Raw genomic sequence first — 72,089 nt, forward strand, 5'->3', positions numbered from 1 at the left:
TTTATAATTTTATGAAAAATTTTATTTTTATTCTTTAAAATTTATAAATATATATTTTTTTAAATTTTAAAAATTTATTCATCTTAATATAAAATTATATGTTTATTTATGTCTACACGTTTATTTTCTAGCAATGATATTGGACCATCGGATCACAAACATAGTTTTTTATTTACAGCAGCTATTATCAATACCCTGATTCTTATGTGTATACGGGCTATCCGCCCGTTTAGCCCGCGAGTTTTGACAGTGCGGGCTTAAACGGAGCGGGCTAAAAAGTCCGTATTCATAAACGGTTTTAAATTTTAAGGTCTGCGGCCCGTTCATTTAACCCACGGGCTAAACGGGCTTATCCGCGGCCCGTTTAATAAAAATAATTTTAAATGCTTTAAATGCAATAAAAATTAATGTTTTAACTTATTACACCTTTAAAAATGATCGAGCAACTTGAAAAGGAATGTAGCACCGTGAAAATAATAAATATTATTTAAATTTTATTTTAAATAGCCGGAAATGATTATAAAATAATATTTTTTTAATTTTTTAATCATTAATATATATATATATATATATATATATATATATATATATATATATATATATATATATATATATATATATATATATGATATAATTACTTAAACTCAAATTAAAAAAACAATATTCACTTATATCACCAAATTGAAAAACAAATAAAACAATAACCACATTATACTTTTATAAAACACGATTATTCAATGCTATAATACGAAGACACAGAAGTGTCTGAAAGCAGAAATTCAAACATAAAAAATCAACAAAGTCAAACATTATACAAATCTAACAAGAAAGTTGTCAAGTGTTCCTAATAATTGTATTTTATGGATACTTTATAGAAATACTAAAACATAATATGAAAATATAAAATAAAATACTTACAGTATAAGAGTAAATTTGAAAGATACAGTTATACTAAAATTGATAAAATATAAGCCATTAATTTGTTAAAATATATTTTATTTTGTAAAAGTCTTTAAAAGTTGAAAAGTATGTTTTCAATTTTTTCTTTTACTTTTCTTTCTTATTTTTAATCCAAATATTACGTGTCATGTGATATATTATTAGAATATCACGTGACTTTTTATAATTAAATAACAAAATGAATAACATACATCTTAAAAAAAATAAAGGTCAAAATTAAATAAAAAAATCTTTAAATACCAAAATGATAATGATGTATATTTAAATGAAAAAATATCAAGCAACGGTAAAATTATGACAAACACCCTAATAAATTGAAGAACTACAATAGTTATAAGTAACATTGTCGAAACGATTTTTAAGCGGCGGGAGGGGCAAGATTTTGAAAACCGCATCATTTTTAATTATTCTCTTTTCAATTGAATTTTTAATTAAAACAATGTGATGTTTAGAAAACTTCTCGTTTCGAAAATTTGGAAATTCATTTAAGATAAAAACATATGGTTCGAGGAGTCGCCACCAATCTTTGATTTGGGTGTAATTGGGCACCCAAAAACGTTGTCATTTTATAAAAAAATAATTTTAATTAAAACGACAAATTTACGGTCTATGTTACCAAAATCTGGGTTCGGGAGTAGGTTACGCGTGGGGAAGGATTAGCACCCCCACAGCGCCCTAAATTGGTACCCAGTCGATTAATTAATGTCTTTGCAACGAAATTTACAAATTCGAATTTAACTTGGTTTACGATCCCTTAAAACAATAAAATGCGATATTTATGATATTCAAAAGCAACAAAATAAATTAAATTAGGATTACCAAGCCATTAGAAAGATAAAGAGTATTCGATTATTTAAAGATATCGAGACCAGATCTTTAGTTTAGTTCTAACGACCTTTTCTTGAAAAATTTAAATAGTCGAATATTTTCTTTTCTTTCGTTCCCAAATTTTACAGTGATAAATCCAAATTTAATTAGGCGTTACTGACGGGATATAATTTTAATTTAAAATTGCCAAAACAACTCTCTAGTAAGTTAGGAGAAGCCATTTCGACATATTTAAATTAAAAGAGTATTACCCTTATTCCAATTATGTGTTAGGTCGAGTTGCAAAAGAGGATAACATACAATGATAAAAAAATGATTATTATTTTAATAAAGAAATATTATAGATTCTAATGTAAAGTGACATATAGGAACACAAATTATATACATATATTTATTTTTATACTATACAGTACAAACTAGACGCATACTAACGTATAATGCATAAACTTGACTTAAATACAACAATAGAAACAAAGCACGTCAAACTACCAATTTTAGAAAATACGTGTACTTGTTAAAATAGGGACTATTTAATATTAAATAAAAGTTTATTATCTTAATTAGAAGCAAAATAATAATCAAAGTTAAAATACAATTATTACCAAGTTGAACAAATAAACTGAATTAAAACACAACACTAATATTGAATTAAACCCTAAACACATAAGTTGGACTAAAAAGAAACATGCAACGATTTATAGATTAAATGTCTAAAAAAACAAAAATTAAATACACTACAACTTGGGACTTATATTAAATACGGAAAAAATATAGAGACACAATCAGAAACTCGAAAATCATGATTTAAGGATCAAAACGCAAAACTCTGAGAATAAGAAGGCCAAATTACTAACAAAAAGATTGCATTCGGGGACCAAAACGAAACAGGTTAAACATACAGGACCTCGCGCTAATAACCCCTAAAACACGATAACATATAGATGATTAACCCTAAATTTCTAATATATATTCTAAATATAAACTAAACCTAACCTAAACTCACACTACCCCAGCCGTTCCTCTCATCTTCTCCCTCACCACTTTCATTCTTCTTCTCTAATGGCTGACAGAGAAACTCAGAACAACCAAAGCCGGCCACCGCCGATCGGTGGCCGTTATGCCTCCGACTACCTCCCAAACCAACGACAAAAGAAGCCCCTAACCTAAAACCCAACACCTACGTTCTATGACCTTCCAAGCAAGACCCCGACCGAAGCCAAGCGGCCACCGCTGCCCTCTATCGCCCGAGTTTCCCCTAACGACGAAAAGAACTTCCACAACGAAGAAGAAAAGGTAAATTTTTATATGCTTTCTTATTCCTATGGACAAGGTTTCAATTCTAAAAAACTCCTAAATAACTTACATGGATTCTATTTACCTCTCTGACCACCGCCGTGGTGGTTACCGGCGACGAAGGACTCGAATCAACAAGGTAAACGCTTCACTCTCTTCTATTCTCTAAACTTTGCTTTGGTTCGAAAGGCACTGATTTCTTTGGGTTCACTCTCTGGAATTTTCTGTTGCTTGTTAACAGATTGCTTTTGCTTTCTTTGAATGATGAGAAGATCTTTTTGTATTAATTTCCCGAAATGGGTAGAATTACAATGTTTTTCCTCCCTTTTGTTTCCCAGGGAAGCCCCCTATTACAAACTCTCAAAATCCCCCCACCCTTTGAATCCTTTTCCGTTCGTGAACCCAGAGCCTTCTTACGCCCATTCCTCTCGAAAATTCCTTTCGTTCCTGCCTCCCCTGGTTAATGAAATCTCTCTGCTCATATTCTTGATGCCCCTTACCATTGTTCTCTCCTCCCTCCTCCTTCGAATGTAATGGTTACCCCTCTTTTTATCTGTTGAATACGCTCTCCCTTGAATTATGTGTATCTCTGCTAATGGAGTAATGGGCGTTGCAGGGTATGGGCATGAGCTGTTGGTGGTGTTTGCTCGGGGTGCCGAGCCTTGTCTGTCGCGCTTCACGTGGGTGGATGGTAAGCCCGGGTTGGAAATGGTGAAGGCACGGGCATGGGTTGGAAATGGTGTTATCAGGTCGTGGTGCTCCACGCCGAGTTGGAAATGGCACCAGTTTTGTTATTATGCTGCAGCAAAGTATGGGAACGGGGTCTTCACGTGGTTCACGAGATGTTGTTGGGTGTTCCAGGTTATAAGTGGAGTGATCGGCACAAACTGATGCAGTGGGAGTGCTGCTTCACATTGACGTGGGCGCTCGGTTATGCGTTTCATGTGGGAGACACTTAGGCGTTGTGGAGCATGGGCAGCCAGGCCATGTCTCAGTCTTCAAGGGCATGGTGCTTGACAGTAGCATGGGCTTCCTTGGGAGGCATGATATGCTGCAGTGGATGAGTGCTTCACATTGGGTGCACGTGGGAGGAGTCTGCTGTTGGGTGTCTCCTTCACATGGGATACACGATCTATTGGCAGCATATGGGTAGCTGCAACCGGATCTGGGCTATAATTGGATTGAGCTTGGGCCAGTTCTTGAGCTCCGGGTTGGGTTGCCTGTAATTAGGCCCGATTTGGGCTTGTTTTGTAAATGGAACTTAGACACTTACATTTGGATTTTGGATTATACTTAGGCTTCGATTTATATCTTGAATTCCAACGTGTACAATTCCAATTCAATTAAACACCTCAAGCTTCCACAATCCATCACTTAAATTAGTTCCTCATCGGCCACAAATTCCTTCAAATTAAATCTTGTTAATCTTCAAATGGATTTAAATGACCCGGACAAAATTAGTGTATTACAGCTGCCCCTCTCTGCTCGTTGGTGTGAACACAAGAACGTGGCAAAGATAAAAATAATGACCTATTTTTGTCTGATTGCAACGTCATTTACCTTCTTCAGTCTTCTTCTTGACTTTTGTCTTCATCTCACTTGCACGAACCCTTTTAATGGATTATTCCGCTTCTTCATATCCGAGAATCTTTGATTTCTCCCCACATCTGATGGTCTGGTGGCTTGCTCCGATATTCTTCTGAAAAGGCTAAAATGGCTCGGATGACTTATTATCCTGGTGAAAAACATCCTGCCCGAAGGTCTTATGGATGTCCCGAAGGATTTATTCATCACGCTCGAAAGACTTACTGATGAATTTGCTTCACTACTCTTCTGTGAAGGCTTAAAAATTACCCGAAGGATTTTAAAAATTATGAAATTTTGAAACTCGCATTCTTTGTTTTCAAAAATTTCATCTTCTTAAAACTTCATTTTCCGTTTTCAAATTCATTTAAAACATCCTACCCGAAGGTCTTACGGATGAACCGAATGACTCATCATCTCGCTCTAAAGGCTTACAGATGACCCGAAGGATTTAAGCACCATGCTCGAAAGACTTACTGATGGCCCGGAGGACTTATAAATTGGGAAATTTTGAAACTCGCATTCTTCGTTTTCAAAAAATCCATCTTCTTAAAACATCATTTTTCTTTTTCAAATTCATTTGAAAACATCCTACCCAAAGGTCTTATGGATGGCTCGAAGGACTTATCATCTTGCTCTAAAGGCTTACAGATGACCCAGAGGATTTAAGCATCATGCTTGAAAGACTTACTGATGGCCCGGAGGACTTATAAATTGGGAAATTTTGAAACTTGCATTCTTCGTTTTCAAAAAATCCATCTTCTTAAAACATCATTTTTCTTTTTCAAATTCATTTGAAAACATCCTACCCGTAGGTCTTATGGATGGCCCGAAGGACTTATCATCTTGCTCTAAAGGCTTACAGATGACCCAGAGGATTTAATCATCATGCTTGGAAGGCTTACTGATGGCCCGGAGGACTTATAAATTGGGAAATTTTGAAACTCGCATTCTTCGTTTTCAAAAAATCCATCTTCTTAAAACATCATTTTTCTTTTTCAAATTCATTTAAAAACATCCTACCCGAATGTCTTATGGATGGCCCGAAGGACTTATCATCTTGCTCTAAAGGCTTACAGATGACCGGGAGGATTTAATCATCATGCTTGAAAGACTTACTGATGGCCGGGAGGACTTATAAATTGGGAAATTTTGAAACTCGCATTCTTCGTTTTAAAAAAATCCATCTTCTTAAAACATCTTTTTTCTTTTTCAAATTCATTTAAAAACATCCTACCCGAAGGTCTTATGGATGGCTCGAAGGACTTATCATCTTGCTCTAAAGGCTTACAGATGACCCGGAGGATTTAATCATCATGCTCGGAAGACTTACTGATGGCCCAGAGGACTTATAAATTGGGAAATTTTGAAACTCGCATTCTTCGTTTTAAAAAACTCCAACATCATTTTTTCATTTTCAAATTCATTTGAAAACATCCAACCCGAAGGTCTTATGGATGGCCCGAATGACTTATCATCTTGCTCTAAAGGCTTACAGATGACCCGGAGGATTTAATCATCATGCTCGGAAGGCTTACTGATGGCCCGGAGGACTTATAAATTGGGAAATTTTGAAACTCTCATTCTTCGTTTTCAAAAAAATCCATCTTCTTAAAACATCATTTTTCATTTTCAATTTCATTTGAAAACATCCTACCCAAAGGTCTTATGGATGGCCCGAAGGACTTATCATCTTACTCTAAAGGCTTACAGATGACCCGGAGGATTTAATCATCATGCTTGAAAGACTCACTGATGGCCCGGAGGACTTATAAATTGGGAAATTTTGAAACTCGCATTCTTCGTTTTCAAAAACTCCAACATCATTTTTTTATTTTCAAATTCATTTGAAAACATCCTACCCGAAGGTCTTATGGATGGCCCGAAGGACTTATCATCTTGCTCTAAAGGCTTACAGATGACCCGGAGGATTTAATCATCATGCTCGGAAGGCTTACTGATGGATTTACTTCACTATTCTTCTGTGAAGGCTTAAGATTGACTTTGCTCCAATCTCATGTGTGCAAGTCTCTCTTCATACACAAAAATCTTTGTTTTTCTTCTACATCTGATGGTCTTCACTTCAAAGCAATGCTTCTTCTGTGGATTAGACCTCTCTGTTCTTCAGGGTATGCCTCTTTAAATGCAACTCTTTGCATTTGAGGTTTGAAATCTTCCTTTCAATCATCGGGATTTTAACATTCTGCATCTTCTCTTTTCAATGGAAGACTTGTCAAAATCATGTGTTTATGCATAAAACATGAATGCAATTAAATATATCCATGTCATGCATTTTTTTTATGCAGATGATGTTCTCATGAATGCATAAATGTTAAATCAATCTTTGTTTGCCTTCAAAGTGGCGAACTCAGTCTTCTTCTACTTGATCATTCTTTCCAGGGCCTGCTTTCTATACACGTGTAGCAACTCATAGTTTCCAACTTGTATTTCTTGACGAGCCCTTTGATCTTCTTCTATCTTCTTGTCGTCTTTGTTTTTTTCCTCATTTCGGAGAAAATGTTTTCTCTCTCAACTTCTTGCTATGGTCAGAAATACGATTGTGTTGTCTCATTTCCGTCTTTGGCTCAATTATGCTTTCAGAGTTATTCTTCCAAGACTCTGCCATTGATCGATGCTCAATTGACTTGCTTTACAAGGTAAGCTCAGCTCAAATTCCCGGTCTCCCCCTGACACTTCAAGTTGTGAGACTCATTCTCAATAAATTCTTGGTATGAATCTTTTCATCTCAACAGGATATGGGTTCAGTCGTGCCCTAACATTATCTTATACCGGTACGGGTCTTCAAAATGCCTCATTACCTCAAATTGTAAGGCTCATTCTTCATGCCTCATTCTGAATCTTGTCATCTCAACATGACGTGGGTCCATTCGTCCCCCAACATATCATAACTTAAATGTTCTCATTCTGGTGTCACTACACAGTAGTGTTGTCAAATAGTTTGAGGGTTTTTCTTCATTCTACTTAAGAAGTGATTAACCCTTCTAACACAATGTCTTGCATTTTCATTCGGGCTGAGATATATGCCCCTTCTGAATGATGAGATAATCTTCTTCTTACTGGGTTACTGACAATGTCACAAAGAAATGTTGCCAGTTATGTCTTTCATCTATTCTAATCTCTTGGACCTTCTACTTCAAGGTCGCGAAATACTTCATGTTATGGCACCGCTTATTCTCTTTCTTCCAATGGAGGCATAATGAGCCTCTCCAGCTGCAAGGACTTTTCACATTTGAAACTTGTCCTGTTTGAAAATGTTTTTATCCCTTCTCTTATTTTTAGGGAATTTGAAAAAAATTATGAATAAATTTAAAAAAATGTTGTCATTTTCTTCAGACTCACAATCAAAACAAATTATAAATAAGAGTTCAATGAATATCAAATAAGTCAAATTCTCTTTTAATCCTTCAAAAGTTATCTACATTTGAAAAGAGTAAAGATTAATGCCGACAAAAGGCTTAGGCTGACTTGGGAAGGTAATGTGTTTCAGGTTAGCTTCCTGCATCCTTGATCCTGGTGTTTTATTGATGTGATGAAGCAACCATTTTGCTTCTCTTCTGGAAATGTTCACTGGTTCTTAGCCTTCGTGAGCGCCTTTGGACTGTGCAATGCTTTGTCAAGAGATGTAAAATATCACCCTTCTGTACAGTGGTTGACGATCTTTGTGTTCGAGCAGCCTTTTCAGGTTTTCAACTCGAACTCTCCTTTGGTTTCAAGACGTTATCTAAAATTTTACGTCTTGAACCCTCATTTTATTCTTCTTCTTATCATGTATTAAAGATTTTATTTTAAAAAATTATTTACAAATAAAATTAACCCTGAGGGGCGGAATGAAGTCTGAAGATAGCCTCTCCACTTAGAAATCCATGTATGATTAGAAGGGACTTTTCAGGCACGTAATGTAGGCCAGGGCTCATGGTTATGAAAGAAAAGGATGAATAGGCCCAAACAAGTGTTTAAGGGTCATCGAACCAAGGATCAATTTGTTCTACTGTCATCAACCTTGCTCTGCCTGATTTGAAACTGCTAGTGCATCTTCTCTTCTTCTTTTTTTCCTTCAATGTTTCACGATCTTTGGGTGAATAAAATTGAAATGTTTGAACCACTCGTCTTGAGGTGTTTGATCGATTTTCTTTCATTTTCTTTTCATTTTCCTCATTTTCAATTTTTTCTTTTCTTTTCCTTTTCTCTTTCTACATTTCTCTTCTTTCTCTTCATAATGACAACTCAATTTAATCTTAGAGCGCATTGTATTTGGTATGCCTCATAGTGTCATGACTTGCTTTTGTAACAAAATCCGGATTGATAATCTTCACTCGTGCGAGCAGATGTTCTTTACCTTTGCCCTCCAGTGTGGAGGGTGATCCTTGGTTTGGGTTGAATCATAAAAAAACTATAGGCTCAAAAGGGGACCACAAGGGATATATATATATATATATATATATATATATATATATATATATATATATATATATATATATATATATATATATATATATATATATATATATATATATAAGGATAAATGAAACAAAGCCGTTCATCATCTCATACATGGAAGTCTTCGTAAAAGAAGTATCCCCAGGGGGACGAATTTTCAGGATTAACCTTATCTACATGAAAACAATATAATTAATGCATGATAGAATTATTTCAATGATTCCTTTTATTTCTTCTTCTTATACGTAGTCCTCGGATGCCCTTGGTTTGTTACACTCTATCTTGTCTTTATTGCAGGAAAGGTCCTCGTCATGCCCCTAGGATTTATTGAGGTTGGGGAATTGATGTCAATGATTAGTCTCTGTATTATTTCGGGTAAGGAGTCCACCAATGGTTCTTTCGGCTTTGGATGGGACATGAAAGGTCTAATCTTGCCTCTTTTCAAAAGCATATAATTAATGAAGTAGCAAAACAACCTTTAACTCATTTGATATTCAAAGAATTACAAGATTAAAACTTGATTCATTGCCCATGACCTTTGGAAAATGACGTAAGTTCATTTAAAAATCCTTTTTAAAAAATTGAGAAAAATGACAAAAACATGTTCAAACAAGATGTTGCAAATGACAAAAAGTTTCACGATGAACAAAATGATTTCTGTGCAGTCAGGATGCCCCCATTATTCTTCTGATGCAGTGGTGTTTGATTCGATCAGGTGCTACATATTGGGCTGTGGTGCCTCACTCGAGCTCGTCATCCATTGTTCCACCAATTCTTGTGTCAATGTCCCATTTTCAACGAGCCTCTCTATCTCCTTGAACAACATCCTACAATTCTCCGTAGCATGCCCCAATGCCCCTAAGTGGAAATTACAGACACTATCTGGATCGTAATTGTGGCTAGAAGGGTTTGGTGGTAATTTCATTGGTTTCGGTTTGAGATGTTGATATTTAATCAAATGTGGGTACAAATCTGAGATAGAAATTTGGAACACCTTCAAAGTATCTTTTGATCGTAGGACCTTCTTTGGGCGACTCGAGCAACCCACCGCCCCTTTTCTTTTGCGGTTGTGAGAGCTCTAGATGTGACATTCGTTCACCTCACCAGCCTTTCGCTCTTCATTTCTTGAGCTTTTGGAAGTGACTTTCAAGTTTCCCTTACTGATTGCATCTTCAATTGACTCTCCAGCCAGCATAAGATCCTTGAAGTCATTCATCGAATTTCCCAACATTAACTCAAAGAAAGGAGCTGGAAGAGAATCGTGAAACATATGTGATATTTTCTCTTTTACCAAAGGAGGTTGAACTTGTGCTGCCACTCCCCTCCATCTTAGGGCATACTCTTTAAAGCTCTCAATAGCTTTCATCCTTATCTTTTGAAGGTGATGACGTTTTGGGGCTAAGCCTTTAACATATTGATATTTCCCCAGAAAAGCATCAGCTAGGTTGACCCATGTCTGGATCTGCTCTTTGTTCAAACAATTATACCATACTACAGCTGGACCATCAAGACTGTCATGGAAGAAATGAATCAACAAATTATCATCATTTAAGTACCCTTCCATCTTTCTACAAAACATCCTCAGATGAATTAGGGGGCAACTGGTGCCATCATATTTCTCAAAATTAGGCACCCTAAATTCATGTGGGATGACCAAGTCAGGGACCAAACTGAGTTCTCTGGCTTCTAACTCCTTGTGAGTGGAATTAACAACCTTCATATTTTTAACGGCTTCATTCAACCACTTGAATTCGTTCTCATACTGCCCATAATTGACGAGGCTCTTCCCTTGGTTTGAGTTAGATGCTCTGGGGAAAATTATTACTCTTGGTGCATTAGTCTGATGAGATTGATTTCCTTTATCCTCCACTTTCTCTCTGCCAACAGCCTTGGTTGCCAGCACCTGGATCATTTGATTCGATGCACTTTGCAGATAACCCGATGCTTGATTCCTCTTATCTTGTTGTAACCCGAGTAACTGTTCTTGCAGCTAATCTTGTGATTTCTCATTAGAATGCTCCCTTGCTTCCATTTGTTTGCTCACGATGATGAGGAACAATATGAATGAATGATCTTGTTATTACTAAACAAAAATCTTTCATAAGTTATTTCCGTGTTTTCATAATTAATGCATGTAAAATACTTAAACAAATACATGCAATGCAAATGCAAATGCACGAGGTGCTAATCCCGAAAGTGACCACTTATAGAATAACCGTTCACTTAGACAACAAGAATTCAATAAGTACACCATGTAGTCGAAATACAACTGTGAGTCTTCATCTCTTCATTTCCTTGAGTCGTACTCTTCATGGGATCTGGTATTGCACCTTCAAAATCGTCGGCGTATTCCATCACATTTGATGACGTCGGATGTCTTGAATCTTAAAATCTTCATTCTTATCTTCCATGCGATGTGGTCTTCTCGTCTTTATGAAGGGTCTTCTCGTCTTGATGAATGGTCTTCTCGTCTTGATGAATGGCCTTCTCGTCTTGATGAATGGCCTTCTCGTCTTGATGAATGGCCTTCTCGTCTTGATGAATGAAATTCTCGTCTTGATGAATGCTCTTCTCGTCCTTGGTACGATTGTATATATCCCTTGACTCAACATCTTGGCCTTTACAGTTTCTTCAATCAGCTTCAGATCTCTTCATTCATCGGGTGTTCTTCATGGATCGTTTGAACATCTCTGGATCTCCTGGTTTGACTACATAGTGGAGAATTGCTTGCCTCAATATGGTCAACCTTTTTGTTAGTCAATCACTTGTGAATTAACACCCCTCGATGACATGAGGATGAAAATGCAATAAAATCACAATAAAATAGACATAGAACAAAAACGGGTTAGTACACATAAGATAAACAACAAGATAGTGGATACCGTAAACATCACATAAAACCTACCCTCACATGCTGGCTACCCAATCATGCTTTAGTAGATCCTACCCGACATGATATCTACCCACATGTTTTGTCATTCATAAAAGATCCTAACCGCATGGTATCTAATTCACATGTTTTGTGCGAAAATATAAAACCTAACCACATGCTTTTCTAGTTCTCATACTTATTGCAAAAATAAATTCGAGGAAAAGGTTAGAATGAGTTTCCCCTTCGTGTCTGCGGACAGAGATTCAACATAAGATGGGCAGAGTTTCAGTATTTCTAAAAGGGTCCTCGAATTGTCCTTTGCTGGTGCCTCCTTGGGCTTGCCAGACCCTCGATCCTCGCCCATTATAGGCTTAAAACGGATCAAGTTCAATTCGAGAGGATACATTTCCCTATGTCCATGCGAGGAAACTCAATGTTTCACTCGTAAACATAAGGCATGTACCCCAGAGGTTAATTGCTAAAGCCCATGCGGAGAAAAGTAATTTTCTCACGTAAGCGTAGCGTTCACCCCACCTAACGGGACAAAGCACAGTAAGAAGACTCTAAATATCGAAAGGTTGTAGCGACAGTAAGGGGAAACCCATAATCCTTTGCCTCGATCCAAGGAAATCAACAAACTAAAGTCAGAAAACTGAAACACGCAAATCACACGTTAGTACAACTATTTATTCGTTAACCAAATAACAAATTAAATGCAAACAAGAAATTTAAAACAAACAAGGGATCAAAAACCAAATTAAAACGAACTTATAAATTTCGTTTGCAAAGACAATTAATTAATTGACTATCGGCCTGACTCTCTAAAAAAAAGTCCCCAGCGGAGTCGCCAAGCTGTCAAAACGATTTTTAAGCGGCGGGAGGGGCAAGATTTTGAAAACCGCATCATTTTTAATTATTCTCTTTTCAATTGAATTTTTAATTAAAACAATGTGATGTTTAGAAAACCTCTCATTTTGAAAATTTGGAAATTCATTTAAGATAAAAACATATGGTTCGAGGAGTCGCCACCAATCTTTGATTAGGGTGTGATTGGGCACCCAAAAACGTTGTCATTTTATAAAAAATTAATTTTAATTAAAACGACAAATTTACGGTCTATGTTACCAAAATCTGGGTTCGGGAGTAGGTTACGCGTGGGGAAGGATTAGCACCCCCACAACGCCCTAAATTGGTACCCAGTTGATTAATTAATGTCTTTGCAACGAAATTTACAAATTCGAATTTAACTTGGTTTACGATCCCTTAAAACAATAAAATGCGATATTTATGATATTCAAAAGCAACAAAATAAATTAAATTAGGATTACCAAGCCATTAGAAAGATAAAGAGTATTCAATTATTTAAAGATATCGAGACCAGATCTTTAGTTCAGTTCTAACGACCTTTTCTCGAAAAATTTAAATAGTCGAATATTTTCTTTTCTTTCGTTCCCAAATTTTACAGTGATAAATCCAAATTTAATTAGGCGTTACTGACGGGATATAATTTTAATTTAAAATTGCCAAAACAACTCTCTAGTAAGTTAGGAGAAGCCATTCCGACATATTTAAATTAAAAGAGTATTACCCTTATTCCAATTATGTGATTAGGTCGAGTTGCAAAAGAGGATAACATACAATGATAAAAAAATGATTATTATTTTAATAAAGAAATATTATAGATTCTAATGTAAAGTGACATATAGGAACACAAATTATATACATATATTTTTATACTATACAGTACAAACTAGACGCATACTAACGTATAATGCATAAACTTGACTCAAATACAACAATAGAAACAAAGCACGTCAAACTACCAATTTTAGAAAATATGTGTACTTGTTAAAATAGGGACTATTTAATATTAAATAAAAGTTTATTATCTTAATTAGAAGCAAAATAATAATCAAAGTTAAAATACAATTATTACCAAGTTGAACAAATAAACTGAATTAAAACACAACACTAATATTGACTTAAACCCTAAACACATAAGTTGGACTAAAAAGAAACATGCAACGATTTATAGATTAAATGTCTAAAAAAAACAAAAATTAAATACACTACAACTTGGGACTTATATTAAATACGGAAAAATATAGAGACACAATCAGAAACTCGAAAACCATGATTTAAGGATGAAAACGCAAAACTCTGAGAATAAGAAGGCCAAATTACTAACAAAAAGATTGCATTCGGGAACCAAAATGAAACAGGTTAAACATACAGGACCTCGCGCTAATAACCCCTAAAACATGATAACATATAGATGATTAACCCTAAATTTCTAATATATATTCTAAATATAAACTAAACCTAACCTAAACTCACACTACCCCAGCCGTTCCTCTCATCTTCTCCCTCACTGCCGATCGGTGGCCGTTATGCCTCCGACTACCTCCCAAACCAACGACAAAAGAAGCCCCTAACCTAAAACCCAACACCTACGTTCTATGACCTTCCAAGAAAGACCCCGACCGAAGCCAAGCGGCTACCGCTACCCTCTATCGCCCGAGTTTCCCCCTAACGACGAAAAGAACTTCCACAACGAAGAAGAAAAGGTAAATTTTTATATGCTTTCTTATTCCTATGGACAAGGTTTCAATTCTAAAAACTCCTAAATAACTTACATGGATTCTATTTACCTCTCTGACCACCGCCGTGGTGGTTACCGGCGACGAAGGACTCGAATCAACAAGGTAAACGCTTCACTCTCTTCTATTCTCTAAACTTTGCTTTGGTTCGAAAGGCACTGATTTCTTTGGGTTCACTCTCTGGAATTTTCTGTTGCTTGTTAACAGATTGCTTTTGCTTTCTTTGAATGATGAGAAGATCTTTTTGTATTAATTTCCCGAAATGGGTAGAATTACAATGTTTTTCCTCCCTTTTGTTTCCCAGGGAAGCCCCCTATTACAAACTCTCAAAATCCCCCCACCCTTTGAATCCTTTTCCGTTCGTGAACCCAGAGCCTTCTTACGCCCATTCCTCTCGAAAATTCCTTTCATTCCTGCCTCCCCTGGTTAATGAAATCTCTCTGCTCATATTCTTGATGCCCCTTACCATTGTTCTCTCCTCCCTCCTCCTTCGAATGTAATGGTTACCCCTCTTTCTATCTGTTGAATACGCTCTCCCTTGAATTATGTGTATCTCTGCTAATGGAGTAATGGGCGTTGCAGGGTATAGGCATGAACTGTTGGTGGTGTTTGCTCGGGGTGCCGAGCCTTGTCTGTCGCGCTTCACGTGGGTGGATGGTAAGCCCGGGTTAGAAATGGTGAAGGCACGGGCATGGGTTGGAAATGGTGTTGTCAGGTCGTGGTACTCCATGCCGAGTTGGAAATGGCACCAGTTTTGTTATTATGCTACAGCAAAGTATGGGAACGGGGTCTACACGCGGTTCACGAGATGTTGTTGGGTGTTCCAGGTTGTAAGTTGAGTGATCGGCACAAACTGATGCAGTGGGAGTGCTGCTTCACATTGACGTGGGCGCTCGGTTATGCGTTTCACGTGGGAGACACTTAGGCGTTGTGGAGCATGGGCAGCCAAGCCATGTCTCAGTCTTCACGGGCGTGGTGCTTGGCAGTAGCATGGGCTTCCTTGGGAGGCATGATCTGCTGCAGTGGATGAGTTCTTCACATTGGGTGCACGTGGGAGGAGTCTGCTGTTGGGTGTCTCCTTCACGTGGGATACACGATCTATTGGCAGCATATGGGTAGCTGCAACTGGATCTGGGCTATAATTGGATTGAACTTGGGCCTGTTCTTGAGCTCCGGGTTGGGTTGCTTGTAATTAGGCCCGATTTGGGCTTGTTTTGTAAATGGACCTTAGACACTTACATTTGGATTTTGGATTATACTTAGGCTTCGATTTATATCTTGAATTCCAACGTGTACAATTCCAATTCAATTAAACACCTCAAGCTTCCACAATCCATCACTTAAATTAGTTCCTCATCGGCCACAAATTCCTTCAAATTAAATCTTGTTAATCTTCAAATGGATTTAAATGACCCGGACAAAATTAGGGTATTACAAACATCATATTTATAGGTAATTTATTTTCTTTTTCTATAAAATTCTTTAAGTTTATTTTCTCTAAAATTTTATAAATTTTAAATTAAGCGGGCTTTAGCGGGTTTAACGGGTAGCCCGCGGTTATACACATTAAACCCGCGGGTTTAACGGTCCAGGCTAAAAACCCCGTAATTTAAACGATCTTCAATTTTTGAGGTCCGAAGTCTGCACGGATCGCGGGTTAAACAGGTAGTCCGCGGGCTTTAACCCATATACCCAGCTCTACTCTTAAACTAACAGTCCTCATTGGTTGGATTTTTTCTACCGATATCATCATGATTTAGATATATGCATGTTGATGGGGGTAAAATTGACCTTAAGTAAAACGGGTAAAAAAATTAGTACATTAGACCAAGATTTTATTTTAAGATCTACTATAAATGTTATAGTGTATGATAAACCAGTCAAGTCCATAAAATTAATTTTTTAAAATAATATTTCTTATTCAAACTCTTCTCGTCGATATAATAAATTCTAATAAAATATAATTTTATTAGATTATCCAATTGGAGTGATAAATTTTAATAAAAAATATATTTTTATTAAAACTCATTACATCAATATAATAAGTTCTAAATCACTGTAATAAATCTCCAATTAATTTTAAAAATCAACTACTGAACCAATTTTTTAACTCACCTTACCTATTGGACAAATTTTGCGCATGATGAGGTCTTACATTATTGGATTTCAACTCAATTTATTATATATGTTTATTGTCATCTTTACTATGACATGTTGCTCATGAGTTTTCAGATTGGGTTATCATGTTCGGTAGAAAGCGGTGGAATTCCCGTGAATAATATAAAGAGAAAATAACCTCAGTGATCAAAAATATCTTATAATATACGATTTTAATCAATTTTTTTTGGATTTGCCAAAATGACCAACTAAATCGCAATGCGATCGATAATTCGCAACGCGATCTCCGGTATCACAAATCAGTTTCCAGATTCGCAACGCAAACTTCGACTATCGCATTGCGATTTACATATTCGCATTGCGATAGTCCAAGTTCGCGTTGCGATAGTCGAAGTTCGCGTTGCGATAGTCGAAATTCGTTGCGATAGTCGAAGTTCGCGTTGCGATTTATTCCAAGTTCGTTACGATAGTCGAAGTTCGCGTTGCGATTTATTCCAAGTTCGTTACGATAATCGAAGTTCGCGTTGCGATTTATTCCAAGTTCGTTGCGATAGTCCAAAATTGCAACGACTGGTGGTATTGCATTTGTTTCTTAAGAATTTTCTCTAAAAATATAGTATTCGCGATGACATGTCGAAGACACGTATTACCACGACCACGACCACGACCATAACCACGACCCTAGATGAGAAGGCGGCGGCGGCGGCGCGCGAGAATCCCCCTTGTTCTCTATCACTCAACAAGGAAGTGGGAAAGCCAAGCCTTAAATACCATTCCCAATAGTGTTTCCAATACTATGTGGGATTGAGGATTACCAACACTTGTTTCCAATACTATGTGGGATTGAACCTTAAATAGTGATATTATTTTTGAATGTTTTGCTTAAAATTGCAATAATCGCGATTGATTGTAGATTGACTTTTAATTATGACATATTTAATCGTATAATACTAATGCTATTGGTTGCTGATTAAGTTGTTTTAAGGTGCATGATTGTTAATTGTTTCCTGAATAATCACATTGTATTGGAAACAAGTGTTGGTAATGCTCAATCCCACATAGTATTGGAAACACTATTGGGAATGGTATTTAAGTCTTGGCTTTCCCACCTCCTTGTTGAGTGATAGAGAACAAGGGGGACTCTCGCGCGCCGCTGCCGCCGTCATCTCGGGTCATGGTCGTGGTCGTGGTCGTGGTAATACGTGTTTTTGACACGTCCGCGCGAATACTATCTTTTTAGAGAAAATTCTTAAGAAACAAATACAATACCACCAATCGTTGCGATTTTGGACTATCGCAACGAATTTGGAATAAATCGCAACGCGAACTTCGACTATCGCAACGAATTTGGAATAAATCGCAACGCGAACTTCGACTATCGCAACGAATTTGGAATAAATCGCAACGCGAACTTCGACTATCGCAACGAATTTGGAAAATCGCAACGCGAACTTCGACTATCGCAACAAATTTGGAAAATCGCAACGCAAACTTTGACTATCGCAACGAATTTGGAATAAATCGCAACGCGAACTTCGACTATCGCAAGACGCGAACTTCGACTATCGCAACGCGAACTTCGACTATCGCAATGCGAATATGTAAATCGCATTGCGATAGTCCAAGTTCGCGTTGCGATAGCCAAAGTTCGCGTTGCGAATCTGGAAACTGATTTGCGATACCAGAGATCGCGTTGTGAATTATCGATCGCATTGCGATTTAGTTGGTCATTTTGGCAAATCCAAAAAAGTTGGTTAAAATCGTATATTATAAGGCATTTTTTGTCACTGAGATTATTTTCTCTAATATAAATGTAAGAGATTCAGCCACTTGTGTTTGTTGATGGAGATGAGGTTTTAATTTTTAGAAAATAAAATTAAGATTATAGATTAGGGCTGATCTCATCACTCCCAATTCATGGATGAAGAGGATTTGAATTTTATATCACTCGTCATTTATAGATTAGGTTTTGATTTTCTCATCACTTATGGATAAGGGTTTTTAATTTTTATATCATATTAGTAAGTATATTTAGTTAGTTGATGAAATTGTTTATCTTTGTTATTTTATATTTTCTTAGGTCATGATTTTTAGATTTATTAGGAGCAATCTTCTTTTCTCTCCTAAAATCTCCTCTTCCGCTCCCCTTTAGATAAAATCGTGAGTAAATTTAAGCACGAACCAATTGATCTCGGTTTAGAATTTATGGGAAAATTGGAAGGTTAAAGGATTTTTTAAGTAAATAAATAAAGAAGTTTGAGGGTTTATTTAAGATTTTTTTTTTGGCAAAAATTAAGGACCTTGACTCATTGTACCTTGACTTAAATGCTTCATTTAACCAGCGAATAACTGGACTAGATTAAATTCAGCTATTCTTGTCGAGGTAGAATGAGCCGGATAGACAAATTGCATCATTTAAAAATATCACATTATATATTGTAATCACTATATTTTTACCCAGCCTATTTTTAATATTATTAGTATTATTATTATTACAAATAAATAAAATATTAATTTTATTATTATTATTATTTACATACAAAACCAAACCTAAATATAAAATTAGAATACCCGAAGCCCATAAGAGGAGGCCCACGTGGATTAGAATTTTGTGTTTTCCTCTTCAGCCACGAAAAGTTACAACCGTTGGATCAGATCTAATCTAATGGTCTAGATCAACTGCAACATTAGGGTTTCATCATTAACCTTAGATGGTGTAGTAGCTAGGGCTGTAAATGAGACGAGACAGATCGCGAGCTATTCGAGATTGACTCGATCAAGGCTCAATAAATACTCGGATCGAATGGACTCGACTCGAGCTCGACTCGAGTTCTTAACGAGCCGAAACGAGCTACTCGATATTCGACTCGAAAAGCACATGTTATATTATAATTTCAGATTTTTTAAAATTACATTATTAAAATATATTAAAAATACACCATTGATAATTATAAAATTTTAAAAATATATTAAAAATTCTATAATACAACTACCCTCAAATTTTAATTAAGCACATGTTAGATTACACGTGTTTGGTTGATTTTTTTTCTTTTTTCTTTTTAAATTTTTACTGCACAAGTACTTGACAACATAGAAAAATAAAATAAAAAATAAGAAAAACAGCCAAACAATAGAAAAATTGAAAATGGTTAAAAATTATTTTTGAATAAATATTCTTATATTTATTTTAAATTAATAAAAAATATTTATCTAATGAAAAATATTTAATATATTTCTAATGATAATATTTTTAATAACTAATTTTTTAAATTGTTGTTATATTTTGAGGTTTCGGGTTCAAATATCATAAATGTCAAGGGTTTGAGCATTTAATATCAAGATATTATATTGTACTTACCTCATAAATCAATATTAAGTCGATTAATTAATGTCTTTGCAATGAACCCTAAACTCCAAATCCTAAACCCTTAATCCAATTATGTGATAGGGGTTAAGTTATGCACATGAAGGTAACATACAAATTATGCAAAATGATGTTATGCGACTCCTAAATAATCATTCACATACTTATACATAAACATATCAACATGCAAAATAAATATACACAACTAATTAAAGAAAACAATCCTAAACATGGACTAAATTAAGAGAAACCTAAATGTGAGGACTAATTTAAGCTAAGATGATTAAATTCATGTAAATGTAAAATTAAACTTACAAAATTGGAATTAAACCAATGACTTAAATACAAAATGCGCATAAACTACAGGGTCTTATATGGAATTGATCTTATTCGGTTTAAGCTAAAATAATATAGAAAATAACATAAATGACACCTGAACATTTAAAACTAATAAGAAAATTTAAACAAATATGATTGAAATACAAAAATTAAAATATAACATACCAAACTATAAATTTATTAAACAAGTGACTCACTTGTATCAAAATACACTTTCAGAGCTCTACAGTGAATAATATATTTCATGTTTCTTCCATAATGAGCTTCCTATTCTAAATGATTTTCAACGCAACATTGGTGGGATATGGGCATATGGCAAGTAAATAGAGGGATTTTACAAGTACGTGCATGCAACTTTCCAGTATCCCACATCGGTAGGTTTAAGGAAGTTTTGCGCTGGGGTTATTATAAAAGGCGAGGATACGCAGAGTAAGGGCAGCTTTGCGTTGGGCGCAATGACGCAACTCATGAGGTTCTAACCGATGCGCGTCAATTGCTAGTTGAAAATTATTTCCAATCAAGCTTGAATTGAGCTCAAAACCGAGCTTGAGTCTTGAGTTTCAATTGGGCTTCTGATTTTTTTTAATTTGAGTTTTTTCGAGCCTTTTTGAGTTCGAGTCGAGTTTCAATATTATGTTACGAGTTTGAGTCAAGCTTAAAAAATTTTAGCTTGCGAGTTTTCTAGTCAAGTTGAGCTTATTTATAAAGTTTCGAGTTCGAGTCGAGTTAAGCAATACTCGAGCTCGACTCGACTTGTTTACACCCCTAGTAGTAGCCGCCGGTGTCATCACCAAAACCAGCGCCGTGGCCAAGCGATTCCAACCGTCGTTTCCAAATCTGTCTAGTCATCCATCCACGTTGATCATCGAAGACATCTTTAAGTCGAAGCATATCCGAACCAAATTTCATCAGTGATCTCAACAAAACCCTGAAAAATATGGGGCATTAAAAAATGAAATCCACCACATGCAAACAGAAACAATGATTGTCAGAGGAGCAAGTAGAGATTAGGTCTTATTTTTGTAAAAAATGGGTATCTTATCTTTGTAAAATTCATGTATAAAACCCCAAAAGAGAACATGTAAAAGGGATCCATTTTTCCCTCATTCTCACAAGAAGTAATACAAAAAAATTCAAGTTAAAAAACATTTTCTTTTTTTTTCCAACAAGTTTTGAATAAAAAATATTTAAAGGGGTAGAATAGTTTACCAAAGAGAGGGGAGAGCTTTGTGCCGTCGGGGGATTCATTGGAGTAGTAGAAGCCGAAAGGTTGGATTTTAGTTTAGGGGTATCTAGGCCTTACTTAGGGGGTTTCGGCTTTGGTTTGTGTCTAGGTGGGTAGATCGGGGTATTTAGGTTTTTTTATTGGTGGTCGACGCGGTGGTGTTGGGCTTTGGTGAGGTTGTCGGTTAGGAAGAGAGAAGGAGAGTTGAGTGAGAGTTTAAAATTTTTTAGGGTTTTAGGTTAGAAATGAGTTCAAACAAAAAAAGTATGTTTTACTATAAGAGTTTAGGGGTTAATTTTGCTTAGGTCCCCAGAAAGTTGTCTCGTATTTGCATTTTGATCACCTGCAAGAACTGTTTTGATTTTAGTTTTAATCTTATTGACATGATCTTGTAATTTTCGCATTTTTGTTTATTAGTGCATATTTGACTTATAAAAACGAAAAATCACGTTTTAGTCCTCCAAAAGTGCCCATGTTTTCGCATTCTGGTCACTAAACCTCGTTCTTTGATTTCCTTCAATTGTAGCTTTCTAACTTTTGTTATTTTTCATTTTGGTCATTTTTTGCAATTTTCTTTATTTAATATTGATTATTAATTTTAATTTCTTCATATTTTAATCATTTTTATTTATTGTTCATTTTAATTTATTTTGCTTAGGAAACTAATTATTATTTTATTATCTAACTTCTCAAAAAAATATTCAGATTGTTCGAATAAAGATTTTTAATTTTGGATTTATTTAATTTAATTTTTTATAATTTTTATTTATTCGATTATATACGGTACCTTTTCAATGTCTATTGACTTTTACATTAATATTTTGTATTAAATCACATAGATTAAAGACCTGTCTTGGTTTTATAATATGTATAGCCTCTCTCACTCTGTTTTTTTATGACTAGCCCCTACTGTCTCTTGCTTTATGATTTGGTCTTAGAACAAATTTTTTTTTTTTACTTTAGATTAAAATTTTATATTTATCTTTTCTTTAATTTATTCTACAATTAGTAAATTAGATTTTTGAATTTTAGCCTATAGATTTAGGTCTTTTCACACTTTAGTCAAAATTTTTTATATTTATTTGACATAATTAATTAGGTAAATTAGAGCCTCCACTTTAGTTTTAATTTCACCTTAGTTCTTTAATTTAGGGAGTAATTTGAGTTGGCCCTCGCCTATATGGCCAAGGGATCATCTGGATTATTCGGCTCATTAATTGATTAAAATCAGTTAGGATTAATATTAGAGACCTCACTTTAGGATTAGTCCTTTAAGATCTCTAATCTTCATAAATTGACACTTTAAGTTAGGATATCCTTTAATAAACTCACCTAGTAAAATTAGGTTATAATAGATTGATTGACTAAACAAGTTTTTAAAACCTAAGACAATATTCACTTATTAGGGAGTTAATAGTATATCTCCCGCAAGCATGCTCAGGGGGTGACTACTAGTGATTCCCGAAGTAGGTTGACATCCTTTTCAAGACTGCATCATGATTTCTTAAAGCCAAGGTAATGTACGGTTATTGGGCATAATATTTTAATCTCCTATATTCATGGTAGAGGCAAACACTATTAGCTTAAATAAATGAACATCCTTTTCAACTATGCATAAATAGTAAATTTTTTATTAAATAAAGTTTAGACTCAGGATTTCCAATTTTTTTAAATATAGGGTAATCAACTAGGTACCAATTTTTGGGCGTTGTGGGGGTGTTAATCCTTCCCTACGTGTAACCGACTCATGAACCTTATTTCTAGTTTTTTGTATACCCCCAAACTCGGTATTTTTATAAAATAAAAATGTTTTATTAAAATTACCCAATTTTATGGTGTTCCAATCAAACCTTAAATGGTTGGTGGAAACTCCTCACATTTCAAAATATTTTCAAAGAAAAACCCCTAAGTCGTACAAGTTTTCCCCATTTGGGCAAAAAATGGTGTCGATAGCTTGGTGACTCCGCTGGGGAAATTTTGTTTTCCATAACAACTTGAGAGTCAAGCCACGAGTTGGTTACCCTATTTTTAGGACTCTGGAAATTACGAGTTCGATCTTATTTAATTTACAGTTCATTATGTTATTTCAAAAAAAAAGGAAAAAAGATTTTCTCTCTGGTTAATGTTTACACTTTTGTGAATTTATTTAGGATTGTTTCATATCATAGCTCTAAACCCAAACTCAATCCCGGTTTACCTAAGTAGGGGGAAACGTCACACCTCATGGGGAGCATTGGGCTTCCTCGTGTAGGTTTAACAAATCATCTGGTTATCGTAAAAAGGGCTTGTGGCAGTAATGTCTTCCGATAGGACCGAGAATGTGATAAATGTTCAGACTTGGTCAGAATATGGACAAGCGCGATTTGGAAATAGTATTGTAGCTGGTAAAGAATATGTGATGCCAGGGAAGGTTATTATTGATGTCAAGCAAACACATTGGGCAGAGTTGTCAAGAATTTGGGCTAGTTGGGATGAGACGAAGAAAATACTGTTCGGAGAAGTCTATGAAGACATAATAGAGTTACTAAGAGTACCGATCGACACAGTTGTCATTTGAGCTTTGCCTAAATGCTAGAATCTCGAGTATCATTGTTTTACCTTTGGCAAAGTAGATATGACCCCTACCCTCGAAGCGTATACCGCCTTGCTGAACATACCAAACGTCAAAAGGCATTCGCTTTACAATAAGGCCACCTGATCTAAAGGATTTGTAACCAAGATGGTCACTTTGACTGGGAAGACAAAAAAATGGGTCGTAGAATATATTTAGAACGATGGGATCTCGTGGGATCAACTAAAGGGTTTGATCTATAAGCAAGCACCGAACAAGAAAAAAAAGATATGTTTGCCTTTGCTGTACATGGTTTGGTAGTTTTCCCGAGAAAGGAAGATCACTTCAATATTGTCATAATAGATTTTCTCGAAGTCATTACTAGGAAAACAAATCCCACACTAGCCATCCTAGCAGAAACATTCATGTCTTTAAACAAGTGTAGACGATCAGGTGGTTGTCAATTTATTGGTTGTGTATCTCTCATTATAGTATGGTGGTGGAGCTATTCCTGGATAGTCGAAAGAGGTTGGGCCCGAAAGTATCAGTTAGATTTTTCTCCCTTGGTAGATTTTCTTGAAAAATGCAAGATTCCAAATCCTCGCAGAAGAAAAAAATGGATTGAGGCTCTACGAAATATGAAATATACCAAAGTAGTCTAGAAAGCGTATTGGTTGCCCAATGAAGACATATTGTACAAATATGGCAATGAGAACTGTGTTATGTTACATGGACTATGGGGAGTAATTAACTACTCTCCTTTGATGATACTTCGATAGTTTAGTGTTCGATAGTTCATACTAATTACTCATGGACTGAAAAATACAAAATTTTCCTTTTTGACCCCGAATTATAGAGATCAAATCTCGAAGATATATAATGTTTGACAAAAACCCTATTTCTTAAATTTTAAGATGATAGAACCAACATTCACGCCAGCCTATGAGGTTTGGAGGATGGGTAGAATCAATGATAATACCCCGAAACCAAATTCAAAAGATGGGTTAACCATGGAAAATGATTAAGAAGGCTCCTGACTAAAGCCAAGCTATTAAGAGAAGAAATCAGACTAATGAATCTGGATAGAGAAAAAGAGAAAATAAGTTTCTCAGATGAGAAAACAATATGGGAACTCGAGCTAGTAAAGCAATATGGGGTGGTAAAATAATTAACCAAAGAAAAAGAGAGATTCCAAGAGACTTTTGATGCCCTAGATCGAGATTTTGAAAAGAATATGAAGGCTAAGGGTCTACATCATACAACTAAGGCTTTGAAAGTGAAGTTAGATGGAGTAGAAAGAAGACCAAGAAGAAGCAAGGAGGAAAATAATCGAGCTATGCAACTTGCCCAAATATTAAGGAAACTAAGAGATGAGGCTAATCAAGAGTCAGAACAAAGGCAAACACAAATTGAGCAACTTGAATCACAACTTATTAGTTTATAGGCGACTTTTCAAAATCCCTACAATAGAAATTGCATTTTCCTTCGAAGAGAGAATGAGACCTTGAAGAAAAGAATAGTTGATTTAGAATGAGGTGACTTGATTTACTCATTAACTCAAGAAATGACTAGGCAAGAAAATAAAGCTTTGAAGAGTAAGATTGTTGAGTTGGAGGCTACAGTGCAAAGATACAATGAACGAATCCAACATCTCGAAGGAAGCCGGCCTTTAACCAATCTAGAGCTTAGGACTGCAGTGCTCTAAGCTAATGATACCATTCAGATGCAACATGAAGCGATAGAGAATAAAATGGAACAGACTAGCAAGGTTGCTCATCAAGTCTTTGAGATGTCTAAAGAAGTTGTTGTCTTGAGAGTCTTTGTTGTTCCAGAATCTGAAGAAGAGTGACACATTATTGAGATGATGGTAGAGCTCAAGAAGTTAGGAGATATGGCTAGATATTATATGTAGTTCTTTGTTGGCGTCTTTTATTTCCCTAAGTTTTTAGGCATTGTGTGCTGTTGAGAACTTTTGAATGAACTGGTTATTCTGTAATCAATATCTTTTGCAATAACATTTTCATGTTTTTCCAATCTTTAAGTCTTAATGCATTGCATTCTAACATTCATTCATCCATTCAATAAAACACCAAAGTAACTCAGTAAGATTTCTAATTGTAGTTACCCTTGCCCTCAATAATGGTAAAGAGACCACACACCCCTACAGTACTTGTAAGTCAACCAAGAAAATGGAAAAGAGATTACCCGAATTGAGCAAGATCAACGAGAAAAGCAAGAAGAAATGAGAGAGATGTTGAGTAAAATTGAAGCAGATATAGCAAGTTCACAGCTTGACTTACTGAAAAAGATATAGGACATATTTGAGAGGCACTCGACCTCTAGTAAAGGTCACAATAATCAACATGCGTCACCCGTTAAGTCCCCTTACACCCTCTAGGGTTCGGTCCACAGCCATCTCATACACCAGGATTCAGGCCAAACCCTCAGTACCCTCTAGGCTTTACACCCATTCATATCACTACATCGTTCGCCGACTCCACAAGAGGCTTGACAAGGAGTCTACTTTGCCAACCCATAACCTTATGGAGAACCCTCAAATTACCCGCATATGGCAATAGCAAGACCAGACAAGTCCGACCTGGAGGATTTAACAACAGATTTAAATGAAACAACTGAGTGAGAGAAAATAAACACTAAAATCGCTCAACAACTCAGGAACATAAAAGAGAGAATGAAATATGTAGAAGTTATAAAACCATTTTATGGGATAGACGCCAGGGAACTAAGTCTAGTCCTTGATCTTTCTCTGACCCAGAAATTTAAAATGCCAAATTTTGAGAAATATTATGGAACCACATGCCCCTCATCACACCTTACAATGTTCTGTCAAAGGATGTTTGGTTATGTAGAAAATGAGAAGATGTTGATCTTTTGCTTTCAGAATAGTTTAATTGGTCTGCAGTAAAATGGTACAACCAGCTGACCAAATTTCATATCAAGTCATGGAAAATCTAGGAAAAGGTTTTATGGAACAATATCGCATGTAACCGACCTGGTGTTGGATTGTTGGACTCTCTAAAATATGAAGAATAAACATAACGATATACCTTTAGGCAGTACACCCAAAGGTTGTAAGACGTAGTAACACAACTCTAACTACCACTGCTAGTAAAAGAAGCCACCATCATTTTTGTGAACACACTCAAGGCCCCGTACCTCGGGTATTTATTGTGAACGTAACCAAAAATTTAACTGACTTGGTCATTTCAGTCAAATTGATTGAAAACACCATAAGAAGTGGCAAGATAAACGGGGGAGAATGATCTAGAAACTCACTTATAAAAGAAAGGAGAATGAGGTGAACAACACGAACACCTACAATAAGAATACAACTAATGTTACCATTGCCAATCAAGGAGCTGAGAAGCCACGCACAGATACAAATAGAGGGCCATAAAGGAGGCTACAAAAATGTCTTTCACCCCAGTGCCAGTAGCATACTCAGAAATTTAAGCCTTATTATGTAAGGCAAACGTGGTATGACCCTATAAGATACCTCCCCTTCAACCACTGTATCTCTACTGGTATGATACCAATGCCCATTGTGAGTACCAATATGGAATTACAGGTCACAACATTGAGAACTGCATGGCATTCAAGAGAGTCATGCAAAACATGATCACCACCGGAGACCTGAAATTTGAGATACCCTGCACTACTACACACCCCTTGCCAAATCATGGGGGGTTAAAGAATGAATATGATATGTGGAGAAAGCAATAAGAATATGAATAACAAGGTTTTGGATATCAGATCCCCTCTAGACTGGGTTTTCAAGCAATTATGTGAGGGTGACATTATCAATTGTAGCTTGAAACTGAAGCCAAATGATTGTGAGTTATACTGTTGCTATCACCAAGAGGAGAGGCATGAGATCCAACATTGTCCTGAATTTAAAGGGTTGCTTCAGATGATGATGGACAACCAGAAATATAATTCTTTGATTAAGCTGAAAAAAGAAATAAATTGACGTGTATGCGTCTAAAGAATCAGAAATGACATACGATGCCAGGAAACTTGTAATCATCATAGTTTGACCCCGAGCTGATAGTTCATCAATAACAAATCCAAGGGTTGTGATTACCGTTCCAACACTATTCCCATTCAAAGACACCCATCGAGTACCATGGAATTATGCCGCTCATGTATCAATTCCTAAGGAATCAGAATCCATAGAAAAGATTCAAGCATTTGAGAAGGTAGAGGAAGTAAAACAAGATAAACTCACCACCAAGGAAGTAAGTGAAGTAGGTCATTTCACCAGAACTGGGAGATCCTACTCTCCCAAAGCATCAAAGGAAGTTGAGAAAGCAAAAACGAAGGCTAAAACACTCGAGGTACCTAGAATATTCAATGAGGAACCTCCACCGGTGATTAACAAGCTGGTGATAGAAGCTCAGGCCCATGAATTTTTTAGCTTCCTAAAGCACAATAAATACAATATAATGGAGTAATTACATAAGCAACAAGCAAAGATCTCGATACTAGATATATTAATAAGTTCAAAAGTACATCACAATGCCTTGCTGAAGGTACTAAACCAGACATTCATCCCAGAAGATATATCTTTGAACAAGCTTGATCACATCATGGGACATATAGCTGCCGACAACTACATAATATTCACTGAGGATGAGATCCCCGATGGAGAAATGGGATCTATCAAGGCCTTGAACATCACCACTCATTGCCATGGTCACTTGTTGTCGGGAGTCCTGGTTGATAACGGGTCTGCACTAAACGTGATGCCATTAGTTACCCTACAAAGGCTACCCATTAATATCTTCCATTTGAAAGACTACCACCATGTCGTCAGAGCATTCGATGGAACACGAAATGATGTAATGGGTAAAATAGAGATATCATTCTAATCAGACTCGTCTAGTACAATGTTGATTTTAAGGTGATGGACATACATCGTACCTACAATTTCCTGACGGAATGCCATAGATCCATGCTGCTGGGGTGGTCCCTTATTCTCTACACCATAAAGTAAAGTTTTTCATCAATGGATGATTGGTCAGCCTCGGAGTCGAAGAAGAAATTATCGCTTCTGTAACAACCAATGCCTCATACATCAATATTAATAAGAAAACTTTGGAGTGCTCTTTTATGGCTCTAGAATTTTTCAATGCAACCTACGTTGCTAAGGGGAGTGAGATTCCACAACACAAATTATCCAACTACACCAAAATATCTGTCAGACAAACTCTAGGGAGAAGAGATGAGGTTGAAAAAGGTTTGGGAAAGAACCAACAAGGGATAATACGTCCCATATTCATTAAAATGAAGAATGATTGCTTTGGGCTCATATATAAACCCACATATCAGCAATGAGACAAAGACATAAGGAAGAAGGTCGAGGCAAGAAAGCCCAAACTCTCAAACTCATAGGGGAAGATGCCTCTTAGGAACGTATGTTATTCCCTCCTCTAAATCACACTTTTAGGCTCTGAGGGGTGTATGGCTTGGAGCAGCAGTAGAACAAATCCCTCAAAGACGAGGTGAAGATAAGAGAGCCAAAAATGTTTATTGAGGTCGTGAAAGGTTTGTCCATTAACATGATCTCTGAAGATGAACCTGGAAAATATCTGGATGATTTTACCCTTGCTTCCCAGGTGAAAAATTGAGCAACTGGACTATAGAGGATCTCCCTGTAGTCTTTAAGATTAATTCAAAGTAATACCTGGAACCACCCCTATGCTTAGGTCTGAGAGTATTAGGGGATCTTTTGTAAGGGTAGATCATTTCAAAACTACTTCCATATTAATGAAGATGTTTTTTTGTTTCCAAAATGGCAATCACTTTTATATTTTATGCATTTTACATCATTCATTCATTCATTAGTCTTTACATTTATACCCTTCGGTCATTATCCAAATGTGTATCAAATTTTTCTTTGTAGATGGCACCACAATGTCAATAGCACGAATGTTTTTTAGTCCAATCATGAGATGAATTTAGTGCGACCTATATGTTTTGAAGAGGTCAATGAGTATGGATATGAGGTAGATTGTGATGTTCCTAACGAGCTGCTAAAACTAGTAGAAAGATAATATAAATAAACATTACCTCATAAAGAAGAAACTGAGATTGTGAATTTGGGGACGGAAGAGGAAAAAATAGAACTAAAGATTGACACTAATCTATCCGCAGAAATTAGACAAGAACTGATAAACTTTCTCCAAGAATTCATAGACATCTTCGCGTGGTCATATTAGGATATGTCGGGATTAAGTACATACATAGTGGTGCAGAAACTTCCAATAAAGCTTGAATGCAATCTCATTCAACAAAAACTCATAAGGATGAGGCTAGAGATGCTGCTAAAAATTAAATAGAAAGTAACAAAACAGATTAACGCGGGTTTCGTTCAAGTAGCCAAATATCCAAAATGGATGGCCAATATAGTCCCGGTACCAAAGAAAGATGGGAAAGTCCACATGTTTGTGGATTATCGAGATATCAACAAGGCTAGCCCCAAAGATAATTTTCCTCTACCTCATACAGATATCCTAGTGGATAACACAATAGATGATGCATGGTTCTTATTTATGGATGATTTCTCTGGCTACAATCAGATCTAGATTAGTCCCGAGGACATAGAGAAAACTACATTTGTGACTATGTGGGGAACCTTCTACATAAGGTAAAGCCATTCGGATTGAAAAAAATATTGGGGCAAGTTATCAAAGAACAATAGTGACCCTCTTCCATGACATGATATACAAAGAAATTGAAGTATATGTGGACGACATGATTGAAAAATCTTGTGTAACATCCTAAACTATGGGTTAGTGACTAAATCGTAAAGTTTTAGAATTTGGTGACAAAAGTAAAAGAATGGAATAGTTCAATGATTATTTAGAAATACTACTTGAAAGATGTTAGTAATTATTAGATGAATTGAAGGGCAAAAGGGTCATTTGTAGGGAAAATAATTAAGATGGATATATATTAAACACGTGGAAGAGAAGAGGAAACAAAGTGGTTTCTAGACTTCTCTTCATCTTTTTTCTTCCTTCACACGTGAAAACCAAGAGCTAAAGGTGAGTTTTCTGATTTCTGAGTTTCTAGTTAAATTTAAGGTTGAGTTTTGATTATTAGGTGATAATTAAGCTTAAGGAGGGCTTAAATTGTTTTAAAACAATAAAATGAAGAGAATAGAGGGAATTAAAGAAAAGAGAGGAATAAGTGAAATCTTGAAAGAGGGTTATTTAATGAGGTTTAAGAGTGAATTTGACTTGTCATCAATCTAATTAACATGTATGAAGTGTTAGAAATGGATTTGTAACATGTTAAAATTTGGGTATGATTCTTGAAATTCATAAGGAGGAGAGGATATGGAGGTTAAAAAAGCGATTATTAAGTAGAAATGAGTGCAAGTATGTGTATAAAAGTTAGGAATATTAAAGGAAGTGAAAGATGAAGATTTGAGCTGAAAAGAGAGTGAATTTCGTGCTCAAGATGTAATTTCTGGGTAGTGTGCATCGATGCATCTTCAATGTGTATCGTTGCACTCTCAAATGAATGAACATTGAATACAATTAGTAAATCGATGCCTAAGGAGTGCATCGATACACCCCATTCAAATACAAACATCGAATGTAAATTGTGTACCGATACAGGGGTAGTGCATCGATGCACATGCAAAAGGATGCGGTAAACTGTAGAGTGTACCGATGCATTTCAATGTAAATGGAATAAATCTTTATTTAAGTCTAAGAAATGATAGATTATAGTATATCAATTGGATATTTATAGTATCAATATATGATTGTGTAGACATCGATGAAAAGGAAAGTTCGGATAGGTCGACAGAGTAAGATACGCAAGGAAGAACAGGAGCTCATGAGTGTTCATTGAGACCAGGTGAGTACATGATATTAAGTGTACGTTATGTATAGGGAATTAAGACTTACGATAAGTCTAATTCCAATATTATGTGATCAGGGGTACTGAAGCATAAACATATAGTGATAACTGAAGCATAAACATGTAGTGATATGGTGCTAAATGTATTGTATATGAGTAAATGCATATGTTTAATTGATTGATTTTATCTTTATATGTGACCTATGTAAATGTATGTATGTATGACAATATGTTATGTGATCCCATGAGATAAAATATATATGTGAAAGTGATATGACTTATATGTGTTTCTACTAGAATGTTACGTGATATGCTATGTATGCTAAATGAGTAATGTGAATACATGTTCGTATAATAAGATAAATTAGATGTTATAATTGAATGAAGGGATTGTATGAGAAAATGTATGTGCGAAAATGTGTTGTATGATAGTGATCTATGAGATATTGATAATAAGTCATAAGATTACATGCATATGTAATACACGTTAAAAGATAAGAAATAATATGTTATATGCATATGAGAAAAAGGTATATGTGAATTATATAAAATGGGATAAAGAACTATGTGATGTACCATGTGTGAAAATGATGAATAATGTGAATTTCATGGAAAAATTCTACGTGAAAGTAAACTACGTGACTATGTGATCATATGAAATGTGATAAAGAGCTATGTGAAAGAACTATATGATATGAATATGTGAATGTGTAATGAAGTAAAAGATAATGCCCATGTCATGTGTTATAAAAGCTATAGGTATAGTTGGCATGCCAAGAGTCGAGGATTCTACGTTGTCCTACGGGACATATGTGTTCTAGTAGTCCTACGGGACATATGTGTTCTACGTGGTCCTACGGGACATATTGGTCCTACGAGACAAATTCTACGTGGCCCTAGTGAGAATTATACGAGTTGTGGTGACAACATAGTGCACAACCTCTATGTACTCACATACCTTAAGTTCTCAGTAGTGTACATGGGCTAACAAAAAAGATAACAATAAAATGTGAGTTGTAATGAGAAATGAGTTACATGTTTTATATGATGATATATGTGAATGTGTGTATATGTTACAGGAAAGAATGTGTGTTATGGGTTATGGCATTTTCTATGGGATGTATATGAATATATGTTAATGTATATATATATATATAAATGAATATGAATGACTCATATGATGATGTAAGAACATGTTATAAGATATAGAATACGAAAAATAAGAGATCATATGAACAAGAGATAAGAGATAGAAAGGATAATCATATAAGAGTATGAGAAAATATAAATGATGACATGCATGTGTGTATGTAATTGTTACATGAAAAAGTATGTATATCAGTATGACGTTGTATTACATGATATGTACATGCATTTGATAATTTACATATGTATTTATATGTCTCACTAAGTCTATGACTTAGCATGTGAGTGTTTTACACGTAGGTTCAGGAAAGTAGGAAGAGAAGCTAAGAGGAGCAAGATAGGTTAGTTTCTCCTTATCGAAGGTCAGATCAGAACCTAAATGAATAACATGTATTTTGTTATATATAGAATCTAGTTGGCATGTAGTTAAAAGATTTGTATTAGATACGTTCTGATCAGTTTTGTAAAAGCATATGTTTTGTATCATAGAAAATAAATGGTTTTATTAGAAATATCAAACTGAATCTTGGGTATTTTGTAAAAGTAAATGTTTTGATAAGTTAATGTGATACCTCAGACTCGTATCCGGGTCAGGTACGGGTTGGGGTGTTATATTTAATGGTATCAGAGCAAAGGTCTAGCCGATTCTAGGCTTAAACCGAATGTAAAGGAGTTTTAAAAATGTGTACATGCCAACATAGAGTGAAAAAAATTCTGATCTGATAGTGTAAGGAGTATGTTGTCTTGCTAATAGAATAAGAATTGTATGATATAGTAGAAATATGATTGCAATAGTTTCGAAATAAAGTGAGAGGTAAACCTAATTATGATAGGAATTCACCTGCCCTGGCCAGGTAGGATGAAGAGTTGATACATCAGGAAGTGCCTCGTAAGATTAAATGTTGATTTCAGAAAGTTGAAATCATATCAGAATAATGATAGAATGTATTCATTATTTTGAATTGGAAAAGTGATATGGAACAATTTTGTTATTTTGTGGATAATATAAAATATGGTGAACGAGTGTCACCATAAGAGCGTTAAAAGATCAAAGGATGCAGTGAGAATTGGTAGAAGAGTTCAAGAATAACTGTATTAGTGGCAAGCGTATAAGATGTATAAAGTCAGAGCTTATGGGTTTGAAACGAAGGGATAGTATTATGTATAAGCAATAGTGTGTATATGATAAGGATTTACATTTAAGATGGAAAGAGTCAGCGTTGGCTAACAAGACTATGTGACGAAAAATGTATTGGAGTTATAAGATTTTAAGAGATTGTCAGGTTGTGATAACTAAATATGAAGTGAATCTGAATACAGTTGTATATTTGGATTATAGCAATGTGATATACTGAAGGAAGTGAGGATTAATATGTTTGAGTAAAGTTAAGGATTGATAAGAATAGTTTAAGAATGAATACATCAGTAATCAGTTTATGAGACAAGGGAAATTAGAATGTTAAGTTTGAACAATGGAAATCACATAGTGTATGAAATTGAATGTGAATTTGATAAGTTAAGTAAATTATGGTGGAGATAATTACGACTAAAAAGATGTATATGAATAATTCGATGAAGGTTTATGATTTAAATTAAAAGAACTGGTGATGTCAATCAGAGTTATATGATAGTAAGTGTATTAAAGTTAAAGGATTAGAAGATGAGGTCAGGGTAAGCTAACTAAGTATGGTGTGGATTGAGATAAGATTATGTATGTTGATTATGGAAATGTAATGTAGTAAAGGTGATAGAGTTGCAAGATTTGAAGGAAAGTACAAGTACAAGAAATGGTAAAGAATGAGGTTCTGTATAAGTGAAGTTGATTATAAAAGTTATGAAAGGTGATAAAGATCGGTAAACAGAGATATGTATTGAGTAATAAAATAGGGTTGTATATAATGATTGATTCATCTGGTTATAAAGTGAAAATTCGAGGACGAATTTTATTAAAAGGATGGAAGATTTGTAACATCCTAAACTATGGGTTAGTGGCTAAATCGTAAAGTTTCAGAATTTGGTGACGAAAGTAGAAGAGTGGAATAGTTCAATGATTATTTGGAAATATTACTTGAAAGATGTTAGTAATTATTAGATTAATTGAAGGGAAAAAGGGTCATTTGTAGGGAAAATAATTAAGATGGATATATATTAAACATGTGGAAGAGAAAAGGAAACAAAGTGGTTTCTAGAGTTCTTTTCATCTTTCTTCTTCCTTCACACGTGAAAACCAAGAGCTAAAGGTGAGTTTTCTGATTTTTGAGTTTCTGGTTAAATTTAAGGTTGCGTTTTGATTATTAGGTGATAATTAAGCTTAAGGAGAGCTTAAATTGTTTTGAAACAATAAAATGAAGAGAATAGAGGTAATTAATGAAAAGAGAGGAATAAGTGAAATCTTGAAAGAGGGTTCTTTAATGAGGTTTAATAGTGAATTTAACTTATCATCAATCTAATTAACATGTATGAAGTGTTAGAATTGGATTTGTAACATGTTAAAATTTGGTTATGATTCTTGAAATTCATAAGGAGGAGAGGATATGGAGGTTAAAGAAGCGATTATTGAGTAAAAATGAGTACAAGTATATGTATGAAAGTTAGGAATATTAAAGGAGGTGAAACATGAAGATTGGAGCTCAAAAGAGAGTGAATTTCGTGCTTAAGATGTAATTTTTAGGTAGTGTGCATCAATGCATCTTCAATGTGTTTCGATGCACTCTCAAATGAATGAACATCGAATGCAATTAGTGCATTGATGCATAAGGAGTGCATCGATGCACCCCATTAAAATACAAACATCGAATGTAAATTGTGTACTAATGCAGGGGTAGTGCATCGATGCACATGTAAAGGGATGCATCGATACACTGTAGAGTGTACCGATGCACTTCAATGGAAATAGAATAAATATTTATTTAAGTCTAAGAAATGATAGATTATAGTATATCAAATGGATACTGATAGTTATGATTGTGTAGACATCGATTGAAAGCAAAATTCGGATAGGTCGGCAGAGTAAGATACGCAAGGAAGAACAAGAGCTCATGAGTGTTCATTGAGACCAGGTGAGTACATGATATTAAGTGTACGTTATGTATAGGGAATTAAGACTTGCGATGAGTCTAATTCCAATATTATGTGATCAGGGGTACTGAAACATAAACATATAGTGATAACTGAAGCATAAACATATAGTGATAACTGAAGCATAAACATGTAGTGATATGGTGCTAAATGTATTGTATATGAGTAAATGCATATGTTTAATTGATTGAATTTATCTTTATATGTGACATATGTAAATGTATGTATGTATGAAAATAGGTTATGTGATCCCATGAGATGAAATATATATGTGAAAGTGATATGACTTATATCTGTTTCTACTAGAATGTTACGTGATATGCTATGTATGCTAAATGAGTGATGTGAATACATGTTCGTATAATAAGATAGATTAGATGTTATAATTGAATGAAGGGATTGTATGAGAAAATGTATGTGCGAAAATGTGTTGTATGATAGTGATCTATGAGATATTGATAATAAGTCATAAGATTACATGCATATGTAATATACGTTAAAAGATAAGAAATAATATGAATTATAAGATTATATGCATATGAGAAAAAGGTATATGTGAATTATATGAAATGGGATAAGAACTATGTGATGTGACCATGTGTGAAAAGGATGAATAATGTGAATTTCATGGAAAAATGCTACGTGAAAGTAAACTACGTGACTATGTGATCATATGAAATGTGATAAAGAGCTATGTGAAAGAACTATGTGATATGAATATGTGAATGTGTAATGAGGTAAAAGATAATGCCCATGTCACGTGTTATGAGAGATATAGGTATAGTTAGCATGCCAAGAGTCGAGGGTTCTACGTGGTCCTACGGGACATATGTCTTCTAGTGGTCCTACAGGACATATGTGTTCTACGTGGTCCTACGGGACATATTGGTCCTACGGGACAAATTCTACGCGCCCCTAGTGGGAATTATACGAGCTGTTGTGACAGCATAGTGCACAACCTCTATGTACTCACATACCTTAAGTTCTTAATAGTGTGCATGGGCTAACCAAAAAGATAACGATAAAATGTGAGTTGTAATGAGAAATGAGTTACATGTTTTATATGATGATATATGTGAATGTGTGTTATGGGTTATGGCATTTGCTATGGGATGTACATGAATATATGTTAATGAATATATATATATATATATGAATGAATATTAATGACTCATATGATGATGTAAGAACATGTTATAAGATATAGAATATGAAAATAAGAGATCATATGAACAAGAGATAAGAGATAGAAAGCATAATCATATAAGAGTATGAGAAAATCTAAATGGTGACATGCATGTGTGTATGTAATTGTTATATGAGAAAGTATGTATATCAGTATGACGTTGTATTACATGATATGTATATGCATTTGATAATTTACATATGTATTTATATGTCTCACTAAGTCTATGACTTAGCGTGTGAGTGTTTCACACGTAGGTTCAGGAAATCAGGAAGAGAAGCTAAGAGGAGCAAGATAGATTAGTTTCTCCTTACCGAAGGTCGGATCAGAACCTAAATGAATAACATGTATTTTGTTATATATAGAATCTTGTTGGCATGTAGTTAAAAGATTTGTATTAGATATGCTCTGATCAGTTTTGTAAAAACATATGTTTTATATCATAGAAAATAAATGGTTTTATTAGAAATATCAAACTGAATCTTGGGTATTTTGTAAAAGTAAATGTTTTGATAAGTCAATGTGACACCTCAGACTCGTATCCGGGTCAGGTACGGGTTAGGGGGTGTTACATCTTGAACAGAGGATGAGCACATTTTGAATCCGAGGAAACTATTTCAGAGATTAAGGAAGTATCAGCTAAAGCTCAACCCAGTCAATTGCACATTTGGAGTAACATCAGGGAAGCTCTTGGGATTCGTAGTGAGTCAAAGAGGAATTGAAATTGACCCTGATAAAGTGAAAATAATTCAAGATCTTTCTCCACCCAGACTCAGAAAGAAGTTTGAGGTTTTCTCAAGAGGCTAAACTACATATCTCGACTCATTTCTCAATTAACTAAAAAATGTGATCTGATATTCAAGTTACTCAGAAAGAATAGCCTTGAATTCAGGAATAACGAATGCCAAGAGACCTTGGACGTTGTCAAGAAATATCTATCTAACGCTTCCATCCTGGTAGAGCATGTTCCTCGGAGACCACTGATTCTCTACTTAATAGTTTTCGAGAACTCAAAGGGATATGTGTTGGGGTAACAAGACAAGTCTGGAAGAAAAGAAAGAGTCATTTACTATTTGAGCAAGAAGTTCATTGATTGCGAAACCAGATACCCACCAATCCAGAAACTGTGTTGTGCATTGGTATGGGCTTTCAAAAGGCTCAAACAGTACTTGTTGTACCATACCACCTGGTTGATATCCAAACTCGGTCTATTGAAGTACCTTATGGAATCCCCAGCTCTAACAGGAAGATTGGCTAGGTGGCAGATGTTATCAGAATACGATATTGTACATGTTAACCAGAATGTGGTAAAAGAAAGTGCCATAGCAGACTTTCTCGCAAGTCGTGCTTCAGAAGATTATGAGTCTCTGAATTTTAATTTTCCCGATGAAGACTTAATGAGTATCTTGGTTGAAGAGAATGACGTCTCAAATGATAAATCTTGGAAGCTTTACTTTGATGTAGCATCTAATGCTCTAGGACGAGGAATTACGACAGTGTTGATTTCCCCGAAAGAAGTCTATTACCCTTTCACGAGTAGGCTCGAGTTCTTCTGCACCAACGATATAGCAGAATACGAGTCATGTGCTATGAGATTAAGGGAAGCTATAGAAAGAAAAGTCAAAGTGCTTAGAGTACATGGAGATTCCTCACTAGTAGTATACCAACTCCGAGAAGAGTGGGAAACGAAAGACTCGAAATTGGTTAAGTATCAAAATTTGATCCTTTAATTAATAAAGGAGTTTAAAGAGGTGACATTCAACTATCTTGCTTGCAAAGATAACCAAATGGTCGATGCTCTAGCTACACTAGCTAACATGTTTAAAGCAAGTAAGAATATAGACATTATGTCGATTAAGAGGCAGACGTAAGATGCCCCGACATACTGCTGCAGTATAGAAGAAGAAATAGATGGTCATCCATGGTACCATGCCATCGTATAGTATATAAATAGCAAACATATCCATCATGTGCATCCTAAATTGACAAGAGGATGATCCAAAGAATGGTAGATGGATATTTCTTCGACGGTGGAGTCTTATACAGAAGAAGTAGTGACCAAGTTCTGTTAATATGTGTGATTGATAGTGAAGAAAAAAACATCATGAAAGAGGTACATGGAGGAATATGTGGGACCAACGCAAACGGTCTATCCATGTTCAGGAAAATTATGAGATATGGGTACTATTGGGCCACGATGCACATTGATTGCATTGATCATGCAAGAAGGTGCCATAAGTGTCAAATATACACATATAAGATTCATGCACCGCCATCACCCCTACACGTAATGACAGCACCATGGCATTTTTCTATGTGGGGCATGGACATTATTGGGGAAATCACGCCAAAACCATCAAATGGTTACTGTTTCGTCCTAATAGCAATTAATTACTTTACTAAATGGGTGAATATTGCTTCCTACTCCACTTCACAAGAGCTATGGTCTGCAGATTCATAAAGAGAGATAATTTGTAGATATAAATTTTCAGAAAGGATCATCACTGATAAATGCCACTAATCTGAACAACAAGATAATAGACGAGCTATGTACGTAGTTCAAGATAAAGCATGCCAACTCTACAACTTATCGCCAAAAAATGAATAGGACAATAAAAGCTACAAATAAAAACCTCAAGAAAACCATTACCAAGATCATTGATACCTATAGAGATTGGTATTAGAAGCATCATTCACTCTATACGCTTACCGAACAATAGTATAGATAGGGGCAACCCATTTCTCTTTGGTCTATGGAACAAAGGCAGTCATTTCTATTGAGGTTAAAATTTCATCACTAAGGGTCTTGAGAGAGGTAGAACTAGATGAAGCAGAGTGGGCCCAAGCTTGGTTTGATCAACTGAACCTCATCGAAGAAAAGAGATTGAAAGTTATCTGCCATGGGCAAATGTACCAGAAGCGAATGATGTGAACTCATGATAAAAGGGTTTGCCCAAGAGAATTCTGAGAGGGTGATCTAGTGCTTACAAGGATCTTACCCATTCACAAAGATTTATGTGGGAAATGGATCCTTAATTAGAAAGGTCCATACGTTATCAAAAAGGCCTTCTCCGAATGAGCGTTGATTTTGGTAGAAATGGATGGAAAAGTATTGAAGAACTCGATAAATTCAAATTATGTCAAGAAATATTACGCTTAAAAAAAGAGGTTCAAGGAGTAAGCTCGCAAAAACGTCTTGAAACCGATGGAAATATTTAAGTTGAAAACCTGAAAAGAAAGCTCAAGTGCATTGATGTTAGGCATCCGAAAATTAAACTATCTCGTAAGTTCAATATCTCGGAAGAAGCTTCACATTTGCAGACTTCTTTACAACGTTGAAATCCTTCAGAAAAAATCTCACCTCAGTGCTCAAGATTACAACAAGTTGATTGACTCAAACATGCTATTGCTAGGGATCATTACGACATTAATCCTTACTCTTAGGGTTTTACTTTTCGTCTTGTGTGATTGCCATAATTTTGTAAACTCCCAAATTTTTAATGAATTTCGGATTTATCAATTCAATTTTTAAATGCATTCGTGTTTTCTACATTTTGTATGTAGATTAACATAGCCCAATTTAAACAAAAGATTTCTTGGTATTACTTTGGTTAACCTTTCAAATGAAGAGAATCCAAAGTAGTTCACAGCTCAATAAGAAATAAAGAATGACCACAAGATAACATTTCAGAAACAACAATACCCTAAGAAAACCTAGAGGAGGGGTAAGGAGAGGACGAAATCGTTTGGTGCAAAGATGAAGCTTCAATACAAAGAACGCAACAAACATGTCAAGACTATGGGATTTACAATACCAAATGACCTCATACATGCATATAGGCATTTGCAAAATAGGAACATATACATTCATTTTTAAAAATTGTTGGATGATTGACAGGATCTCGATAGCTCAGTAAATATTATGTTTCGACGCAAGAAATTATTATAGAGAGATTAATCACATCCAACGCACAAGAGGATGGATCAACATTTCTAAGGAATGGTTCATAATAAGAAGAACTCATCCGACAAGGAGAAGTTCATAATGAAAAGAACTTGTTAAGAACTTGACACATCCTTTGCACAATGAGGTAAATAAATAAAGAATTCATAATGAGAATAACTCATCCAATGAAGGGTTTGTAATGAGAAGAACTCGTCTAGCAAGAGAGAAAAAGTTTGTAATGAGAAGAACTTGTTCTTGGTTTGATTTCATCATAGAAGAAGGTGAATCAAAATTTCTATTAGAGTGTTCATAATGAGAAGAACTCATTCGACGAGGGAGAAGAAGTTCATAACAAGAAGAGCTTATTCAAACTTTGATCGTCTATCATAGAAGGAGGTGGATCAGCATTTCCAGATCAGAAGTTCATAATGAGAAGAACTTGTTCAAACCTTGACTCATATATTACATAAGGAGTTGGATCAGGGTCACATTTTCTCGATTTCATCATAGAAAAAGATGAATCAACGTTTCCAAATAAGAGTTTGTCCCGTGAGAGTGAAGAATTCATAATAATAAGAACTTGTAGCTTAAGAATTTTAACAATTCATGATGGATAAAAATGGTTTTTTATATATTTTCTCTATTCCCGTTTATAGCAATGAACAAAGAGGGGCAGATGTAATCACCATATTTTTACCCGACCCATTTTTAATATTATTAGTATTATTATTATTACAAATAAATAAAATATTATTATTATTATTTACATACAAAACCAAACCCAAATATAAAATTAGAACACCAGAAGCCAATAAGAGGAGACTATGTGGATTAGGGTTTTGTGTTTTTCACCTAAGCCATCAAAAGTCAAAACCATTGGATCAGATCTAATCTAATGGTTTATATCAACTATAGTATTAGGGTTTCATCATTAACCCTAAATAATGTAGTAGCTACTGACATCATCACCAAAGCAAGCACCGCGGCCAAACGATTCCAGTCACCGTTTCCAGATCTGTCTCGTCACCCAACCGCGCTGATCATCGAAGCCATCTTCAGGTCGGAGCCTAGCCAAACCAAATCTCATCAGAGATCTCAACAAAACCTCGAAAAATCTAGGGCATTAAAAATGAAATCCAACTCGTGTAGAGGGAAACATTGATTTTAAGAGGAGCAAGTAGAGATTAGGTCTTATTTTTGTAAAAAAAAATGGGTATCTTATCTTTGTAAAATTCGGGTATTAAACCCCAAAAGAGAACATGTAAAAGGGATCCCTTTTTCACTCATTCTCACAAAGCAATACAAAAAAATCAAGGTAAATTTTTCTGTTCTTTTTTTTCCAGTAAGTTTCAAATAAAAAAATATTAAAAGGGGTAAAAGAGTTTACCAGAGAAGGGAGAGATTCGTGTCGTCAGGGGATTCTTTGGAGTAGTAGAAACCTAAAGGTCGGATCTTATTTTAGGGGGAATCTAGGCCTTACTTAGGGGTTTTGACTTTGGTTTGTGTCTAGGTGGGTAGATCTAGGTGTTTAAGTTTTTTTGGGTAGTTTTAGGAACTCTGGCCACCGTGAGTGGTGGTTGAAGTGGTGGTCGACGCAGTGGTGTTGGGATTTGGTAAGGTTGTCGGTTAGGAAGAGAGAATAAGAGTTGAGAGAGAGTTTAAAATTTTTTAGGTTTTCAGCTTAGAAATGAGTTCAGACAAAAAAGTGTGTTTATAATAGGAGTTTAGGGGTTAAGTTTCTTAGGTCCCCAGAAAGTTGTCGCGTATTTGCATTTTGATCACCTACAGGGACTGTTTTGATTTTAGTTTTAATCTTGTTGGTCTTATCTTGTAATTTTTGCATTTTTGTTTATTAGTTCATATTTGGCATATAAAAAAGAAAAATCATGTTTTAGTCCTCCAAAAATGTCTGTGTTTTTGCGTTTTGGTCACTAAACCTCGTTCTTTGATTTCCTTCAATTATAGCTTTCTGACTTTTGTTGTTTTCATTTTGGTCCTTTTTTGCAATTTTCTTTCTTTAATATTGATTATTTATTTCATCATATTTTAATCACTTTTTATTTATTGTTCATTTTAATTTATTTTGCTTAGGAACACTAATTGTTATTTTATTATCTAACTTCTTAAAAAAATTCAGATTGTTCGAATCATGATTTTTAATTTTGGATTTATTTAATTTAATATTTAATATTTTTTATTTTTTATTTATTCGATTCTTTTCTTTCTAATATTATATACGATACCTTTTCAATGTCTATTGACTTTTACATTAATATTTTGTATTAAATGCATGCACGTCATATATATAGGGATATTATATTCACGTATATTATTCCTTTTAATTTAGCATATCATTTATTATGGTATGAATATATTATATTCCATGTATGTGTGTTTTTATATTTAATGTATATTCAAATTATTATAATTTGTTTCACCTTCCAAGTATTATATATTGCATGATATGGTTTTATTATGGACGTAAATTTAAAAACATTTCACATAGATTAAAGACATAACATGGTTTAATAATATGTATAGCCCCTCTAACTCTGTTTTTTTATGACTAGCCCCTACTGTCTCTTGCTTTATGATTTAGTCTTAGAACAAGTTTTTTTTTACTTTAGATTAAACTTTTAGATTTAGCTTTTCTTTAATTTATTCCACAGTTAGTAAATTAGTTTTTTTTTTTTAATTTTAGCCCATAGATTTAGGTCTTTTCTCACTTTAGTCCTCAAAATTTTTTATATTTATTTGACATAATTAATTAGGTCAATTAGAGCCTCCACTTAGTTTTAATTCAACCTTAGTCCTTCAATTTAGGGAGTAATTTGAGTTGGCCCTCGCCTAAATGCCCAAGGGATCATCTTGATTATTCGACTCATTAATTGATTAAAATCAACTAGGATTAATATTAGAGTCCTCACTTTAGGATTAGTCCTTTAAGATCTTTAATCTTCATAAATTGACACTTTAAGTTAGGAGATCCTTTAATAAACTCATCTAGTAAAATTAGGTTATAATAGATTGATTAACTGCACAAGTTTTTAAAACCTAAGACAATGTTCACTTGTTAAGGAGTTAATAGTATATCTCCAGCAAACATGCTCAGGTGGTGACTACTAGTGATTCCCGAAGTAGGTTAACATATTTTTCAAAACCGCATCATGATTTCTTAAAATCGAGGCAATGTCCGATTATTGTGCATAATAGTTGATCTTCCACATTCATGCTAGGGGCGAACACTATTGGATTAAATAAAAGAACATTCTTTTCAGCTGTGCATCAATAGTGAATTTTTATTAAATAAAGTTAGAACTCCGGATTTCCAATTTTTTTAAATATATGGTAATCAACTAGGTACCAATTTTTTGGCGTTGTGGGGGTGCTAATCATTCTATAAGCATAACCGATTCCCAAACCTGATTTATAGTTTTCACAGACCCCAAACTCGGTATTTTTATAATAAAAATATTTTATTAAAATTACTCGATTTTATGATTTTCCAATCGCACCTTAAATGGTTGGTGGTGACTCCTCACATTTCAAAATATTTTCAAAAAAACCTCTAAGTCGTATAAGTTTTTTCCACCCGGGCATAAAACGATGTCGACATATATTAATTTATCGAACTTCTAGTTATAAAATTGACAATTTCTTTAACCGTTAAAAACAATCGTAATTTTTATTTCTAAAAGTTCATAATCAGATACATTTTACACTTGAGTAGATCTAGTGGAGTACATTTACTGCCTAATCTAATAAAATATTTTAAAACATGAATGATGGTCATATGACTTTAATAATGATCACAAATCTGTTTTTTTTTAAATATTCGTATTGAATTTTTTAAAATTATGGTTGGATAATCTAAGCAACGTGAAGGAGCATTATAATGTCTCAATACAAGAACAATGTGTATGGTTAAAGGAGGAGGAGTTGCCTCTTTTGGTAGGCGAGAGCCCAATTTCATTGAGGTTTGCAATGCAAGTGGCCAACTTGACCTATTATTATTATTCATTAAACCAAGAACTTGTACTTTATTTATTGCTACCCCCATTTCTCCGGACACTCACAGATAAAAAAGAAGGCACCCATTATTATAAATAGATGTGTAAACGAGTTTAGTTGAGTTCTAATATTATTTAATATATCTCGATTCAAGAAATTTAAAATTGATTTCGATTCAAATCGTAAGTTTTTGGACTTAAAATTTTCAAGTTTGACTCGGTTCGAAAACTCACTAGCTTATAATTTTTATCTTAAAAAACTCACGAGCTACTTGATATCCGACTCAAAATTTCACGAGTTTAAATTGTCAAGTTAGATTTGAACTCAAAATAAAAAATTAAAATTCGACTCGAGCTCAAAAAATTTGACCACTGAACATTGTCAGATTTAACTCGATTGAAGTTCGAACTCGAGCTCAAACCTTAAGTACATAGAAACATTATATTATATTTTTTTAAATATATATATGTGTGTGTTAATACTGTTAATAACTTAATTAGAAAATTAGAAAATTTTAATATATTATTTTTTTAAGTTTTTCGCGATTTTTTGAGTCAAGTATAAATTAGTTTGTTTGTGCTCGTTAATAATTATATTCGAGTCCATTCAATTCAAGTATTAACTGAATTTGACATAATCAAACTCTAATAATTCATTATATATCACGTTTCAATTATAGTACTATTTATAAAGCTATAAAGGGAAGCTTTAGACCTAGAATTAGAAAACAAAAATAAATAGGTATAAACATGTATGGCAAATTTTAGATATTATTAAATTAATATAATAATATAGATTATGACCCACTTTTATAAAATATTTTTTTTAGTTTTATATAGATTTAAGATTGTTAAATGAGTGAAAATATACGGTTGAGATTAACTCATTGTTTAATTTTTAGCAAACTGTTATTTTCACTATCTAACTGTCCTAAATCTATGTAAAATTAAAAGAATTTTACATTATGTAAGTGGATCTTAATCTATTTTTTAAATATGATTATAAACCATAAAAATGTACAAAATTTAAGAGAAAAATATTAGTTGATTGTCAAAGGATCCTTGTGGATTATTTTTTTTAAAAGTTTATATTTTACAAAATAAATTTTATCGATATTTTTGAAAAATAAAAAAATACTGTCACTTTTATTTGATAAATTTCTTATTCCGTCTATATGACTACAACTTCAAGTAAATGCTTTAAAATTTAATGAGCAAATCAAATGAGCTCCTCCCGCCATCTTAAATTAGTGTCCTATCTATGGTGCCTTTCTTGTTATTATTTCAATATAAAATTTAAACATGGAAATATGCATTTTTACGTTTGATTTAACATATTTTATTCTCACTTTTTCAACATATTTTATTCTCACTTTAATAATATAAAATTTTAAGAGAAATTCATCATCTTTTAAGAATAATTGATCCAACTTTTTTTTTATTATTCTTGTTATTATTGGCTTGGGACCCCTAGGTTCAGTTGAAGCTTTAATAAAATGCTCTTACAGGCTGTTGTTCAAGTGACCAATAATTAGTTTTCAACATGTAATTAGTAAAGAGAAATGTAGTAGGAAAATTATTTAGTACATCGATAATAAAATATATTTATTTAAATGATAGTATAGTTGTGATAAGTGTTTTTATAATAAGTTTGAGAATTAAAAAAAATAACAAAATATGATATTTATCATTACTTTAATTTAACTTATGGAAAATAAAAAGTTTCACTAATAATAAACCAAAGTAATAATACTACAACACGATAGTATAAAATATAATTCTTTTTACCTTTACGTATAACAACATACATGTCGAATATGAACTTATTATGATATTTAATATATGATTAATTAGAATAAACTTATTACCATCTTTAGTCTATGATTTCCTCAATTTCATTCGTAAGTTACATCTCTATTGTCATTATTATGGGTACTTTGACGATTTAAATATTATTGTAATTTCTAAAGAGATCTCTGTTGCCGTGAAATACTTAAATAAAGAATCTAAAATAAAAGACATTAAAAAGACAAGATTTTATCTTGAATGATATGTTGAGCACTTAAAAATGAAATCTTTACACATCAATCAACTTACATAAAAAAAAAGTGAAAAACAATTTACATGCATGATGCACATTCATTAAGTACCCCGATAATTGTTAGGTCGGTGAATGTAAATAAATATATTTTTTCTCCTTCAGCTAAAGATAAAAATCTTTTTAGTCCAAAAAATATTATATTTAAGTGACATTGGTGCATTGATGTATCTTTCTAGCCATACATGACTTAATATATCATTTGTTGTCAATTTGTTAGCAAAATTTAGCTCATGTCCAACACGAATATATTGGAATGAGGTCAAACACATATTTCGTTATTTTCAAGAATTAGTTTATTTTTCAAATGCGAGGAACATATTTGATCCTCATGGTGCTCGATCACAAACTAATTATGTATTTGCATATGACAGTACTGCAATTTCTTAACACTCTATGGAACAAACAATTGATACCGGTTCCTCCAATTATTTTGATTATCCATGAGGCTAATCGTGAATATGTGTGGCTAAGATATGTAATTCATCACACATTCGAGAAGATTACGATTTATGCTCCGGAAGAATAACTTTGACACTATTATATGAAGATAATAATGTGAAGAATATATAAAAGGTGAGAACAAAACACAACTCACAAAAAATATTTTTTTACTTAACATCTACAAAAGAAAAGGAATGTTAATGTCCAACAGATTTGCTTAAGTGAAAATTTAGAAAATATATTTACTAATGTGCTCCCTAATGCTACATTTGAGAAGTTAATTTTCAATATTGGACTATAACACTACAAAGATCTTTAACGATATGTTCATGAGAGGAAGTAAATATGTGTTGTACTCTTTTTCCTTTATGCATGATTTTGTATCACTAGATTTTTCTAGAAAAATTTTACCGAGGCAACATATCATAAGTATTAAAGGATGATGTACTCTTTTTTCCTTCACTAAGTTTTGTCCCTCAAGATGTTCCTTTTAAGGTTTGAAGGAGACAAATATTTTAGTGATGAACATCTAACTGGGAGTGTTATATATAATATTTATTAAAGTGGATGTTCATTCTATTAATGTTTCACTTTTCCTAACTAATATATAGTGATGATTAAAGATTTAATATGGTTCTAGTAACCTATGATTTTAGAACCTATAAATAGGATGCACAAGATTATAATGTGAGCAATGAAAGATTATTATTCACCCTCACATTGTATTCTATACTTGCATATAATTTTACAACAAATTAATCATTCTATACAAATCAGAAAAAATGTGAATGTAATTGTAAAAAATTATGTGATCTGATTAAGGGGTTTAATGTTATATTTTAATTGAATTATCCAATCGAATCAAAATTTAATCAGTCGGTCATATAATTATATGTTAAATCAATTTAATTTTTCTTCAAAGTATGATTATCAATTAATTCAATTTGAAATCGATTAGTTAACCAATTTAATAAAAAAATATTTGATATATTATATACATCAAATATTTAAGCTCAAATCCATTAAGAATTAAAACTTAATTATTTTTTAACCATACTAGACACATTAAATTTTCAAGGCCCAATCAAATTTTAACCTAAACGGAAAAAATACGTCCATTAAATCCAAATTAATCTAACTAAAAAACCTTACAATAAATTTCAGTTAATAAAATTTTTAAAAAATATTCAGCTAACGGTTAAAAAAAGTTTGATTAATTTAATTTAACTAATTTAATTTAATTGGTGACCAAATTAACCGATTGAACACCTCAAAATCTAACTACATCATATTGCAAGTAACTCGTACATCGTATGGGTATGCAATTATATATAATACTTGTCAGATAAACAAAATAGCGTTAAAATTGAACTTAAATAGATTTACAAACTATAATGACTTGAGACATTATATAAACACAACTTGAGAAAATAATTTAAAAATAAAAATTGAGACGTACAAAATTGAACATTTTAACGATAAGTACAGATTGGTTCCATAAGTTCACTGGGGCATTAGCAATATGTGGCCCTGACTGACTGGAGTTTAAGTTTACATACATACATATAAGGCTGCAAATGAGACAAGACCGAAAGAGAACTATTCGAGATCGATTCGCTCAAAACTCAGTCAATAATCGATTCGAATGGACTCGACTCGAGCTCAGCAATACTCGATCTCGACTCATTTACGGCCCTACATACATACACACATACACTTGTGAATGCCTAGACTGAAAACAATCAAAACCCTTTTGCTTCACTAATGAACCAAGGTCCATTTCCTTTCCCCTAAAGGAATCTGGGTAACAGGATGAAGGAAGCTTGTTTTAAATGAATTCAAAGTCAGTGATATAAACACTTTCCCCTAAAGCTTTGCTTCTACCCATTCTCTCACCTAATTCTAGTACTTCCAAACACACAAATATATCAATCCAGGCATGTAATTGTATACGTATCAGGCAACAACTGAGCTGTGGAATGCGGACCCATGGAAATGATAATTAGCTGATATATGTATATGTGTGCATGTATATGAAGCTCGAGAAAGAAAAATGGCTCAACAAAGTTATTCAAAGTTCTTTAAGCAAAAGAATCCATCAAGTGGCCTAACTGGTAAAAGGAATGTTGTTTTCCCTAGCGGTTCTGGGTTTGAGCAACTACATTTGCAAGGAATGTGTGTTGTCAATTAGTTAAAAAAATACTGAACAGATCTACCTCGTAACCACACCAGACTATTCAAAAAAAAAAAAGTTCTTTAAGCAAAAATGTCAACACACTCCATTTGAAATACATTTATCTGAGAAATATTATTATTAGGTCTTCAAAGTGCATGATACACTATTACTATCATCATCACACCATTTCAATAACCCCACTAAATGTATAACTATATCTCTGCCATCACATCATCAAACAGTGGGATCAGTTAAACATAATCACTTCAATGATACATCTTGAGCAAAAGTAGAGTTTTAACACCATGCGCATTTGTTTTGAATACCATGGAATAGTAAATAATGGGCGGTGCTTGAATATTTTATTGCTACGTGCTCACTAATGAACAAGAATTCAACTAAAACTAATTAGGATCCACAACAGTACAATTACAGAAGAATGTTTCAACTAAATTGCCTACCTATAAAACTCTTTACGCACGACCCTATGCTCCTTTCATGCTACAGCTTCTTCAGGATGTTCAAACTTAGTTATCCAATCTTTACTATTTCCTATGTAAAACTTGTCCAAGTATACAGAGAGCATTGCAGCAATTAGGTAGCCTAAGTGCAAACAACTTGGGAAATGGGTACGGACATTACAAAAGGCACAAAAAAAGAAAGAAAGAAACACTTACATGAGCAGTATACATTATGCGGAGACGAAAACAACAACGAGAATGAAGGCCCCAATTCCTGAATGAGTATGAAGGTGATGAGAACAACAATGTTATAATTTGAATTATTGATCCCTCCATCTTGGACTTGGGTAGGGAAAAAAACCAGAAGGTGACAACGGAAACATAAGACCAGGAAACGGTGGAGGTTGAGGCCCAGGACCTAAAATCCCTGACTGACCACCCATGGGGGAGAAAGCAAAGTTGGGACTCAGCGGAGGAAATTGAAACCCAGGAGAAAGCAACCCATAAGGGTTGGAGCGGGAGGACAAAAAATTCATATAGCCAGTAGGTGATGGCAAAAGGAACTGAGATGCCGGTGAAGGTAAAAGGCCAGGCGCATTCATCCTTGGTGATGGAAGATTGGGCATTGGTGGAACGGAACCATTCAGTCGTGGAGAAGGGAGATTAGGCATCATTGGTGGACCATTTACTCCTCTTGGCGAAGGGATTGCCAGCATCGGTGGATTAGGAAGTAAACCAGAAGATGGGGGAGTATTAGGTTGCCCTGGAACTGGAGGGTTTAATTGAGGGTGGCCTTGATTTCCAACTGGACTTGGATCTATAAGAGAAGCCTGAAGGTATCGCATATAAGCTGATATGGGAGATTCAGCTGTGTTTGGCCACAAAGCATCTCCAGGAACTATAGGTTGCAACATTGTAGGCGATGGTTGTCCATATTGACCAGGTCTAACAAAGCCAGTGTTATAAGGAGCAGGAGGGGGAACTGGAGCTGGTGCATGAGCAGGAGCAGGGGCTGGAACGGGAGGAGGAATACGGGGCCGATTGATTGGTGTCAACGGTGGAGGCCTAATCCTCTGCAGCCTCATACTTTGAGGTTTGGGGGGATTCTGTGGGGGCCTTGGCAAAGGATCATTACGTGAAGGCGAACCAGTGAGCTGCTGAACAATGTTCCGGAAATCATTTTTGCTAATATTGTAAACCTGAGGCTGAGGCTGCTGCCTAGCAGCATTATTAGCAAAGTTAGGTTGATCCAACGGGCTCTTCCTTATATTCTTGCCAATTTTTTTCACACCAAGATGATCATTAAGCCGATTCTTCGAATTATCCATTTGAAAAAACTAAATTCTAAAGTGAACTACAACAAAGTAATCCCAAAATTTCCAGAGACTCACAAAGTCAGAACCATTCAAAAGCTTCAACAGAATATCCCAGAACATTAAAATTCAACCTCAAGCATCTGCTAGAAATCTTTTCACAACAGCAACCTAAACTTCAATATCCAGATAAAAAAAATGACCGACTAACTGTGTTGACTTTGCCGAGATATCCACAACCACAGTAATTAAAAAGCATCAAACTTTGGGATTCCAAATTCAAATCTCCACAAGAAACCAAGTCAACCCCTAAATCTGATATTCAATGAGAGAAAGAGCAACCTTTTATTCAAACTCTAAAAACCTAATTCAAAATCCTTCAAATTTCTCCCTAAGAATTGCCACAGAAGCCTGAGTTAGGTTCCTGCATCATAAAGATAAAATGCCCAAACTCAACCCATCAAAACTCCCACTTAAAAAACAAATCTCCTATTAGCAGACTACAACAAAGATCAAACATTTATAAAATAATTAGCCCCAAAAAGCAAAACCCTCATCATAAAATTCAATATATTTCACAGCAACTAGACTGAAAGTGCAGGAAAAAGCGAAAATATGAATGAAAATGAGAACGATAGAGAAAATGGAAAACATACCAGGTTTTGCAATTTTGAAGGCTGAAAATCTTCCTCCCTTTTGTAGAATGGGAAAGAAAAATCGCAAGGAAGAGAAAGGCAGAAAGGAAAGTAAACTCTAGGGCTAGCGACGGGATGTGCAGCTGAGATGATGAACTGACGTGGAAGATAAAGGAAAATGATAAACAATAAAGTACACCGATCATCTTCAAATTATAGAACCATGTTTTACAAGTGTCACGACTATTAAAATTATAAAATAGTAACGATTAAGTTAATCGATCGATAGAATTGGTCAAGAGATAGTGAATTGATAATTAAAATTTTGGTGGAAGCTTTTGCAAAAAATTGAAAAGATTTGCACAACGATTTAGAGTAGTTCGACTTTCTTAATCAAAGTCTACGTCCACTACCTTAGGTATCCACACTAAGGATTTTCCAATAAATTCACTAATTTGTTCTTTCTTTTGAGATTAAAGAGATAACCTTATAACACCCTCAAAAATATACCTCAATTCTTTATAACACTCTTTCTCAAAGAGAATATTACAAATTTGAAAACTTACAAGGAAATCTTCACAAGGTAGATTGTTTGCACAATTCTAGAATAGAAAAAAGAACACTTTAAAATAAATACAATTGAGTACAAGTAGTGTTTTTGAAAGCAAAATGAATATTGAATGAAAAATAGACTTAAAATGCTCAAACTTGAGGTTTGATTATTTCTCTTTGATTCTCTCTTGATTCTTGTTTATTGTGTTTTCTTGTTTTTGATCAATGGCTTCTAAGCTTGTTTAAATACACCTTCAAATGATTCTGAACGTTGTGGATGATTAGTGGAGTCAATAGAGCCGTTTAAGTGTGAAAACACTTAATAAAATCAGTTGGGAGCGTCAGTGCATCGATGCATACCCAAGGTGCATCGGTGCATCGGTGCATCAAGTGTAAAATTCAAATATTTTGACCGTTGGACCCCTTAGTGCATCGGTGCACTAATCGATGCATGAAATGCATTCAATGTTTCAAAATAGCCAGAGTGCATCGATGCATAGCTGGTGCATCGATGCATCAAATGCATTTGATGTTTTCATAAAACTCTGACTGCATCGATGCATAATATGTGCATCGATGCATGAAATGCATTCGATGTTCAATTTATTCCATGGTGCATCGATGCATGGATTGGTGCATCGGTGCATCACTTTGAAAAATTGATTTTAGGCTTGATTTTGGTTCAAAATACTTTGTGAAAATTGTTTAAAAAATATATTAAGTATAAAACACAATTTTACACATTTAGTAAGGTTTGAAATTGATCTTGAAGACTTGGAGTAATAATTTGATATTCGAGTAATTAAATCTAATATACTTTAGAAAAATCATTTGTAAAATCTTAAAATTCATTTATACTTAATTTGTTATATCGAAACATCAAAATGTTTTCAACAATCTCCCACTTTTTGATATAACAAAACATGTGTGTAATTTTAAGATTTTCTTTGAAAATAAATTTTAAAAAAATTAAGTTTGAAATTACTCCCCCTTACTTTAACACTTCTCCCCTTTAAAACATTTTAACACTTTAACATTTCTCCCCCTTTTTGTTAAATCGATTTAAACAAGGTTTTGAAAAACATAGCCAATTGATATATATATATATATATATATATATATATATATATATATATAGCTTAAGCTGCTAAGATCAAATTTCAAAAGAGAGATTAGCCATTAGTTTCATAATCAAATGTGAAATGGCATAATTGGTCATAATGAACTAATATGATGCAAAAATTAAAAAACATTAAGCTCAAAATAATAAAGTTAAAATCAAACCAAATATATATAAATATTAAGTTCAAAAATCCATAAAACAACAAATAAGTTCAAAACATCCAACAACCATCAAATTTAAACATCCAGAAACATCAAAATCAATTCAAGTTTGAAAATCCAAGAAAACATAACAAGGAAACAAATTCACTCCATCGGAGGATCGGGAGGAGGAGGATAATGAGCTCGAACTTCAAGAGTGAGAGCGTCCATACGTTCACGCATCTCTTGTCGTGTTGGTTTCGGTGCAGGCTCATCGTCTGTTACATGATCGTCGATATCTTGCATAAGTTGTTGAAACTCGGGATCATTGTCAGCAGCCAGTGACAGAGGAGGAGGAGCACGAGAAGAGCTAGGAGCAGCTCGTGAAGAATTATCCCGAGGTTTGCTTACCGGGTCGAAAAACCCAAAGACCGGTTTCCTCGTCTTGTTTCCAATCTGCTTTCTTCAATGAGGTGAGATTGATTTAATTTTGGAGAGGAATAGGATTGTCGAGAGAGACGTTTAGACCGAGTTTGATAAAAAGGTTACTAAGAAGACATCCATAAATCAATGTTTCGACATGTTTTGAAGGAACAATGTTTATGATGTCCACTAGTTGACTAAATATAATGTGAGGCAGATTTATTTTGATCTTATTCTTAATACAGTGCATCCACCATAAATCCCTAGTATGAAGAGTGGAGTACCTACCTCCGGATGGTTTAAACCACCAAGAGATCATCAAATGAAGAAAACGATCGTGATGAGATCGTAGAGTACTAACACTAGAGTTTGGAACATAGGGATGTTCCATATTTTCATTCTCATTATATAACCCATCATCATCTAACCCAAAACGGAAAACTATAGTCTCGGGGTCAATATTAATATATTGGCCTAAAAGATAAGATCTAATGGCTATAGTCCCACATTGAGTTTGGTTTTGAATGCATACCGCATTGGAGTAGAAGATGCAGACTAACTGTTGATAGACGATAGGTTTGAGGTGAAACAATTTATCAAACTTCCAAGTTTTAAGAATCGGAAGGTATTCGAAGTCAATATCAATCATGGCTTGAAGAGAAGGAATACGCTCTTCCCGGATTCTATAAGATTGGAAAGAATTTATATTCCTATGGTACAAGCCGTCTCTACGACGTTCAGGCATATTGAAACAGGATCCTATAAGAGATCTAGGTGAAGGAGGAACGGGATTAGGAGGTTGGTTTGAATGAGAACGACTCGATGAAGTTATAGGGCATTTGGGATTAAACATGGTTTAGGAATCGAAAAAAGGAATATAACCTGTAAATTGAAAAACATGTATGCAATTTAATCAATCCCAAAACTCAATTGAGTCCGCAATAATTCAAAGTTCTCTAAATTGAATCCTAATGGGCATAGTTTTGAAAAACTATTTAGAAAACAATATTTGAAAATTATAATATGTATAGTTTTTCATGAAAACAACATAATTATATCAAAAACATCAAATTTAGAAATCAAATTTAGATTTTCGATTTTTTTTTAATTTCGAAAATTTAAAAATTCTTTGAAAATTTGTGAGTTTTTAATGAAATTGGTTGTAAAATCTAGTTTGAAATCATCAAACAATCAATGCCCGGTATAATGTTCATCCTAGAACTAGTCCTAAGATCAAAATATGATAAACTAGAAGTTTTTAGAAAAATACCTTGAAAAATTCGGATTGAAGAGAATGAGATGTTGTGTTGCACGATTTAATGATAGTAGCAGGATATAGAGATGAAAAACTCAAAGATTCTGACAAATTTTCATTGATTTTGAGCAAATGGAGGATTTAGAGAAGAAGAGAGGCGTGAGGTTAGAGAGGGTTTAGTTTTATGGTTTGAAACAAATAAGAAAATAAGCCTTTTAAACCCAAAACCCGACGGATGCATCAATGCATGGCCTTGTGCACCGATGCACATTCAAGGCGTGCATCGGTGCACCTTCATGGTGTATCGATGCACATTCAAAGGGATGCATCGATGCACTGTTAAGTGTGTCGATGCATGAAGCACAAAAATGAAAAAAAATCCATTTTAAACACTCAAAAATGCTAAATTAATTATCTCTAGTGGTATTGGCAACTCATATATTGAAAATTAATCATGTTCAATCAATCAAATTAATCCTTAAACAACATTTGAACATAATTTTCACCAAAGAACATAAACTCCCCCTAACTAATAGCAATGAATGCAATAAAAAATTACTATTATAAGCATTTTTCATTTATTCTTAAAAATGTTAAAATTATTTTAAACACTAAGTGAAGATAGGTCAGTTAAACCTAATTCTCTCCTAAGTGTCCAAAATCTTTCTTTGTCTAAAGGTTTTGTAAAAATATCCGCTAATTGATGCAAAGTATCAACAAATTCTAGAACTACATATTCCTTAGCGATATGGTCTCTAATGAAGTGATGTCTTATTTCAATATGCTTAGTTCTAGAGTGTTGGATGGGATTTTTAGTGAGACAAATAGCACTAGTATTGTCACACTTGATAGGAATGGTACCTACTTGAATTCCATAATCAAAAAGTTGTTGTTTCATCCATTAAACTTGTGCACAACAACTATCGGCTGAAATATATTCCGCTTCAGTGGTAGATAATGCAACACAATTTTGTTTCTTTGAAAACCAAGAAATCTACATATTTCCAAGGAATTGGCAAGTATCGGATGTGCTTTTCCTATATAATTTGCATCCTCCATAATCCGCATCAGAGAAGGCATGCAATCTAAAGCTAGAGTCTCTAGGATACCAAAGTCCTAAACTAGGAGTGTCCTTAAGGTATCTAAAGATCCTCTTAACAGCTAGTAAATGTGATTCCTTAGTGCATGATTGAAATCTAGCATATAAGCAAACACTAAACATAATGTCCGATCTACTTGCAGTTGGATAAAGCAAAGAACCAATCATTGACCTATATAATTTAACATCCACACATTTACCTCCTTCATCTATGGCAAGCTTTGTTGATGAGCTCATTGGAGTGTCATGCGGTTTCCCATTTTCCAATCCAAACTTCTTGAGCATGTCTTTGACGTACTTATCTTGATTGATGAAGATGCCATCTTTTCTTTGCTTGATTTGGAGTCCCAAGAAAAATTAGAGCTCCCCCATCATGCTCATCTCGAATTCACTTTGCATTAGCATAGAAAATTCTTGGCAAAGAACATCATTAGTTGAACCAAATATTATATCATTAACATAAATTTGAACTACTAATAAATCTTTACCTTTATGCTTTAAAAATATTGTAGTGTCAACCTTCCCTTTTGAAAAACCTTTTTCAATTAAAATGTTCGACAATCTTTCATACCAAGCTCTAGGAGTTTATTTTAAACCGTAAAGCGCTTTTGTTAATTTAAGAACATGATCTGGAAATTTTGAATCTTCAAAACCTGGAGGTTGTTCCACATACACTTCTTCTTTTATAAAACCATTTAAAAATGCACTTTTAACATCCATTTGATATAATTTAAATTCATGAAAGCATGCAAATGCTAATACATTCTAATTGCTTCCATCCTAGCTACTGGAGCGTATGTTTCATCATAGTCTATGCCCTCTTCTTGAGTATACCCTTGAGCAACAAGTCTAGCCTTGTTTCTCACTATATTACCACTCTCTTCAAGCTTATCCCTAAATACCCATCTAGTACCTACAGTAGATTTATTACTATGCCTTTCAACTAATGTCCAAACTTTACTTCTCTCAAATTGATTTAACTCTTCTTGCATAGCCGTAATCCAATGTTCATCTTTTAATGCTTCTTTAATATTCTTATGCTCTATGCATGAGATAAATGCAACATAATTACAAATATTTCTAAGAGAATATCGAGTTGTTACCCCTTTGGATGGATCACCAATAATTTCACCATCCTTGACATAGTTGTACTCTCTTGGGTAAGATACTTCCCTTTCTTCAATGGTTGGATTCTCGAGAGGATCATAGGTTTCCTCATATTTCATTTCTTCCTTTGATAATGGTTCTGCAACGTCATGTCTAACGTCATTTGTATTTATAACACCTACATCATCATTCAAACAAGAATCATTCCTCAGAAAGAGATTATCATTGAAAACAACATGTATAGACTCTTCTACAACCAAAGTTCTTTTATTAAATACTTGATAAGCTTTAGAATTTAGGGAATAACCCAGAAAAATTCCTTCATCACTTTTAGCATCAAATTTGCCAAGATTGTCTTTACCGTTGTTTAAAATAAAACATTTACATCTAAAATGATGAAAATAGCTAATGTTAGGTTTTTTAGTTTTAAAAAGTTCATATGGAGTTTTCTTTAAAATAGGCCTAATCATTACTCGATTAGTAACATAACAAGCAGTATTTGTGGCTTCTGCCCAAAAATATTTTGGCAAATTGTTTTCACAAAGCATGGTTTTAGCAATTTCTTCTAAAGTTTGATTTTCCTCTCAACAACTCCATTTTGTTGAGGGGTTCTAGGTGCTGAAAAATTATGGCTAATGCCATTTGAATTAAAAAATTCAGTAAATCCAAGATTTTCAAATTCAGTTCCATGATCACTCCTAACACTAGTTATAGAGTAACCTTTTTCGTTTTGGATTACTTTTGAAAACTTGATGAATTTTTCTAATGCTTCATCTTTAGTACTTAAGAATAGAACCCAAGTATATATAGAATAGTCATCTACCAAGACAAATGCATATTGTTTTCCACCCAAGCTAGTAGTTCTAGATGACCCAAAAAGATCTAAGTGGATCCATTGTAATACTCTACTAGTTGATACATCGTTAATGGATTTAAAAGAAACTCGCTTCTGTTTTCCTTTAGTACAAGCATCACATATTTTATCATTATCAAATTTTAGTTTAGGCAACCCTCGAACTAAATCACTTTGAATTAGCCATTGCAAAACGCTCATACTAACATGTCCTAGTCTCCTATGCCATAACCAACTATCATGCTCATCCTTAGCAAGTAGGCATAAATTAGTCATATCAATAGAATCTAAATGCACCATGTAAATGTTTCCTATTCTATGACCAACAAGCATAATCAAAATAGATGCAATGTCAATCAATTTTGCAAACACTTAATTTAAAAATAAGACATTGTATCTTTTGTCAAATTCATCTAATCGGATTATGCTTTAATCCATTCACATACAAAACATTATGCAATGTTGATTATCGAGATTAAGAGCACATGCATAAAGTTTTTGAAAATGTTATGCATTAAATCTTTATAATATTTTAAAAATATATGCATAATCATTAAGAAAAATTTAAGGTCAAAATTTTGCAAAACCAAAGTTCTTGAAAAAAATCGATATCAATTGTTAAAGAGATATCAATTAATTTTAAAAACAATTTTGACCAAAAATTAATATGATGAACTAGAGTTTATAAAACATTACCAAAAATTACTATGTTCATCATACAATATCTTTCAACATACATGAGATAACACATAATCATTTAGAACATTTAAAACCTCATGCATGCATAAACTAAATGAGAAACCAAATAAAATAAATACATTAAGTTTAGAGGTTACCCATTCCTTTTTCATGTGTGGCTAGAGCATATTGAATATCATCATCTTCATCACCATTGCTCCCACACACCTACAAGAGACATTTAAGTAGATTTTGGTATCCAAATTGCTTTGGATCCGTGAATGTTAGTTTCAATGCCCCTTGTTCCTTTTGGAACCCATACTTGTCTAATTTTAAATCTTTTTCCTTTCTTTAAAGGACAAGTATGTTACTTATGACCATGATAATGACAATGTGAACATATTGTCATTATTGAACTAGATGAATTATTTAAAATGATCTCCTTTTCTTTTGTTAAGTATTCAAGCTTAACTTTCAAATCAAAATTTTCTTTTTCAATACTTTCAAATTTCATTTTTGAAAGCTCTAAATCCTTCTTCAAGAGTTTATTTTGATTTTCAAAATCCATTTTCGTTTCTAGAAGAAGTTCGTTTAAATTGAAAATTCCTTTTTCAAAGTTTTCAGATTTTAGTTTTGAAAGCTCTAACTCCTTTTTCAACATTTCATTTTGTTTTTCCAAGTATGTTTTAGCTTTCAAAAGAATATCATTTTTAGCTATAAATTTAGAAATAAAATTCTTATATTTGGAGTTCATGGTCTCAAACTTCGAAAATAATTCATTATAAGCATCTTGTAACTCATTAAAAGATTTTGAATTTAATTTATTTGAGTTAGAAGATACCTTTGGCTCTGTGAGAGCTAATAGAGACATCACCTTTATTGGTTCTTTTTCTTCCTTGTCTCCATAGATCTCCTCAAGCTTATCCCACATTACCCTGGCACTTGAACAAGAAGAAACTCCTTTATATACATTAGGATCAATTACACAACATAACATGTGCATAGCCTTTGTGTTTTGTTGAGCTCTCTTCCGTTCTTGATCACTTCACTTCTTTGCCTTTTTCGTAGGAGAGGAATACCCTTTCTCGATTATCATCCAAGATTCCATATCAAATGCTTGGATAAATATCATCATAAACCTCTTCCAACGATGATAATTTGTTCCGTTGAAGTGCGGAGGCACGTCAATTGGTCTGGATTCTTCCATGGAGAATGAACCGGAAGTGGACGTCATCTTTATCGATTTAACTCTTCTCGGATCTACTCAAGAGGCGGTTAAACCTTCAAATGAGTCAAACTCTTATACCAATTATTGAGTTAATCGATCGATGGAATTGGCCAAGCGGGGGGTGAATTGGCAATTAAAATTTTGGTGGAAGCTTTTGCAAAAAATTGAAAAGATTTACACAACGATTTAGAGTGGTTCGACTTTCTCAACCAAAGTCTACGTCCACTACCTTAGCTATCCACACTAAGGATTTTCCAAAAAATTCACTAATTTGTTCTTTCTTTTGAGGCCAAAGAGATAACCTTACAATACCCTCAAGAATATACCCCAATTCTTGAGAACACTCTTTCTCAAAGAGAATATTACAAATTTGCAAACTTACAAGGAAATCCTCACAAGGTAGATTATTTGCACAATTCTAGAACAGAGAAAAGAACACTAAAAAATAAATACAATTGAGTACAAGTAGTGTTCTTGAAAGCAAAATGAATATTGAATGAAAAATAGGCTTGAAATGCTCAAACTTGAGGTTTGATGCTTTCTCTTTGATTCTCTCTTGATTCTTGTTTCTTGTGTTTTCTTGTTTTTGACCAATGGTTTCTAAGCTTGTTTAAATACACCTTCAAATGATTCTGAACGTTGGGGATGATTAGTGGAGTCAATAGAGCCGTTTAAGTGTGAAAACAATTAATAAAATCAGTTGGGAGCGTCAGTGCATCGATGCATACCCAAGGTGTATCGATGCATCAAGTGTAAAATTCAAATATTTTGACCGTTGGACCCTTAGTGCATCGGTGCACTAAGAGTGCATCGATGCATAAAATGCATTCAATGTTTCAAAATAGCCAGAGTGCATCGATGCATGGCTGGTGCATCGGTGCATCAAATGCATTCGATGTTTTCATAAAACTCTGAGTGCATCAATGCATAGTATGTGCATCGATGCATGAAATGCATTCGATGTTCAATTTATTCCATGGTGCATCGATGCATGGATTGGTGCATCGGTGCATCACTTTGAAAAATTGATTTTAGGCTTGATTTTGGTTCAAAATACTTTGTGAAAATTGTTTCAAAAATATATTAAGTATAAAACACAATTTTACACATTTAGTAAGGTTTGAAATTGATCTTGAAGACTTGGAGTAATAATTTGTTATTCGAGTAATTAAATCGAATATACTTTAGAAAATCATTTGTAAAATCTTAAAATTCATTTATACTTAATTTGTTATATCGAAACATCAAAATGTTTTCAACAGTAACAACGTTTAAGGAAATACAACCTAATATAAGGTTAATAAAAGGCGTTAACAGAAATGTTAATATTTTTTAATATATTCGGTAGGGTACTACCTAAAATATTATTTTTTTTATCGGAAATATTAATATCAGGTGCTACATAAAATATTATTTTTTCTACCGGAAATGTTAATATCGGAAATATTCATTTTAGGTAGCGAAATTAAAATTTTCATTAGAAAAATAACATTTTACGTAGCATTTTACCGGAAACAATAATATTTTATTAACATTTCCGGTAGCGTATTTTCTTAGCCTTATATTAGATTGCAATACAACAGAACTACCGATAAAATAGTTCCTAGATTACTAATTATTATTTTGTTGAGTTTATTTGACTATTAAAAATTTTAAAATATAATTCAACTACTCAAATGTTCTAAAATCATCATTTTTCATTGAAAAATTGATGACTGTTTGAGTTAGTCGTTAACATGTTGATTGAGATATGATAAAACCTGATCTCGAAACTGTTTGAGTTGTACTTTTTGAATCGAATCTTTGTTTATATTATGTCATTAATTTAGTGCTTGAAACATTATGTTGTTGAACCATTGCTTAAAAACAACGACAATTCTAGTAGATATCATTAAAATATGATTTTATCATATCTTAATAGTAGGATAATATCAAGCTCAAACAGTTGTCAATTTTTTAACAGAAAATGATAGTTTAAAATATATAAATAGTTCAGTGACCATTTTGTAACTTTTAATAGTTGATGGACTTAATAAATCAACATCATATAATTGAAGACCATTTATGTACTTTATCTTAAATAATATTAGAAGAGAGTGCCTAGTGTGAATTAGGAGTGTATTCGTTTGGTTCGGTTCGGTTTTTTACTAAAACCTAAATCGAACCACACATTGTGGGTTTTGAAAGATTGAAACCGAAAACGAAACTGAATGGTATAAAAACCACGGCTTTTTGTTCAGGTCGGATTGGCTCGATTTAGTGGTTTGTTATAGTTCACTATTTTTTAAACTCAACCTCCAAAAAAAACAAATTTAAATCTTAAATCGAGTGCAAATTTATAAATTTAAATCTATAAAAAATATTACTAGTTTTAAGATTTTTTTAATTCAGTTCTATTCTATTCAAACGGTTTTTCATATGAAAAAATCGAAACCAAACCAAATTACATATTTATTTTCTTAAATTGAACCGAAATCGAACCGTAAATTAAAAAAACCTAACCAAATCTAACCACATGCTCCGATTCAAATCGATTTTTCAATTTTCTCGGTTTCGTTGCTCAGCCTGGTGTGAATGATACATTTGTGCTTATTAATTATTTGAGTTAAATTCGAAAATCAGATTTTGTATATCAGGTTTGAGAAGTTTGATTTTAAGGATTTTAAATTTAAATATTTTGATACTTGATTAAAACAACTCGTAAGTTCAACAAAAAAATTTAGTAAAAAAACTGTATATATAAAATATGTTTACACTTCAATTTAAATATAAAAACTTTATTAATAAACTTAATCGAGATAAATTTTATTCAGTTAATTTCATTTTGAATACATGGAAAGCTCAAGTAATATCTAGTATCTACTCATATCTAGGTTAAGTTTTAAACAAGTTTTAGAAAAAGTACTTCAATTATAATTATTTGAATAATCTGGTTAAAAATATTACTTTTCTTAAAAAAATTTAGTTCGAACAATTATATCTGTAAATTATGTGTTGTCAATTACAAATATATATTATAAACAAATATTACATTATAATTATCCTAAACTACTAAAAATAACTTTTTTTATAGAAGTAACTAATTTTGTTCAAAATAAGAAATATCTCAAATTACAATAAAGATTTACAATAATAATCATAAATTAAGCACATAATTAGGGAAAAATTCCTATAATCATTGAAACAAAATTAGCAACTTAAGATCATGTAAGGATCATACAAAGAAAGATTAAATCTAGCCAAGAAACCCGAACAAAAATGAATACAAACAGATCTGATTGCATCGGTGAATAAACCATAAAAGAGATCAATATATTGAAAGACCACCCACAAACCGTAAATTAGACTCGAGCGATGTGAAAAGCCATCAACAAATGCAAATCGGGTATCCAAATCCAATCAAAGGGTCTAAAGTAGGGAATATCAACAAGATACCATATAAGTACCATATTAATCAGTCGCAACAATGTCAAATCAACCCTTAAAAAAATATAAATGAAAAAATGGCAAAAAAATCGAAAAATATGCCGAAAAGCAGAAGAAAACGAGTCATAAAGGCAGATAAAAACGTGCAACATAGGCAAACTTATTGAAAAAAGAAAAAAGAAAATAAAGATATGATATAGAGAAGAAAAAGACAATAAAATATATCAGCGGTCAACAACCAACATTAAAGTTGGTGCTGCCGTAAATCAACAAAGATAAAAAAAAGATGAGTGACACACCGATAAAAGAAAACTAAGTTTTTTTTTCTAAATTGGTTTTTTACTACTAAAAAGATCATTTAAAAATTTTACATATGGTTGGAACTTGAACTCAATTTTTTTATTTCGAAAAGATTTCATTTTGAAGTTATTAAGGGGTTGTTTTGTTCACGGAATATAAGATTACATTTGGGAATAAAATTATTGGAATGTAACATTACTATGAGAATGTTGTATTACTTTGTTTGGTTTGTTTAGCAAGAATGTAAAATAACAGTGTTTGGTTTGAAGAATATAAAATTATTTGACTGTATATTTTACCAAATCATCCTTGTCGTATATGTTTTTAAAAAAAAAAGTTAAACTTTAATATTAAATTATAAATATTTGAATAAAAATTCATAGAAATATTTTAATCATTATATTATCTAACTTTTGAGAAAATATGTTTAATATATAATTAGTGTATTGAACTTATATTTTTAAATAATTTTCTTAATCTTCATATTTATTTATACAAAATATAATATAATATGAAAAAATAATATTATGATCTCGAGTGGACAATGGTATTATTTTTCAATGTATAAGATCTATTTTTTAATAATTTAAAGTTAGAGATTATTTTAAATAATTATATTTTTACAATCATATTATTTTTTACCTCATAAAATTATAAATAATTAATATATTGAATATTAAAATTTAAAATAATTTAAAATACTTAAATTTATTAATATTTTACTAAATTAAATTCTTTGTATTTTATTATTATATTTATAATTTTGAGTAAAGTATAAAAATAAGAATTGAAAATGATCATTATAAAAAGAATTTATTAGTTTAGGGGCATTTTTGTCTAAAGTGGTGGGATTTGTCAAAATCTAAGAATTTGGAGATAATGACATTCTAACCATTTTAACTAAAAAATGCTACTATCGAAAAAAGATTATTACAATATATTTTCTGTGAACCAAACATAAAAATACAATTTCGAAAAAGATTATTTCTCTTGATAATATTTTTTTCCACGAACCAAACACCCCTAATAGTAACATCTTTTGTCACCTCAACATTTGACTTTTATTCCTCTGTTTTTTACTCTCTTAATAATTTGCGCCTTATCAGCCTCCTTAATAAGTGATGATTTCACATAATATAGAAAATTTAAAATTTTTGTCAATGCCTACTACTACAGTTCATGTTTTATACATAAATTTCATTTTAGTTTATCTATTATAAATCATTCATTCAGTTCAATATATTTTACATATTATAATTTTATTCCAAAATATTAAAGTTCTCGTTAGTTTTTTTAATATTTTGGTTTAGATATCTACTAAATATTCTTAATTTTAAAAATAAGCAAATAGCTCCATCCAAAAAGAGAATCATATATTATTTATAAATTTTGAAAGCGAGTAAATAAGAATATATAGAAGAACCGATCTACATGGTGCTTGGGAGGGCCTGTTAATCCCCCAAACTTTTTGTTATAATGGCAGTTGAGGTTCTTTTTAATTTAAAGGTTTAAAGGTCACATTTGTCTTTGTACTAGACAAATTTATCATATCCACCTTTATCGTCGTTTCACATCCCTCAAAATTGTTTAATTGCATCATTCTATATTCTTTTCCTAACTTAAAGTTCTAAATTATAAACACTAAGTTAGTGTTTAAAGGTAATGAGTTATGGTTTATGGTTTAGGGATTATAATTTAGGGTTTTAATTTAGGGGTAGGATTAGAGAATGATGCAATTGAACAACTTCGAGGACTAAATTGATGCGAAAATACGATAGGGGCGAAAGTGATAAATTGAGTCTATTACAGGGGCTACCATTTTGTCTAATTTAAATATTAGTTAAATAAGACATTTGTCCCCCATTTTTAAATTTAAATACTCAATAAATTATTGTTCTTTTAATATAAAACTATTTTTGCCCCCTTAAAATTTGATCTTGATTCCGTCCTGAATATATATATATATATGGTCAGAGTCGTCTCAAACATTTTTTGGGCCCTGAGCGAATACTTAAAAATATGCCCTTATTGAATGAAAGTATATTCTATTACTTTAAACAATTAATTTAATATCATAAAAAATGATTATACTTTTTCGAACATTAATTTCATTGTTTGGTTAAGAAAACACTTTAAATAGACTAAGAGAATAAAAAATCGAATTCGGGTATGAATTTTTGAATAACAAATTAAAAAAATAAAGAATAATGTATTATGTTAATGTTAGATTAAGATTGGAGAAGACTAATAGTTAAAGAATATTTGGTAAATTGAAAAATGAGATTTGTAAAAAAAAGAGAGACAAATATGATTAGATTTAATTCAAAATTAAATGAATTAACGATAGAGATGGAGAAAAGGATGAGAAATTGAGAATTTTACGAAATTGGAAAAAAATAGGCTTTAATTATAAAGGTAGAAATTGAGATTGAAAAAACTTAGGGGCCTCAATTATAAAGGTATAATTGAGATTAGAAAAATTAGGGCCTCAATTATAAAGGTAGAAAGTGAGATTGAAAAAATTTATGGGACTCAATTATAAAGTTAAAAAAGTGGGATTAAAAAATTAAGGGCCTCAATTATAAAGGTAGAAATTGAGATTAAAAAAATTTAGAGGCCTCAATTGTAAAGGTAGAAAAGGTAGAAGTGAGATTGAAAAAAACTTAAAGGCCTCAATTATAAAGTTAAAACGTGGGATTAAAAAATTAGAGGCCTCAATTATAAAAGTAAAAAAAGCGATTGAAAAAAATTAGAGACTTCAATTATAAAAATAAAAGGTGAGATTGAATAAAATTAGGACTTCAATTATAAAGGTAAAAAAAATAGATTTTAAAAATTAGAGATCTAATTACAAAGATGAAAACATACAGGTCCTAATTATAAAGATGAAAAAAATCGCTCATGGCGCTCCCCTAATATTTTTTTTGTTGGCAACATGTGCCTAATTATGATTATCTAATTTCTAACAATTTTAAATTTTAATTAAATTCTTACTTATGATTTCAAATATAATAATTCCATATAAAGGATCGTGTTTTTTTAATAAAAATACTTTATGAAATCAAAATATAAAATCAATTTGGGGTTCTAAATTATGTTGCTTTCATTTTATTTTATTTTTGCTGTTCTTGTTGTAGCATTGCAATTATGTTGGTTGTCCGTAGCTTTTGCATTTTGATATAGTAGATTGTAATAATAATGTGTTGTACAAGAAAAATTTAGAATGAAAGTCCCGAACATATTACTAATATGATATATCGATGTATGCTATTAATTAAATTGTCTTTATTAAATAAATATAAAAAATTCTAATGATGTATTGATAATTAACCCTTTACTAAAATGACTTTTTTTGGGAAAAAGTTTACTAAAATTTTGTTTTAATTCTAATACAAATTTTCAATATTTTTATTAATTATTTGTAATATAATTTAATATAGGAAGTTGTATTATAGTTTAAGATTATATTTGTTATTTTATTAGGAATTAGAATTAAACATTATCTCTAGTTATTATTATGTTATTCATTAGTTACTTATGACCTTGGAACTCCTCTCCTCTATAGAGGAGCGGCTCCATTCACCATTGTAAATAAGATTCATTTGGATTAATAATACAAAGTGAGAACATTTTTGCAAGTGTTGATTATCTTGTACATTCGAAGTATTTTTTTTCTTCTTCAAGTTCTTCACACTCCGGTTTGCGGTTAGGATGGTTCATAGGAAAACTATCTATCAATTACCATCATCGTCAATATCATCAATATCGCCCATCACCACCAAAACCTTAATTTTGACCAAATATTCCTATCTTTATTCATTTATTGTCTTTGTTTATTTCTTTATCTTTCGTTTGTTTTTCATTATTTGAATCTTTAATGTCTTAATCTTAATCTTGTGTTCGTATCTTAATTTTATAGTATTTTTCTTTCCCATTCAAAATCCTAAATTATGACAACAATTTCGATCTAATCCATCTTCCATTTTATCCTTTGATTGAGTTTAAACATTTAAACTTAATTCTTCAACTTCGAGCTTTATCTTTCTACTCAAAATTACTTTTAAGATTGTAACTTCTATTAGAAATAATAATGATATTGTTTTCTTTATTCATTTAATGTTATTATGTGACAGGGATACTAAACTGTAATTTTGCAGTAGCATTTTTCTAACAGAGAGACCAGCATTAGATTTTTACTATTTATAATAATTACTGTTTTATTTCAAATGTAAAATATCTGGAGCTCTGCATTTCATTAATGTGATTAGATAGAATGGACAAAAAAACTCAAAATCGTCTAAACACGGGTAAAGCTAAGATGACAATGGTATTATACAAGATCTAAGTTTTTAGGGTAAATTACATGGATCATCACTGTACTTTGTTTTATTTCCTATCTCACTTATTGTACTTTAAAGATGATCAATTTCATCATTGAACTTTATATAATTGACAAATTTGGTCACTTAGCCGTTTCCACCACAAACGGCGTTATGGCGTCATTCGGTAAAACTCGTCGGTGAGTGTCACCGCCTATGGCATCGGAAGCGTCTTCGTGATCTGGAAAAAACTTTACTGACCCCGCTCCGTGAAGTGTAATATCCCAAATTTTGGTTACTGACTAAAAAACAAGCTTTGAAAGTTTAGTGATCAAAGTATAAACTTGTAAAAGTTCAGGAACCAAAAATATAATTTCTAAAAGTTATATATTTTGGTCTGTAAAAGAATAGTTTGTCCCGAAATAAATGTTTGCTTGGGAATCAGAATTTTGATTCGGGATTTGTACTAAAAGTTATAAAGTAGTAAAGTTCGGTAATAAATCGGATAATCGAGTCGAATTGAAATTTCACAAAAATTTGAAGGATGCTAGATAAAAGTTGGAAATATTATTTCCATATTTTAGAATAGTGAAATTTAATATGGATAAGTGGAATTGAAGTTAATTTTGCTTATTTAGCTGAAATTGGGGAAGTTTGGTGACTAAATTGCAATTTTGAAAAATTGCAAGGCTAAAGTAGAAAATCAACTACAAGTTGGTTCATCTTTGACTATGAGATATTTTAATGGAAGATATTTCAATGGCAAATGATAATTATTAAGATTCATTAATGGAAAATTTGGGATTTCTCATAAACTGAATTTTAAATTCATTTAAATTAAGATAAAGCCATTTGTTTAAGTGATAATTAGGAAGAACAAAAAAGAAATTTTCAGCCTTCTTCCTCAAATCGTGAACTCCATGGAAGGTAAGGAAAGGATTTTCAATTTCAATTTCAATTTTAATTTTAAGCTTATTTAATTGATTTTTGGATTAATCTATTAGATAGAGAATTAATCTCCTTGAAATTCTCTATCATTTGGTATAAAAATTTCATAGAAACATGTTTGGATGATGAATTTTATGATTTGGGTGGTTGAAGAACAAGTTGGATTTTGATGATTTAAAGCTTGATTTTTATGTTATTGATGTTGTAAATTAATTTACAAGTCTTGGTGATGAACAAAATCAAGTATAAAAGCTTATATGCGTTTTGACCAAGTTAGGGATTATTGAGAAAATTGGCTGAATTTTGATTTAATTTGATGTTACGATGATTAGAATTGCATGAATTTGATCTTAGGAGCTTAAATTCATGCTTGAAATTGATTGAAATCCTTGCCCTATTGGTTAATGAAGATTCTGCCAAAGGGGGGAAATGGGGGAAAATTCTTCAAAAATTTCATATGGTTTAGAGTTAATGTTGGAATGATTCTACATGCTTTGGAAATTAATTTGGAACCTTGAGATAGAAAAAGGGTTAGTTTGCAAGTTTTGAGAATTGAGGGATATTTATGCATAAATGTGTAAATTGGAATATTCAATGTTGAATTTTAATTATAGAATGCTATAATTTTAAGTTAAATAAGTGATTTGGGATCAAAATGTAAATTTGGGTAAATTTGGTGATGGAATTCAAATAGTGTCAAAAGTTGGGACTTAATTATGAATTTTCAAATGTGATGTTATTATTTTAGTATGAAGTTTTAATGCTGGAAATTTTAGTAATTTATGTGAAATGATCATAATGGTGAAGGACCATTATGAATTAAATGAAAAGGTTGAAATGAATTCAAAAAGGAAATTCATAATTACTGGTTTAATTGTAAAATTTACAAAAGTTGAAGATGATGAAAATAAATATTTATGGAATCAAATGAAGATTTTAGGAAGTTGAAATTATTATGGATTTATGATTTAGTTTTGATTCGATTAAGTATCGATTTTATTTCTATAGACTTTTATATTATTAAGTTTAGATTGTGTTATTACAATACTAACATATAGTTTGAGTATTTTATGTTATTAAACGACGTTGTCAAACCACGATAAGTCTAGTGATCCAAGTGACTCGAAAGGGAAGGAAAAAGTGCAGGATTGAGAAGATTATCGTAGAAAATGTTCAATAATGAGGCAAAGGTGAGTGCATATTTAATTTGTATTTATGTTTTTGATCGAACTTTGACTTGCAATGAGCCAGTGACAGAGTCACTGGTAAGAAGTGGCTCCTAAATATTATGAGATTTGTGATTCATGTATAAATGTTCATTTGATAAGCAAATAGAATTATGGAATAAACTAAGGATGTTAATCAGGGAAAGCTGTATAGAAATTATGATTTGAACAATAAGTTTAGAAAATCACCAAAAATTATACAGAAGTGATTAGAGGATGATATATACTATTGAATTTGTATATCAGTTTAGTTTCATTTAAAACAAACATATATTGATTTCGAGGTCTACAAAAAAATATATAAATTTTTAATCGAGGATAGGTCAGAAAACAAGGCAACATATTCTGCTCAAAACAATTTCTGTAAGTCAACTTTAAAAATTCGCTATAATTGTACAAGTTGAATTAGAAGAAGTGCCTTATATGTTTAGATTCGTGTTTGAGTCCAGTTTCCAATAGTATAAACAAAATAATTTTTAAATATATATATTAAAATAGAATAATACTTCTTTGAAGGTAGTGCAAACTGCCAGATTATGAAATTTTGATAAATTATGTAGTTGAAGCAATTGAAAGTAAAGGATTAAATCTAAAGCTTAGTGAGGCTTATATTTTGACTTATAAATAAAGTATCAAAGTGAGTGCAATTTATTTATTTAATTATTCTAATCAAGGAAGACTTGTGATAAGTCAACCTCATATTTTTTTTAAAGTATGATTTTATTATAATTATAGAATATTTCCATAATGCTTATTTAAAAGTTTTACAAATGTTTTCGGGTATGAACTGCCCAATTTATAATTTTCATGATGATAAGTTGAAACGATTCC

General features: G+C 33.0%; 2 protein-coding genes and 1 pseudogene across 2 annotated transcripts; 2 read left to right on the top strand and 1 right to left on the bottom strand.

The window, feature by feature from the left end:
- Positions 1–20,853: 20,853 nt before the first annotated feature.
- On the top strand, positions 20,854–20,992 carry LOC120177846 (annotated as a pseudogene).
- A 17,729-nt stretch (positions 20,993–38,721) lies between these two features.
- LOC120177653 lies at positions 38,722–39,228 on the top strand. The gene has a single exon (XM_039183729.1). The coding sequence runs from the start codon at positions 38,722–38,724 to the stop codon at positions 39,226–39,228; it is 507 nt and encodes a 168-aa protein (XP_039039660.1).
- Positions 39,229–50,508: 11,280 nt separating this feature from the next.
- Positions 50,509–52,718, bottom strand: LOC120177768 (protein HAIKU1-like). Its single transcript, XM_039183791.1, has 2 exons — positions 52,603–52,718; positions 50,509–52,370 (listed from the first exon to the last, which is right to left on the bottom strand). The coding sequence occupies exon 2, from the start codon at positions 51,959–51,961 to the stop codon at positions 50,954–50,956; it is 1,008 nt and encodes a 335-aa protein (XP_039039722.1). The 5' UTR covers positions 51,962–52,370; positions 52,603–52,718; the 3' UTR covers positions 50,509–50,953.
- Between the last annotated feature and the right edge of the window lie 19,371 nt (positions 52,719–72,089).

The sequence above is a fragment of the Hibiscus syriacus genome, unplaced genomic scaffold (assembly GCF_006381635.1).
Source record: "Hibiscus syriacus cultivar Baekdansim isolate YM2019G1 unplaced genomic scaffold, ASM638163v2 tig00003454_pilon, whole genome shotgun sequence".
NCBI lineage: Eukaryota > Viridiplantae > Streptophyta > Magnoliopsida > Malvales > Malvaceae > Hibiscus > Hibiscus syriacus.

What these genes read in the sequence shown, in the direction of transcription:
- LOC120177653 (XM_039183729.1), top strand. Translation starts at nt 38,722, where the DNA reads ATGGAATCCCCAGCTCTAACAGGAAGATTGGCTAGGTGGCAGATGTTA.
- LOC120177768 (XM_039183791.1), bottom strand. Translation starts at nt 51,961, where the DNA reads ATGGATAATTCGAAGAATCGGCTTAATGATCATCTTGGTGTGAAAAAA.